This window comes from Myotis yumanensis, unplaced genomic scaffold, assembly GCF_028538775.1.
Source record: "Myotis yumanensis isolate MYYU_CA2020_CCGP unplaced genomic scaffold, mMyoYum1.0.hap1 SCAF_10, whole genome shotgun sequence".
Lineage (NCBI taxonomy): Eukaryota > Metazoa > Chordata > Mammalia > Chiroptera > Vespertilionidae > Myotis > Myotis yumanensis.
Window position 1 is genome coordinate 67833344 of NW_027223761.1, and position 56790 is coordinate 67890133.

At 46.0% G+C, this 56790-nt stretch overlaps 1 protein-coding gene across 1 annotated transcript; it reads right to left on the bottom strand.

Moving 5' to 3' along the window:
* Positions 1 to 324: 324 nt before the first annotated feature.
* On the bottom strand, positions 325 to 38915 carry ENDOD1 (endonuclease domain containing 1). The gene is given in 3 exon segments (XM_070425946.1): positions 325 to 3791; positions 3793 to 4503; positions 38465 to 38915. Coding segments are annotated over 3 exon segments (1503 nt in total). The 5' UTR covers positions 38765 to 38915; the 3' UTR covers positions 325 to 3299.
* Positions 38916 to 56790: the final 17875 nt, after the last annotated feature.

The following is a 56790-nucleotide window of genomic DNA, read 5'->3' on the forward strand; positions in this document are numbered from 1 at the left end:
TCAGATCAGTGAAGCTATATGCCTTCGGTGCTTATTTATGAAGGATGAATCACAAACACTTCATATCCCAAATAGCTTTCAGAAAAACAACACTGAAACGCAGTTCTAAGCCTATTTCACTGATCTAACCTTCTCTCTGTTTCCCCATGTAGAATTCAAAATTAGGGCGGGGGAGGGGGAAGGTGGGGAGGACACAAAGCCAATGTAAGTGGAAACTGCTTGAGTGGATGAAGAAATGGAAAAAAATAAAAATCACAGATAATCCCCAAACCTCATTTCAACCATTAGAATTCTCCCCCTTCAGACATTTCACACAATAGCCAATGAGTTGTCAACAATTACTTTATTGAGCATTGCAAGGTGCACAGCATTGTACATAGCTTGAAAATGTCAAATTGGCTTTTGTCACACCCTCTCTAAAGGTGGCACGGATTTCCATGGTTCTGTGGTCTTTCCTCCCGCGCCCCAGGGGCCGGCTGCTAGTACCTTTGCTGTAGCACTTACCATGCAGTTGTACCAGGTGGTCTCCCTACTAGATTTTTTAACTCCTCAAAGATGTGATCCATGTAGTGTTTATCTCTGCAACCTTGATGTTCAAATACATACTGGATAGATGAATGAATGATTGAATGAATGACCAGCGCTTCACTCTAATTCCTCCTCCAAACTCCCTGGTCTGCATCTAAGTGGAAGTGTTAATGCCGAGTGAGAAGCCAACATTCAAAAGGCACAATGGAAAAGGAGTGTCCACAAGTGTGGCTAGTCCACACGCTAGAAAATCAGCTCCCTCATAATGAATAGGTGGCTGACTTCCCCAAGGGCCTGAGAACGTAACAAAGCCACGGAAAAATCTCCAAGCCAGAGATGGGGTTTATCAACCCGAACTCCCACCTCAAAAACCCAAAGTAGCTGGTTGGGAGCAGACTAGCAGTCCAGCCACGTGCTGGGTCCCTGTGCCCCGTGAGCCAGAGGCACATCATCGCTAGTGGTCCAGGGCAGAGTCTCAGACACCCAAACGTAAAAATATTTTTGTTTTATTATCCCTTCACAAATTTCAAAAGAAGCCATGCAAGAATAAATAAATAAGACATTAAACAAGCCATGAAACAGAAGACACTTCCAAATGGCCTTCAAGAAGCAGTGTGGATGCCCTGCTCCTTGCATGGTACCAAGGGGCTCAAGCTGCCATGGTCGCCCTCTTTGGGCCTTTCAGTTTGCAGATATGTACTATGAAGGAACACAGAGCCTGTGGGAGGCGGTAAGCATGATGCTGTGCATGGATGGCCAATAGTGTCACCACATAGGCATGTCCAACTGATAAGTCTGTTTGATGGATGATGAGAAAACTCTGCCATAGTCCAGGGAGGCAGCTGAATGGTACCACACACACCACATATCTGACATCCCAGCTGTGATGGGACGTGTGCAAAAGATCGTGGTTCCTGATACGCCATCAGGTAGCCGTGAAACTGAAGGCAAGCGTGTTACCTCCCTGTGCCTCAGGCTCCTCGTCAAATGAAGGTTTGACCAGACTTCTCTCTGGTCCCGTCTAAGATTCTCTTTCTTTCATCCGGTAGGATTCTTGATCCATTAGTAGCCTCAGCCTTCCCTGTACCTTCACACTGCTGAGATGAACAGCAGCACAATCACGGGTGTTAATGTTCACAAACAGAAGTGTTGGTGAAATACTGCTTAAGAGTCTTAAATTGAGTTCATAGCTCCCTATCATGGACCAGTCGGGGTCCTACTCCCCAACCTTGCATCACGAATTGATCAGGATGCCAGCTGGCTGGCTGCTCTCCTACTTTGGGTCGAATTCAATGATTTTTCTGCAAAATGTAACTCACTACACTCATGTTTCTCATCCACCAACCTGATACAAATAGTTGACCCATCCTTTTCTCCTTGTCTTTCTGGACCCCAGGTTTCTGCATCTGACTTTCAGATGAACGGTGGCCTGTGCCCCCAAGACCACTATTTTACACTTGACTTTTTTTTTTTTTTTTTTTACCTCACAGCAACTCTTTAGAACACTTAGAAAAATCCGGACCATTCACTCTCAGCTGTGGAAGGCAGAGCAAAGTTTGGGAGATTCTGCTTCCTCTTCTTACTATTTTCAGTGCATTATTTAAAATGACAAGTGTTTGATCAAAACACTGGGGATTAGCTCTCAGATCCATTTGCATTAATGGGAGAGTGATGTTTTCTAGCCTCAAACTCACTATAAAAATAATTGTCTAAGAGAGAATTCTTAATCAAGTTTATACATATGTAAACTTTTCAGACAGCTAGCTCTTTGTTCGGTAGCTCTTTTCTATACATTTATACCAAAACAATCATTTAAGGACAGAAGTCAATGTGTTTTACTGTGTTGATGTATAAGAAAGACTGATCTAGTATGTTGCAGAATTTGAATTTTCATAGTAGCTTAACATATAGGTCTTTGAGCTCAATCTTGTCAGCCAGATATTGAATATATTTCAAATTAGTCCAAGCTTGGCTAGGGATGTCCTGGGACCTACAGCACTTACTCAGAGCTGGGCTCTGACCCTGGTGCCCTCTTCTTTATACCCAAGAAGACTGTCCTACACTGTTCAAGGGGCAAATCATCTTTGCCCTTGCATTCAAATTTTGTTATGCCACTTTTGGCATAAAATGTTTATCATTACATAAAAGAAAAATTCAGCAAAATTCAACTCTGGAGAAAAAAAAAAAATCTTAAAGGTCCTTGGAAGCCACAGAAAGCTAAGGGATATAGCAGACTCTATACCCTAAGAAAGCTATTTCACCAGGGAAACATGTCCGCACCTCACCAAGGTCGGCTGAGTTGAGAAGAAAGAGAAGCGCAAGACACATTGGCCCAGAATATTTATACCAGTTTTGCCTTGAGTCTCAGAGAGTAATAGGAGGAACAAGACTTCTTTCTCAGCATCTCAGAAACCCTTGGGTTTAAAGTTGTCCTCTTTCTAATTTTCCCCTCTTGTAGAATTTTAATGAACACCAGAATGTCTCAGCTGGTCATCTGTATCAGAGTAAATAACTAAAGGTTATGGTTTAGAAATTTGCTCATTTCATATCAGATGACCTACATGTAGTCCTACCCTGAACATTTCTCTAGGGTCAAGTCTACATTGCACCATCTTCCTTTGCAAAAGCATACAGACATCCCCATGAAAGGCCAAAATTAGTGATAGTTGAGAATGAACAAAGACCCATTGTACAAAGTATTCCAGCCTTCTCTATTTAAAAAAAAAAAAAATCAAATTTACTGTGACTGGTCAATATTCGTTTTTTGAGTTCTACAACTCCCCAGAATTTTCAAAAGTAACCTTGTAGCCAATTCGCTTGAAAACGCTAAAGACAACCTGAAATAGGCCACCCACGGTGCCAAAAGCAGTGTCAAACAGCAGAGAGATGGCGCCACCGAGGCCCACTGCAATGTCCTTGCACACAATGGGAATGGCGCCCATGGTGTACACAGGGAAAGTGGCCACATCCACAAGGACGCGGACAGGGATGCCCAGAATGCGGCAAACCACCTTCAGCAGACAACAAAGGATCCGGAGAATGGCCCTGATGATTTTGACTATGACTTTGAGTACCTTCCAGGGAATGCTTGCCAACTCTTCCCCAATGGCCAAGAAGTACGAGACAGTGGCTGAACCCAGGTGGTAAAGGCAACTTTCTATGCCATTAATCACCTGCTTGACGACATACCACAGGACATACACAGTGTTCTTCAGGATGCCTACCACAAGGTGGCAAATTAATTGGGAAAGCTTGATGAACGGGGGTAGCGATGAAGCCCACGAGATTCCCCAGGAAGCTACTCCTTTCCTCGGGTGCCTCTGGAGGCTGCAGAGCAGACCTCTTGCTCCTGGTGCTGGGGAGGGCACTAGTGGTTTCTTTAGATTGCACCATCCGCTCTTCATCCTGGACTTGGTTAACCATTTCCAGGATTTTTTTCATTTTCTCCGTGTCCTGTTCTGTTTCTCCACAGTTGTTCTGGAACAACTGAGGGTTAGACGGCAGCAGTTTCTCCAGTTCTTTCACCATCACATCCTCTATGACATCACCGTCTGTGGTGTGCTTGACAAAGCCCATGGCCCAGCCTCCTCCGGGGACAGCGCAGCAGGCTGCCAGCCAAACAAACTTAGGGATGGTCACCTTGTCTTTGACTTTGACGTCTGAGGGCACGGCGCCTGTGATGATGTATAGGTCGTTCCCACCTCCACACTGTGGGGTCAGGGCCCGGTCCATGAGGCTGTTCAGATTCATGTACCACCGTTCCTGGAAGGTCTGGGTCATTGGAGCCGCATTTGTGAGAGCAAATGTGGCTGTGTGCAAGTCACTGCTGAGGGAGAACGGGTACAGCTGTCCTCTCTGATAATCAGAATCCAGGTAATCCGTAGTCAAGGCTTGCTTGCTTCCCAGACTGTCCACAGTGGTGATGGCGTCAGCCTCATCGGTCATCTCCTCAAGGTTGCTGTTGGGATCATCGATCTGAAAGAAGAGAGGGAGTGTTCAGATGCATCAGTGGTCTTGAATCATTCTGCCAAGACCCTAACACAGGGGTGGGGAATCTTTTTTCTGCCAAGGGCCATTTGGATATTTATACCATCATTCTTGGTCCAGACAAAATGATCAACTTAAATATTAGCCTGCCATATTTGGCCAAACATTTAATTAACTCACCCCTAATGCCTTGGCAGGGCCAGACCAAATGATTTCACGGGCCTTATACAGCCCAAGGATGGGATGTTTCCCCACTCCTGCAAGTCTAACAGAAGTCCCTATTACACTTCTTACACTTGGGTTTGGAAGGGCTTGGCTTCTGGTGCATGTACACTTCATTCATTCTAACATCCCCCAATGCTGATCATCTTTCAAACATGGTTTCCTATATTACTCTCTGTGTATCCTCCACTCCTGCTCTGCAGTAATACCCTCTTTCTCTCTCTCTTGCACACACACACACACACACACACACACACACGATCATGACATGCTTTTTTAATCTGCTGTGGTTTGATGAATTTCATAGCTCTTTTCTGGAATATTTTTCCATGAGATTCAACTTGATTATGAAAATGAAAGCAAGGGGAAAGTAGATCTTAATCGGCCCATAGAAATCAGAATTGCGATTCAGATAATCAGCCACCAATGTTGTCTGCAATGTAATGAACACATCCTTAATGAATGTTTATGTACTTTGGGATATATGAAAAAAATCAACTTCAATCACAGCATCTAAATCAAATGAGGGAAAATATATAGCTTATCATCAGTTATTAGATATTTAGGCTAAACTAAAATTAGAATTTGACCAACTGCTGTTTGAACTTAATCTCCCCATGACATTTACTGTTATTAACAATTACTCTTCAGTCTAGGTCAATCTAGATATGTACCAATAATCCTACTTTTGCCCCGCACTGTGTGTGTAATCTTGGTTTTGTTTTTCTTTTTAAATTCAGTGTATAATATATACTTTCACTTTACCAATCTGCAAGGGCAAATGGAAAGAGCTCAGGACTGACCCATGACTCTGTTTTTACCTCTCAAACTGGATTGTCAATTCCTTGATATCAGGGACCCTGTATATTCCCCACTGGACCCAACCAAGGACTGACACACATTAGAATCTCAAGGTACTAATTCTTCTCTAAGCCCTGAGATAGTCACCATGGCAGACAGGCATAATAGGAAGTTGAACCAACACACATTTTCAAAAAACAAAGAAAGTTAAGTAAACATTGTTATATCAGAGAAATATCTCAAAACCATTCAAAAGCATCTGTAATTATGATGAATTTGTAATGATGGGGATATATATGCTATAACGTTGAAAGAAAAAGAGAATATAAAATTTAGTAAATACAAATTCTTAAGTTTAAAAATAGGCAAGAAATACTGGAAGGAAACACAAGAAAGTGTCCACAATGGTTGTTTGATTCCTGGGGATGCTAGTGATTTTTCCTCCTCTACTTTCTTTCTTTTTTTTTTTTTAAATATATTTTATTGATTTTTTACAGAGAGGAAGGGAGAGAGATAGAGAGTTAGAAACATCAATGAGAGAAACATCGATCAGCTGCCTCCTGCACATTCCCCACTGGAGATGTGCCCGCAACCAAGGTACATGCCCTTGACCGGAATCGAACCCGGGACCTTTCAGTCCGCAGGCCGACGCTCTATCCACTGAGCCAAACCGGTTACGGCTCCTCTACTTTCTTGTTTTTCTCCCTATACCTCTCCTACTGACATCAATCCACAAATTATTTATAGTATGTGTTACTTTCAAAAGAAAGCAAACAAACAAGAAACGAATTAAAATAAGTAAATTCTTGCCTAGACAATGTGGCTCAGTGGTTGAGCACTGACCTATGAACCAGGAGGTCACAGTTCTATTCCTGGTCAGAGCACATGCCCAGAGTTTCAGGCTTGATCCTGGATGGGGGCATGCAGAAGGCAGTCAATGATTCTCTCTCATCATTGATGTTTCTCTCTTTCTCTCTTCCTTTCCCTTCCTCTCCAAAATCAATAAAAACATATATATATTTTTAAATAAGTAAATTCTTAATAATTGATTTCCTAGAGTTAGTGCTATTAAACCCATCACTACCCCAAGGGAATCAAGGCCATGTGAATTGTGTTGTACCTCTTGTCGGGAGGAAAACCAATAATGCATTTCTTCAGTTCTGCAATGGTAAATGTGGGCATATTCATGGGAGTATGTGTAGAGTTGGCAAGGGCAATGGATGAGCAAATTGATGTGAAGGCAGCAATATTCTCTGATGTCTAATGGATTACTCCACAGCCTCAGCCTTCAAGGCTGTTCCAGTCTTCCCCCAGTCCTAGAATCAGCAATGTTCTCCACTCCTACCAGATCCCCAGAGAACAGAGATAAATAGCTCAGTGATTTGTAAAGCTTCTTCTGCTGCTCTCCTATAGCTGAAAGATATACCACATGGACATATCAGCCTCATTCCTAAATCATGAGATCCAGATATGGCAGAGCCAAGATTGTGGAGTCTTGGGTGTAAGGTCAGGGATTTCCAGATGCATGTGTTTCCATGGTTACTAGGCATTCTGTCTGCATTTAGCCTACAACTTCTTGATCCTCTCAAGGGAAAGTCTGGAGCTGGTTTTTTAATTGCTCCTGTGACAGAGCATAGGCAGCATGCATGTGTGTTGTCAGCCCAAGGGCCACCAGGGATGAAACAGTGCCTACAGGGGTGGATGGCAGGCATGGAACATGCGTAGAGAAGAGAGACTCTTGGATGAGAAAGGAGAGGGAGCTAGAGAGAGAGAGAGAGACAAAAGATAAGGAGGAAGGAAGGGAGGGAGGGAGAGAGGGAGGAAGGGAGGGACAGAGGGAGCGAGGGAGGGAAGAAGGGAGGGAGGAAGGAGGGAGACAACACAATATCCTCTTTTAGGCAGAAACCAGGACTGTGGGTTTTGACTTGTTCCCAAATTTTAAAACATGGCTTTCCAGTTGCCAAGGTCAAAGGAGATTTAGCTGGTTGCTTCTGCATCCTTTCAGGCCACTTGGGTTCATGGGGCTTCAAATTTCTGCTATAGTTGTGCACCTGGCAACCAGGTTAGCCTTTTCTACTCTGACTTCATAGGTACAAAGGAAATGGGCCAGGAGGCACCAAGGTAGCTGAGAAGGCCAGGGCTTAATTAATGCTACAATGGGCTCTGTGCACCTCCCTGCCCTGGCCTCCCTTAGGCAAAGGAGTAACTAAACTAGATGCTGTGGATACGCATGCAGAAGAGAGGACATCTTCCCTCCCCATTCCTTGCTTTTGCAGATCCCCATCTCTATGGTCACTATATGATCTCCAAATTCGGTTCTATGGCTTGATGACAAGATACAATATAATGTTTGAAATCAAGGTAGAAGATCTGTATACTATATCTATATGGTGATGGGGTGTGAGGGTCAGGGACTAATATGGTTTAAACTACTAAATAATTGTTTTCAACATAGCACTATATGGAAGGCATTTTTAAAAATATATTTTTATTGATTTCAGAGAGGAAAGGAGCGGGAGAGAGAAAAACATCAATGATGAGAGAGAATCATTGATCGGCTGCCTCCTGCACACTGCCTTCTGAGGATTGAGGCCAAAATCCCGGCATGTGTCCTGAGCAGGAATGGAACCTTGACCTCCTAGTTCATAGGTTGATGCTCAAACAGTGAGCCACACTGGCCTGACTGGAAGGTATTTTTACCTTATTTTATGGGTGGGGAAACTAAAACACAGAAAGATGATGCAACTTTTAAGTCACCCAATAATTGCTGCACTATTTGCAATCTACTTTTCTCTCTGTGCCATGGAATAACTGAAGCTCCTCAAGGTTGCAGGGAAAGAAGCTGATATCTGAGCCCCCGGTGCTGCAGCCCCGGACTGAAGAGAGAATGGCAAGGAAGGTAAAAGGGCACACCTCCAGGCTGGCTTTCATGCCACCCTGTTGCCTTTGCCCAGGTCCCATGGCAGCTGAGCCATTGGCTTCAGAGTCTAGTGTGGCAGCACAGGCAGAGGGCAGCTGGCCAGAGCAGTTTCCAGACTCCTATTACCCTTAGAAACTGGTCAGTGGTCTGGCCCCCAGTGTTCCTATCAGCTCCTCACTTGGCTACTCCTTTTCTTTTCTTTTTTTTTCCCCCTCTACACCAGTAGGGGTAGCAGAGAACAGCAAACACAGCAAAACTTTCTGGAGAAAAACTGTAAAATCAGTCCCCTCACCATAACCTCCTCTGCTCCCACCACACAGAAAGGATTTCAACAATTAGGAAAGGGGCTCTGTATAGCAAGCATGTCAAACCCGCGGCCCACAATGAATATTTTTGTGGCCCAGCCAATATAACGGTATGCAAGAAACATTTTAATAAAAATTTTGTAACTTAATTTTTACAATATCCTGTTACACATAATTATTAATAACAAACTACAACATTCACTAATGACTGATTACTATAACCATGTTGCATTCATTTCCCTTACGGTATTTGCCTTATGTGCAGGCGCACCATTTCCATCCATTAATACTAGCAGCGAATGTTTTAGCAGCTGATTGCCACATCATTAGTCTTGGACTGACTTGTTGGGTGTGCGCAAGCGAAATATTTCACTTTCAGAGAACAAGAAAAATAGGTTTATTTGCGTTACACTTATTAATTTGTGCAGTTATTCAGTGTCTGGTAAGTTAACGTTCAAGAAAAAATATTAATTTTTATTAAAATGTTTTATTATTTTATGCTAACGATTACTCATTTATTTCAGCCCTTTGTATTCAGCATGTCTCTATTGAAATAAACCTACATTTCTATGAAAATTGAAGCTTTTCTTTTTTCGCGGCCCACATAAGCTTAAACCTTGTTTATTTGGCCCATGTTAGCCTTTAAGTTTGACATGCTTGGGCTACAGGCACTGTCACCTGGATAAACTGAAAGGCTTAACTGAATCTGAACTATGTTCCTTAAGACTTTCTATTTTCAATGAACAAAGACTTGTTGGTGTTGCCTCCTATATGGATGGCTCACTGGGAGGATAAAATTACATAGAAACCAAGAGAAGTTGAACCAACAGGCTCCCAAAGATCCAGAACTGTGGAATAGCTTGGCAATGCTGGAACCAGAAATGGGTTCCAGACAGCTCTAGGGAATTTTGGCAGCAAGAGTCTGTAGCTAATTCGGTGTTAATGATTGCCATCATTCAGCCACACTTGACCTGTCAGACTTTTTCTATCTCTCCCTCCTGGCTTCTTCATCTACTTCTTTCTGCTCTTTTCTACACTGTGGCCCCTGTTAACTTATGGTCTCTGTCCAATCATCACTTTAGTTTGCACATGGATCATCATGGCCTCCCTGGCCACTGACTATATCATTTATCTTCAATCTTAGCTACTTCTGTTACTTAGTAAGTTCCTACTTCAAATGTTCAAGAGACAGAATCTGAGTTATCCAGCTCAACTTTTCATATCAGGCCATGTCAAAACAAGCCTATAGAATGCCATCCTTGAGTTAAATGCTCACCCCTGCCCAATCAGCTGTGGCTGGGTGCTGGAAAAGAACTCCATGGTAATGTCAGGCATTCTAGGTTTGGCTTATCTAGTCATAACTTTAGTTTAACACACTAATGTAGATAAATGAGTGTGAATAATACTAAACAAAGTTAAAACAAGAAATAAAAAATAGATAAATGTCCCAAGGTTTATCTAATCCAGAATTAATCTCTGACAAAAATAACAAAGGTGTCTTATAAGATGACATATTGACATTCCAAAAACCCTTTATTCTCTCCTTTGAGGATCTAATTAGCTACACCTCAAACCTTTGCATTTTACAATTCTTTTTTATTTGTCAATAATTTGGACATACGCATCTTAAATTCACAGTTCAATTCCTGGTCAGGATACATACCCAGGTTGTGAGTTCCATCCCCAGTGTGGGGCATGCAGGAGGCAGCCAATCAATGATTCTCTCTCATCATTGATGTTTCTATCTCTCTCTCCCTCTCCCTTCCTCTCTGAAATCAATTTTTTAAAAAATACATATTTTATTGATTTTTTTACAGCTAGGAAGGGAGAGAGATAGAGAGTTAGAAACATCGATGAGAGAGAAACATCGATCAGCTGCCTCCTGCACTCCCCACCAGGGATGTGCCCGCAACCAAGGTACATGCCCTTGACTGGAATCGAACCTGGGACCTTTCAGTTCGCAGGCTGACGCTGTATCCACTGAGCCAAACAGGTTTCGGCTGAAATCAATTTTTTAAAATTAAAATAAAAAAGCATATTCTCAGGTGAAGATCTTTTAAAAATTAGATATTACATTACAAAGTCACTTCACCATATCATTTGTAAACATACTAATTCTCAGGGCCTAACTGACCTTCACTGAGAGAAATGCCCCTTATGATTTCTACTTCTTATCTTAAAACCAGTTTTTAACCTATGACGAGACTTTCTTCAGATCCCAAGATGACTAATGTTTTATTACCATTTGTTAAAGAATCATCTGAAAATCTAAAAAAAAAAAAAAAAAAAAAAAAAAATCACTATACCAGCTTCCCATCACCACCATGCTTATTTATTCCACAACCAAGTGCATCTTGGTAGGCTCTCACTTTCTGAAGCAATGATAAAGTGTGTGTGTAACAAAATACTTAATGCATGTATGGGAAGCTGTATGAAAAGTGGTACAAGTATGTGATTTTTAAAATCTAAAGTATTATTTGCTACAGTGTCATGTAAAGGGCATATGTATTTTCCATGCTCTCTGCAGACATAGTTTAATGATCTGGTTATTGCAATTACAGTAAATTACTGACAACACCACTTCCTAAAGACAAAAATGCACCTATGATGTAAGAGGTAATTTCAGACTACAGTTTCTGGGCTACACTTGCCCTTTTGTGTGCACCACTAATCTTATTCTTTGGTTTCCCAGCAGAATCTCTGAAGTAGGGGTAGGTACAAAGATCTCACTGTGTAATCCTCCTCCCTGCTGACCTAGTCCCCCTGGGCTGCCAGGGTAATTTGATATTGTTCCTGTGTTTCATGGAAACTTTTTCTTCCTAATCACAACATGTTAAGTAGGTTTTAGAAGAATGAGCTCCCCCCTCCACCAGCATCCTGCCCCATAAATAATCTTATAATAAATTCCTTTCAAATTTAGTACCAAGAAAAAATAGTTTCTCCCAACGACTTGGTCTGTTTCCTTCCACCAGACATTAAAAGCTATTTAAACCCATGGGATTTCTCTTTTGCTTTGGAATTAAATAAAAGAAGACTTTCAAATTTCCTGCTAGGATGCATGTAAAAAAAAAATAGACTGGTAGAAAATTTAAAAAGAGTACTGGGGGGGGGGAATATTCACCCATTCAATAATATTTATTACTTTATTATATTATATAATATTTATAAGCATAAATTTTTGTGACTAGTGCTATGGGAGGAAGCATCAGGATTGGTAATAACAATCCTATACAATAAAGAGCAAATATGCTAATTAGACCAAACAGCAGAACGACCATCTGGACGACCTTCTGGATGACCGTCTGGACGAAGCCTGGGCTGCGAGGGCCGAGCCCCTTGCATGAATTTTGTGCACTGGGCCTCTAGTAAATAATATTAATAACAACAACATTTATTGAGCACTTTATGCCAGGCATTCTGAGAACTTTATTTTTGTTGTTGTTGTTAGTCCTCACCAGAGGATATTTTAGAGAGTGGAAAGGAGGGGGAAAGACAAACATCGATGTGAGAGAGACACATCGGTTAATTGCCTCACACACACACCTGACCAGAGCCAGAGATCGAGCCTGCTACCCAGGTACGTGCCCTTGACCAGAAACAAACTCTTCAGGCTGCAGGCAGTGCTCTATCCACTAAGCCAAACTGGCTAGGGCCTGAGAACTTTACATGCATTAAATCAGTCAGTGGCTGTGCTAAGTATTGACTCATTCAAACTCACAAAACTAGATACTATTATTCAACCTGTTGACAGATAAAGAAACTGAGTCATGTCAAGATTAAGTAACTTGCTAAGGTCACATGGTTCGTGAGTAGTAGCACCAGGGCATGAACTGAGCAGGGCCAGCCCCACAGCTACTGTTTTGCATGCTTTATAGGCCTCAAAACAGGCCTTCACATCAAGAAACTCGCTATCTATTTAGGAAAACAAGACATAGATACAGACGCGTTACACTGGAAATCGAGGGAAAAAAACAGCGTAATGCAGTTTATGTTAAATGCCAAATAAACGGTGTAAAGAAAAAAGAACAATCAAGTTTCAGAGGAAGGAAGGGCACCATGAGTGCAGCCAAGGAAGACTTCTTGGAGGTTAAGCTGAGATGGGATTAGGAGGACGTGCAAGACTTCGATAAATTTAGAGAAATGGGAGGTCAGTAAGGCTTAACAATACTTCTCTACAAAGGCTTAAGGCAGAGACAAGCAGCCTGTGAAAACAGGATTGAGTAAAGAAAGAGCAAGGTTTACTGGAGAGGATAGTAGGGGACCAGTTTATAGATGACCTGATATACAGATTACTAATCGTAGACTAATTGTAACTACCACTTAGTGAAGACTGTTCCAGGCACCAGGATAAGTGCTTTACATAAAGTATCTTCTTTAATCCTTACAGGACCTCTATTACTTTCCTTTACAGAAGGAAAAATTAAGGCTCAGGCACTGAGCAGGGTGCCCAGTGTCACACTGTCAGCGAAGGCCGGTGAGGTCACAAACCCGCGTAGTCTGACTTCAGCAGCTATAACACACTCCGCTCTGCTGTGCACAGTGGAAACTCCCTGGAGGTTTCTAAGGACCAGAGTATCACTAGGGATGTGTCATTCCAGGAGGATTCACCTGGCTTCTCTGGGCAGGAAAGCCTGGACCACAAAGGCAGGCGAGGGAATGGAAAAGGAAGGACACGTGCAAGATTCCGGAAGGAAGAAGCTCAAGATGTGAGCGCTGATGTGGGAAGGTCCATGGAAACTAGAAGATGATGTCAAGGGCCAGAGCTGAGGCCACCGGGAAACAAGGGGCAGGGTAGGAAAAGTAAACAGGCCAACCTTTCAATGAGACTAAACACACAGGCAGAAGAATCGTATAGCGGCCGGAGATTCAGAACGGGAGCTTGGGAGCAGAAGCGAGGTTGGAACTACAGACGAGCAGTTACCCAGGGAGGCATATTAATAACAAAGAGTCAACGTGCTCTCATGCTTTCTGTGGTCAGGCACTTGGCGAGAGACTTACATAAGAGATGCACTGCAGTGCAGGTAACCCTGTGGTTCCCAGAATAATCATAAGTATATAAAAGAGTGTTTTTATTTTAATTGCTGTCAATTTATGTCTAATGGGTCCCAGGAAAATATGACCAGCATTTCATATACATGATTTCATGGATATTATTATTTAGGACAAGACTAAATTGGTTTTCCAGGAAATTGATTTAAAAACTGTGGAAAGGCCAATTTCAAACAAATAGCAATAGACGTGTACTCAGATACAGCAAAATGACAGAGCAGGTTTGCAAATGACTACAATAGCATTGCTGCCTCCCACTGACTCCCTACCAAACCCTATCAGGTAGGCATTATTATCAGCTTACACACAGGAAAATGAAAACTCAGACAAGTGACATGCACAAGGTCATCCAATAAATGAGTGTCAGAGCCGTGGCTTATGCTCAGCTTCTTAGACTTCAAAGCCTCTCACGTGAGCCATCAGCAGCCCCTGCCCTGGATGAGAGAGGCACGGGCGGCCACTCTGGAGGACAGGAGGGGGAGGAGAGAGGCTGGAAGACACAGGTGGAGCTGTGGGAGAATCAATCATCTGGGGTCACGTCCAAAAAGAGGAGAAAGAGCCCAGCCGGCATGGCTCAGTGGTTGAGTGTTGACCTATAAACCAAGAGGTCACGGTTCAATTCCTGGTCAGGGCACAAGCCCAGATTGCGGGTTTGAAACTGGGGGGTGAGGGAGCATGTAGAAGGCAGTCAATCGATGAGTCTCTTTCATCATTGATGTTTCTATGTCTCCCTCTCCCTTCCTCTCTGAAATCAGTATTTTTTTTTTTTTAAAAAAAGGAGAAAGCGTCAGCTAAGGGAGAATCACCAGTGTGGCACCTGCCTCAGAGAGGAAAGGGAAGATGGAGACAAAGACCAAGGCCTTCCATGATTAAAGAATCCTCGGTGAGACAACAAAGGGCCATTTCCACAGAGGGCTCTGGAAGGAAGACAGGCATGGAAATGACTGTGTGTGGGTGAGAGGAGGCTGCAGAAACTGACCTCTTGTTATAGGTAAAGGCGGGAGACGAGCAGCACCTTAGCTGAGAAGCAGGAATTACAGGGATAGGCATGCTCTCATGCTTTCTGTGGTCAGGGACTGTGTCTTCTAGCCCCCGACGCACACACAGCCCCAGGCAGAGGGGGCATTGGGAGGATGGGGCCACTTGGGTCTCCCAGGGAGTGTCCGGAGGGGACGATGAGAAGGTGACAGCCAGGAGCAGCAGTGAGCCACTGAGCAGAGCCCGGTCCCTGCGGGTGTCTGAGCTGTGAAATCCATGCAAACCTCAGGGACCACAGTGGCCCAGTGAATTGTCACTGAGGAGGGAGGAGAGGCTGCTTGTTGGAACTGACAATGATTGTTGGACACAAGCATGGGGCTGCAGCCCCTGTCAGCCATCCCCTGCCCACCCGCACTCTCTCCTCTGCTCCACTTCTGTCCGCCTCCCTCTCTCCCCTCAACTCCTCCAGGGACAGTCACACTGACGGCACACGCTTTCTGTGAAACAGATCAGAGACATGGCAGGTGTGGAGGAGTCCCCTTACCTCCCTTCCCAGCATCACGCCTGCACAAGTGTTTCCAGGTGACCAACCCCACAGGCCCAGGAGAGTGGGAACTCAGCAGGGGTCCCGGCTAAGACCTCCAAGGCCAGTCAGGGGACTGCACATGGAGCCAGGGAGTGGGGCAGCCCTGAGCAGGGGTGGAGAGTCACAGAATGTTCCAGAACACACAGGAGCAGAGGAGGCTTTACCGAGGGCTGGGATGACTGGGTGGGGAAGACAGGAATAGGGAGAAGCTTACCATTAGTTACCAAAGAGCAGTAACAGTGGAACTGACGGGGTTTAAAAGTCAAGAAGAAAGAGTTACCAGGGGAACCTGTGTGTCGGAGATCAGGTTCCTGTGCATTTGCTCCTTCCATTTTACAGACTGTGTGTTCCTCAGGCATTGGGATCATCTCTCTCTCTCTCTTTTAAATATATTGTATTGATTTTTTACAGAGAGGAAGGAGAGGGATAGAGAGTTAAAAACATCGAGAGAAACATCAATCAGCTGCCTCCTGCTGGGAATGTGCCTGCAACCAAGGCACATGCCCTTAACAGGAATTGAACCTGGGACCTTTCGGTCCACAGGCCAACCCTCTATCCACTGAGCCAAACCGGTTAGGGTTAGTGTTCTCTCTCTCTCTCTCTCTCTCAATGCTTTTATTGAGTTTAGAGAGAAAGGAAGAGAGAGAGAGAGAGAGAGAGAGAGAGAGAGATACATCAATGATGAGAATCATTGATTGGCTGCCTCCTGCACACCCCACACTAGGGATGGAGCTGCAACCCGAGCATGTGCCCTGATTGGGAATCAAACCGTGACCTCCTAGTTCATAGGCCGAGGCTCGACTACTGGCCAGATCATCTCTTGTACTTCTGTCTGCCTAAATCACATGTGGTAGGTTCTTGGTAGGCGTTTGCTGATTGCTAAGCTGTGACCGCAGCAGTGACAAAGGGAAGGGGGTCAGCAAAGGGAATGACACTGGGAGCAAGTGGAGGAGTGCTGGGGTCCAACCCCAGCAGGTCCAGGGGTCCCCAAAGGTGTGGACGGAGTCGGCGAAGAAGGAATGACACGAAGACAGCCTTCAGTTGATCAGCAGCCTAGTCAGGACCTCTAGCCAGGATCTCCAGCCAAAGTTCTGGTCAGAGTTCTGGTTAGGAACTGATCAGGATCTGATGAGGATCTGATGTTTATTGTCTTGTTACATCTATTTATACCAGCCAATTTTAATCCTGTCAATTTCCATTCCAAAGATTAGGGCGTTTCTTATCTACATTCCAGGGAGTAAAGATTATGTAGATTAACTACCCGCCTGGCATTTAGTTAAGGGGTTGTATCCCCTCCCTAATCTCAGGGAAAAATCCCCACCTGGGGAAACAACCTTTCTCAGAGAGGTGACCTTGGTTAAAACACATGGCACTAAGGAGAGCAAACATATTAAGAACAATATGCTATATATGCCAGGTCCCTTGAAACATATGCTGTGCAGATGTTTCTTTCCTGCAGCAACTGTGTCAAGCAGCAAGGATGGACCGGCTTCCGGCAGAGGAGAGTGGGCCTGGCACGAGGGAACCTCTTCGGAGAAGGCCAGAGAGGGTGCCTGGGGGACTCAGGGAAGCTTTGAGTCCTCAGGGCAGCGGTGGTCAGCTTCTCTGTTGTAAGTGGGGACATGGTGGGCAGAGCGTACGAAGAAAAGGGATGGTGTGCCAGCCTTCGGAAGTCACTGTGCCAGGGAATTCACAAGAAGAAAGAAAGGAAGGCCCCACAAAGGCCCAGCAGGATTAATGGGGCCGGCCAGCTCTGCTGAGACCAGGGTTGCAGTTTGGTATTTAATTTACCCACAACAATGACTGGTAGTCCCGGGACAGGTGCAGAGAACAAACTTGTCACCGCAAACAGCTAAAGTGCCTGACCTCAGCGTCCAGGTGGGCAAGGGAAGGGGTTGCAGGTGACAGCTAATGGCACCGCTAGTGCAAAGAGACTGAGTGGGTACAAGTGCAGGTGAGACTCGAGACAGGCTCAGAGGACGTGGGGAGGGGGAGGCTGAAGAGAAGTAGCAGGTCAGCAGCTGGCAGATGAAGGGGCCAGGTGTGACCCTGCTGCTGAGGGGCGGCTGAGTGTGGGACACAAAAGGCAGGCTGACCACCAACGTGGGGAGAAGTCTGCCAGGCAAGGAAACTACATTTGTCCATCTGAGTGGAAGGATCAGATCGGGGCCAGACCTATTATCTCTGCTCCCTGTACCTGTTATGATGGCCCTCAACCAGGAAGTACTTGTTGAATGATCCCATTTGACCTCCACAACAATCTCCTGAAGCACATCTCATTTCCTCTGGTGTGCAGATGTGCAAAGACAGAAAGGCCCCAGAGAGAATGGGCTGGGCTGTCCTCTAGACCTGCTCCCGGACCTGCCCCAGGAAAAGGTGGTCATCAAGAAAAACCATCAAAATGCTTATGAAACTGCAATGATTCAGGAAGGGCGGCGTTTCCTTCCCTGGAGAGTCTTAGGCTGAGGCTAGACAAGCATATGCAGGATGATTCAGACCAGATCCTGAGATCAGGAGACAACCTAGTGAACTCCTGTAACCCTGCGGGAGAGAGAAGCTATGTCCCTTGGGGTCTGTTTTATTTTCAACAAGAGTTAAATAATCAGATGAGCCGAACAGTGGATGTTCCAATTTTGTTCCTGTTCACAGTTTTCTGAACTACGATCCACCCAGGAACATTACAGAGATGCTATCACCCACTGCCCATCACCAGGTGGCAGGAGGGCCCCCCCTTACAAGACTCGGGGAGAGTAGCTGATAATCAGATCATCAGACAGTCCTATCAGGGCTGGAGCTGGATGGTGCAAACAGGCCCTCTGCACAGAGGCACACGTTAGAATGAGCTAGATCCGAGGCCTTGGGTGAGTCCTAAGAGAATCCACTCACCACAGAAAACACCCAGCACCAGGGAAGAGCAGCCTTTCCGAAAAGCAGCGGGAGGCCGCTGGGGCCACAGAGTGGGTGAAGGACATTGCGAGGAATAAACCAGGAGACCTTGGAGCTCTCAGAGAAGGAATAAACAGAGTTCTGACCCACCCATTTAAGAAAAAAATAAATCCTCCCATTTAAGAAAAAAATAAATCCTCCCTGCTTGGCATCCAAAATATTCCTATCCTTTTGGGGATAGAAACGGCTTTAGAAGAATTAGAAGGATTTTTTCTTTTTCTAAAGAGAGAAATGCAGGCTTCTTTCCTTTCCCAACTAGCCCTTCAGCACTCGGGTGGACCCTTGCTCCCCTCCACCCTCCCACCCCCTCACCCCCCCGTGAATCAGCTTCCCTCTGGGCCCCCAGGCCACTCACACCTCCTGCCTTTGGGAGAACAGGCACTGCAGCTCTCCTTGGGATGTGCATGTCTTAGGTCAGTGGTTCTCAACCTTCCTAATGCCTCGACCCTTTAATACAGTTCCTCATGTTGAAATTATTTTCATTGCTATTTCATAACTGCAATTTTGCTACTGTAAACAATATGTAATTATATATGTTTTCCAATGGTCTTAGGCGACCCCTGTGAAAGGGTCATTCGACCCCCAAAGGGGTCGCGACCCACAGGTTGAGAACCACTGCCTTAGGTGCTCAGCAAGTTGGGTATACCGCAGAGATGCAAAGACGAATGGCTGAGTCCTCCTACGTTGGAAGATGATGGAACAGGAGAGAGAATGAAGTCCATTTATTCCATTTCCATTTCAGACTGTTGTGGTGTTTTTTTTTTCTTGAAAATTAAAAAAATAAATAAAAGGGGGTGGAGGGATTAAAAAAATGCACCAAACCTACACTAGCAATACAAGGGAGGCTGGGAGGCTGCAGGCAAGGGAGGCTGGCAGGAGGGCAGCGGGCGGCCTTGAGGCCAACACCCTCCCATGAGACTGCCTCAGACTGCTCTTCTCACACAAAGCTCCAAGTTTCCAACTCCTGGGAGCCTCTGAGAGAGTGCCGACTCCTTTAAGACCTATCCAGACCTGCGGCACCTTCTCAGGTTACATCATCCCTGGTCTTCTCTGGTTTCCTTCCTCCTTACTCACAGAGGCCTCTACTTTCTTTTTCCACTCTGGACGCTACTTTCTTTTCAAGCGCAATTATTCTCAGCCTTGAACTGCGTGGGGCAGAACTCAGAAAAGCCGGCTGGTTCAGCGGGGCTGTCTCCATTTCTCATTTTTTCCACCTTCGGAGTTCAGACAAGCTTAGAGGTTCTTGGACCTGGCTGCCCATCAGAATCACCTGGAAGCTTAAAAACAAAAATACCTCCGGGCCTTACCTCAGACCAGTTAAGTCAGAACCTCTGGGGTAGGAGCAGGGCTGGGAATCAGGATGTTTTTAAAGTTCTCCAGATGATTCTAAATTAAGAACCGGCTGGGCTAGATCTTTATCAGATTTTTATTTATCATTCTGCTGGAGTTCAGCCCCTGCCTAGACAGCCACCAGAAGGAATCAGTTATGTGTCCTTATATTAACAGTTCTCAAAATTCAATTTGTATTAGAAGCACCTCTGTTCTTATCCTATATAATAAAGAGCTAATATGCTAATTAGACCAAACAGCAGAATGGCCGTCTGGACAACCTTCTGGGCGAAGCCGGGGCTGCGAGGGCTGAGCACTTGCACGAATTTTGTGCATCAGGCCTCTATTTAAAAACAAGGTCTATTCACTAGGCTTGGAGTGGGGTTCAGAAATGCATTTTCAACACCCCGCCCCCGCAAGTGATACTGATGAAGGGGGTCCAGGAACCCCATACTGAAAAACAAATGTGCGAATCATCTTTGGTAGTGCCCCAGCTGGGCTTAGTTTAGTCAAACTATCCATATTTTGTGAGAGGTATTATCCCCAAATTGCAAGAGCTGTGATGATGATGATGGAGGGAACAAAGTATAGAGCCAACTGGATCCTCCATCTATCAGAGCAGCTAGTATTTTGATCATAAACATGTATAAACATGGATTTCCTGCCTTATTCTCATGTGGTATGAAAAATCTATTTTTGGCTATTTATACTCTTTTGGGCATCTCACTACTCTAACATCTTCAATAACATCCTGGTTAATAATCAACTGGCATGTAAATGGGGTCCCCCGCCCCATGCTTCCCAGCTGCTGGGGTCCTGCCCCAGCAGGTCCAGGGGTCCCCAAAGGTGTGGACGGAGTCGGCGAAGAAGGAATGACACGGACACAGCCTTCAGTTGATCAGCAGCCTAGTCAGGACCTCTAGCCAGGATCTCTAGCCAAGTTCTGGTTAGGAACTCCAGCGAAGTTCTGGTATTAGGTTCTCTTGCCATGTTCTCTCAATAGGTTCTCCAGCCAGGTTCTCCAGATTCTCCAGCCAGGTTCTGTCCAGGTTCTCCTGCCATGTTCTGTCTAGGTTCTCCAGCCAGGTTCTATAGCCAGGTTCTGTGTCTAGGTTCTTCAGCCAAGTTCTGTAGTCTGGTTCTGTCCAGGATCTTTTGCCATATTCTCTCCCTAGGTTCTCCCTCTAGGTTCTGTCTCTAGGTTCTGTCCAAGTTCTCTTGCTAGGTTCTGTTTCTAGGTTCTGTGTCTAGGATCTCCAGCCAAGTCCTGTCTCTAGGTTCTGTCTAGGATCTCTAGCCAAGTCCTGTCTCTAGGTTCTGTCTAGGATCTCCAGCCAAGTCCTGTCTCTAGGTTCTGTCTAGGATCTCCAGCCAAGTCCTGTCTCTAGGTTCTGTCTTCTGCTGTCTTGTTACATCTGTATTTATACCAGTAGATTCCAATCCTATCAATCTCTATTCCAAAGGTTAGGGCGTTTCTTATCTCCATTCCAGGGAGTAAAGATTATGTAGCTTAAGTGTGATTGTTTGTAGTTAAAGTGATTAACTACCCGCCTGGCACTTAGTTAAGGGGTTTTATCCCCTCCCTAACTTCAGGGAAAAATCCCTACCTGGGGAAACAACCTTTCTTGGAGAGGTGACCTTGGTTAAAACACATAGCACTAAGAAGGTGAGCAAACATATTAAGAACAGTATGCCATATATGCCAGGTCCCTTGAAACAGCAAGGATGGACCGGCTCCCGGCACCTAGCCTCTTCTCTCAAATATTTCTTCATCTTCAACAAAACAGGCCAATGCCTGTCCCCAACCATGTCAGTTACATGGCTATAATGTAAATGCTTCCCTGCTTCTCTCTGTACTGCCACCCTCATCATCAATGGCTGGGGATGCCTTCACCATTCCTCTCTGCTGCTTGCATTCTACTTGGATGCCAAGGCTGGGACTCTACCTCACAGCTCTTGTGCTGGGCAGTCTCCTTTGGCCTCCCAGATCCATTCTCCACTCTTCTCTGCCCTCCTCTGTATCCCAGGAGGCTGACTTTGAGGGACCACATCGTCTGAGCTCTCTTGCCCTCTGGCTTCTGACTGGAATAGCCAACAAGAGGGTGGGAAGAGGAGGCCAGAGTACTTATTCCCTTGCTTCCTCCCCATCTGGTTGCTGCAGTTCTGGCTCTGGCTGAGTTTCTCTGTCGTCATGGCTCCCACCAGGCTTCCCCTCACCCCACAGACCAGGGATAGTGACAGCTTCGTGTGATGGCGAGGTCCTAGGTGCTTCACCATATCTTGCTGATGCCCTTAATTCTCTAGAAATCATTTTTTCATTCAATTCTGTTGATTCAACTCTTTGAGAGTTCCATCTATTTCCTGCTAGGACACAGCTACAGTGAGATCTTTCCCAAGAACCCAACTCACCCAATCCTGAGAGGTCAGTCACAGCCACCTCAGGGCATTGGTAGCAAGGATTACGTGCATGGACGGTACACAGAAAGGATCCCTCAAGTAGTCTAATCTGGCTGCCCACTCTGGGCTCTCCCAGCCAACCGCCAGGTATACCAGACCCTGTCAATCAATGTGCCACAGTCAACTTTTAATTCTGACTTAACTGAGCAGTTCTGACACTACTTCTGAAAGAGCAGCACTTGTTACTGCATGACCCTACCTAAGCACTCCTTGCCTTGTCAGTCACAACCAAGGGACAGCCAATCCACCCAGCAACCAACCAGATGACTCTCTCGGGTTTTTTATCTAAGAAACTCAGCAATTGACAAGAGTCAGTGTGTGAGAGTTGCTAGATGCAGTTTAGAGTTGACAGCCAAGATGGTCCATGAGAAAGCAGGTAGAAGACAGAAGGTGATGCTCTCACCGGTTTGGCTCAGTGAATAGAGCATTGGCCTGTGGACTCAAGGGTCCCGGGTTGATTCCAGTCAAGGGGACATGTCCGGGTTGCAGGCTCCGTCCCAAGTAGGGGATGTGCAGGAGGCAGCCAACCAATGATTCCCTCTCATCATTGATGTTTCTCTCTCTCTCTTCCTTTCCTTCCTCCCTGAAATCAATAACAATATGTTAAATTAAAAAATAAAAATAAAAAAGACAGAGGGTGGGAGAAGGACCCTGGAGACTAAGTGGGACCATTTGGTTTGTAGATTATTCCCAGCTCTGGTTCCTCTGAGGCCTTTGTGTATCTGTTCCTGTGCCTGTTCCTACACTGCCCTGCCCTTCACCCGAATAAGGTTGGGTAAGCTTATGATTCATGCACCAACAAGCCTGAAACAACAGGAGTCCTGTTCTTATGAAAACTCACTAGGCCTGCTGTGGGAATGGGGGCAGGGATCTTGTACGCATGGAACCTTCTAGACACCTGGATTAAATCTCGGAACAAATGAAGATACAAGGCTGCCATGGTCCATGAAGTCTGGGGACAGATCAGAGGGATGCCCCATGGGACAGAGAGAAAGAACTTCTACCACATTCAGAGACTGTATCAGGAAAAAAGTAACATAGAGAATAGTTCAGGAGCAACTGAACATAGAGAAAAAGCTGAGACCAATCACAGGGAAGGTGGCAATGGAGCAGGAATGGGGATTTTTGTTGTTTTGACAAGGCTAAGTGGTTTTGTTAGAGAAAGCCAGGATCACAAACGTCTTCAGAGCTGGCATTGGGACCCTTCTTTTTGCTAAAGGTGGGCACAACATTGGCAAAACACCGGATGTACTACATCTGTCACTTGGTGAGGCCTGTCTTTTTCTTCTCCTATTTGGCCACTTTGGGAGTCTGACCTCTCTCTTTCCCAGATGGACCAAGGATCCATTTCAGAAAGAATACAGGGTCAGACCTAGAAGCCTGGTAACCTTCATTCTGATGACCTCCAAGGCAGGTATAGCAAAGGTTACTTGTTTATTCAACATACTTAATGAATTTGTATTGTGTGCTCAGACACAATGCAGGGTGCCTCTTGCACACACTGCCATACTGCATCGTCCTAACTCCTCGGCAGAATAGAGACAATCTATTAGCTCCACGCCACAGATGGGGAACTAAGCACCATGGGATTCAGTAACATTTCCAAGGTCACACAGCTGGTAAGTGACAGAGCTGGGACGCAACCCCATGTTGCCTCTCTACAAAACCCCATTTCTTAACCTCTCTGTTTTTGTCTTTGCCCCGTCAGAGCTAATAGTCTAATGAGAGAGAGGTAAGTAAACCACTCCTGGTCATGATCTGCCTTCCCAAGTAAGAAACAGGACATCCACAGTCAGGGGTGGGGCCTTGCTCCAGGACCACGTCTTAGACTCTATTTCTTGGCTTAGTCCTGAGAACTTAATAAATGGTTTTGCTGCTGATGATAATGACAATATTGATAAAAGTATCAATCAGCAGCTAGACGTCTGACTACTCATCCTTTGCTATGCTTACCTTCTAGACCTGCTGATCAGGAATGAATAAATGAATGAACAGATAATAAACAGGGGCAGCTTATTCTTGTCACTGAAGATCCCTGTAATGCTATGTCTACCTCTTAAACCCAATTTATTAATAGAAAAGAGAACACAATTGGCTATGACCACATTTATTATGTAAATGAATGAGAGGAAACATGTGGGCACTGGCCTGTGTCCGGACTGGAGGAACAGAATGGTACCCAATATTAACAGCAGCAAAAGCAACAGCAGTAACAAGCCTAGTCAGTGAGCTACCTGGGCACGGAACTGCAGCCTGCAAGACACCACTGTCATCTCGATTATGGACTCACCTCTACCTGAAAACTGGGAAGGGCTCCTAGCCTGTCTCCACACAAGATTACAGCTATACAGGCAGCCTTTTTCCAAAATTTACCCTTCGCTATAAAGATCACTATAGGAGCGGGCTGGAGGGGGTCAATGGTGGGGGGGAGGGAGGGAGGACATAAGTAATACTTTCAACAATAAAGATTTAAAAAAAAAGATCATTTGAGAAGGGGCCTTAGCTCTTAGACCCTTTTCCATGGCATAATAACTCTCACTGTAGGAAATGGTTTCTTTGCATCCAACCTAAACCCTTCGTGTTAAAGTTTATATCTTCGTAAGCAAAAAAGAGACAGCATCTGCTCCTAGTAAGTCTGCCCTCAGACAAAATCATTTCCATTTCTTTAACTTTTCTCCTGGGTGTTTGGAATGTGGCCCCTCTTCAAGTTCCTCTAAACATGGACGACACAACAGCAGGGCTTGGAATTAGAAATCGAACACGAGATTAGAAACGAGGCACCTGTTGGCCCTGCCACTTACTGGCCTTGTGATTTTGGGCAGACAGTGACTCCCTGGCCTCTGTCTCCTGTAAGAGGAAAAGGATACCTCTGCTCAGGAGCATGGGAAGGGGAAAGGAGGCGGGATGATCTCAAGCCACCCATGAGCAATATGTGACACAAACTTCAAAGAAAAATGTGATGAACTGGACTTTGCATTCGAGATCCCCAGGTCTTCTATTTCTAAATGAAATAAACTCTCCGACTTCATGGGTGTGTTGGTTGTTTCTGAGCTTGTTATATGTGGCTTCACAGAGTCCAAAGGCGTGTGCTGAAACTTGTTTACTAGAATAAAGGATATGCAAACATATATGTGTCTCTGAATGATGGAAATTCATGAAATGTTAGCGCGCACACCACACACACACACTCACAAACTGTATCTGTAAGAAGTTAGATCTTTTTCTTTATATGCTTCCAAAATACTCAAAATGTTTTTTATCATAAGCGTACATTACTTGTATAATCCAAAAAAAACCCCTAAACGTTATAAATAATGACAACCGCAACCACATCAAAAAGATTAGTTGAAAATTATAGGTCTAGATCTAGGGCTGCCATGCCATAATAGGAATAGGATGATACAGCCTTCAAATTTCCCAGTCACTGTTCAATCCATATTTGCTGAGTGCTCAACACTCAACATTAACCATTTACTACGTGATGGCATCATGCGAGACCAGGGGCTGGCAAGCCACAGCCGGTGAGCCAAGTCCAGCCCACCACCTGCTTTCACAGGGTTCCCTCGGAGCACAGCCACACTCATTCGTTTATGTGTTGTCTGTGGCTGTTTCTGTGCTCCAACAGCCCAGCTGAATAGTTACAACAGAGACCATGTGGCCTGCAAAGCCTAAAATATGTACTATTTGGCCCTTAAGAGAAAAAGTTTATTGGCCCCTGAGTTAGACAACGAGGGTTCAATAGGGAGCAACAAGAGCCCTGGGCCCTGCCCTCATGGTCCTTAGGGTCTAGTTGGGTGGAAGTCAATTAGTCACACAAATAAATGTATAATTGCAACATGCTAGCAACAAAAAGGTATGTTTGGTGCTGCTAGAGAGTGTTCCCGATGGTTGACCTGGTTGGGAATACCATGGAAGACAATGAAACAAAAACAAAAATAGCAGGTACAAAGTCCTTATGATGGAAATTTAAACCAAAAAAAAAAATTTTTTTTTCTTTTAAACAAACTCAGAAATAAGCCAAAGTGCTAGAGGTAAAAGCCTGACAAGGTCTGTGACACCAGATAAGGCGGGGAGGGGAAAGGGAGAGCAGGAAGGTCTCTGGAGACCACGATAAGGGCTTATCTTTATCTGAAGGAAAGTGGGGAGTCCCCAAGCATTTCCAGTGAGACTGTTGGAGACATGATGGGATTAGTGCTTGGAGGGGATTTCTCTGGCTCCCAGTGGAGAAAGGCTAGGGGAGACCCAGGGGGTAACCAGGCAAGAAGCTGTTTTGCAGAGAGGGCTGGACAAAGATGATGGGAGCTCGGACCTCAGAGTGCAGATGGTAAGGGTTGCAGGGGTGAAGTCTTTCCAGCTGAGGTGCAGAAGCAAGGTCATCCATCATCCCAAACGGACCACTCAGATGTGAAGGAATTGTCCGATGTTATCATAGGTACCAGGGTCCAGATGTGGTAGAGACAGCCAAGAATGAGGAAAGGCCTTTCATGACTCATAAACTCTGCTTTCCTTTCCCCCAGTCTCCATGTGTCCTGATGATGGGGGGTAAGAGATGTTTGGGGGGGCTAGCAATCTGAATCTAGTCACTGCCCCTGTAATTGTCTGGTCCTGCAAGACCTGTTTACTCCCACCTTAGAAAGGCCTTAAACCTTCCCCAGACAAAGTTATCAGTGCTGGTGCCAGGCCAGGCCTTTGGTTGAGGTCTCAAAGCCCCAGCACATAGGGCTCTTTAAGAACTTGCAGAGGGAACCGGAAAACCCCATATTTGGGAGACAAAGGACTGAAAAAAGTATAAAAAGGGAAAGCTTCCTCCATGTTTTTTGCACAGAATTTGAAAGACATTTTTCTCTGGGCCCGTGTATAATAATAAAAAAGTGTAACTCCTTTTCTCTAAATGTTGCTTGGTTTTTCTCCAGTCTTCCGTAACACTGAGACCATGGTGGATGCCCAATCTTTCAGAAACATAAATAGTGGCCATTTCCTCACATGGTCCCTGTTTAATCATGTATCATGGTCAGTTGGTTCAACAAAGTGATGTGTGTGGATCAACTTGTGCACTGAGAAGTTATAAACACTAAGATAATGGCCAGGAAATTTCCTGAAAACAACATTGCCATCTCCCAAACACCTAGCAAAGGTTCATTTACCATGCTGGGTGGAAGCCAGGTGACCTGGGACTATGACAGATGTCAGTGTTGTAGGCAGTTAGACAGGCAGTAACAGAGCAAGAACGATGGGCCAGGTACAGAAGGTCATCAGGGTGGAAATTTCCAGGTGCTTAACAATGGACAATAAATTGCAGGGTGGGAACTCTCCCCAGGGTAAATTTCCCTCCCCTAGCATATCGCTGATCAGCTGATCATTCGGTTTGGACCCCCTCCCTGGCCTTTCTTCCCTAGAAATAACATCTATGTCTCAGTTGTATTTCAGTTCCAGGCCCAGATAAGCAACAAAACCTGCCACAGGTGACATCAGGACCAGCTGCATTGAATACTGACCCCCTGCCCTGGTACCCATCAATCAAACAGTGGAGATCACAACCCTGAAAGCACACACTTGGAAAACTACTGAATATTCTATTGAGATCTTCCCTGAGACCTCCCCTAAAATCTATACCCCTAAAACCCTTAGGACAGAGGACCTCTTGGGAGCAAGCTCCTGCCTTTCCCTTCCCTCCCCTTGGCAAGTTACCATTAACTTCCTCACTCCCAAGCTCCAAGGGCCCTTCCTTTACCTCTGGAATTTGTTTGCTAAGCCCATTTCTTCCAGGAATTGCTTTATCTACCTCTGTAATTAACCCAATACATGTTCTCTTACAGTTGGGTCTTGCTCTGAATTCTTTCCCAGCCAGAACCCAAGCTCCAAGGTTCTGAACCCGGGTTTGGTCTGACCCCACCGGTCAGACACCTAGTGCTACTCCCACCGCCTCTAACATAAGGACTTGCACAGGGGAGGGACTTCGGGTTACTACCAGTCAAAAAGGGGAAGGGAATGTCCTGCACTTTCAGGAGGCTGGGTGGTCTGAGTGGGAGCAAAGGCCCTCTTCCGGCCCAAAGTGGGGCTTCCTGCTTTACTGGGCTAAGTTTCAGAATGTGCTGTCAGCTGACTTAACTTCCCTGGGGACACGGGCTGGGTGCATGGGAGGGGCTCCTGAACTGACTGGGCTGAAAGCTGGGTGCGTGGGTCTCTACCTCTGCTCCAGAGAAGGGTCTGTGCAGGGCATGGTTTGCCCGCCCCTTCCCCTCGGGCAACTGGCATCTGGTCAGGAGCTGGGCTCACCTCAGGCTCAGGTACTGCATGCACCTAACCCACCTCCAGCAGCAATAGGTCTATACCCCCACAGGTGCAAGCACCTCCTTATTCCCACCACACTCACTGTGACCCAGGGGACAATAGTTGTTTGACAGAGTTTTTAGATGATCCATTCCCCTCCACCCCAAGCTGGTGCCTTAAGGAGAATGTCTGAGAGCACAACCACCATAGGACGTGCTCACCACAGGCGAGAATAGAGCAACATTGCAGAGGGCGGCAAAAGCACCCTCAGCCAATGCAGCACAAAGGTACACCTGCGGCTGTGAGCATCTGGCACTCATTGGCATGGAGCTGTGAGGCTCTATAACATCCTAGAAAATGGATGTGTGACCTTTCGAAAGAGGAACTTCATTCAGGAGAGCTAAAGAGGAGTTCTCCTATTACAGTAATGGGTTTGGTAACATGAAGTATGGTACCTATTTGCTTTGTTTAACAATGGACAGGTTATTTTGATTTTCTGAATTATATAAATCATCCCATTCGATTAAATGCCTTATTGATTGTAATGTGAATATCCCATGGGTTGTGGTTATACTAATCTTAGAAAGCACATTTTCCTTTACCTGGGAAGGACAGCACAGTTATCCCAAGGTCAGAGGGCTCCAGTTAACGTATCCTTGTTGACTCAGTGTTCCAGAGACCCAAAACTGTAATTTAGATAACATGCCTAAGTTTAACCCAGGTTCCTCATTCCAGACCCGAGGGCTCTAGATAATGTGTTTCTGTCAATTCAGTGACCCCGAGACCCAAAACTGTAATTAACATGCTGCTTCTGCTTCTGTAAACTGCTTTTTTGCAAACCAGGTTCCTCATTCCAAACCTTGAGATGTAATCAATACCTTTGTGATTTTTTGCCTATAAGCCCTGGAGCTGCGACTATCTTGTTACTATGAGATTTGAGAATGACCCTGAAAGGGCGAGGGCTAGGCCCTCTACCTTGCCCCAGGGTAAGGGCTACGCCCTCCACCTTGCCCCAGGGTAAGGGCTACACCCTCCATCTTGCCCCAGGGTAAGTGCTCCATCTTACCTTGGCCACGTTTTGGCAAGGAGCTTCTTCCCGGAAGTCTAAGCCTCTGCTAGCCACACCCAGGAACAAGACACCGACTTGTGCCTGGCCAATCGGCAGAGCACAGTCCTGTCTCCTCCCCTTACTCCAACTCCCCCTATATAACCCGTCTCCACACAGAGTTATCTCTCTCTGCTTCCTGCTGCTGTGTCGGCAAGGTGGGGGAGCCGAGCTAGCTCGAATAAAGACTCTTATGCTTTTGCATCGGACATGGCTGGCTCCCTGATGTGGTTTTTTGGGGATCCTGAAATCTGGGCATAACAGACCCCTCATAGTCCCGGATTGCAATAAATGTGACTCTTTAATTCGACTTCTTGAGGCGTCCTTCTGTGATTCGCGGGGTACATTACAACAAACAGAGGCAGTTGCATATGTTCTCTAGTGTCAGGCAACTTGAGTTCAAACCCCAGTTCTGCCACTTCCTAGCTCCAAAAAAATGGAATAACTGAACCTCTTTGTGCCTCCGTTTTCTCCTCTGCCTGAGGAGGATAATAATAGCACCTATTTCCTACAGTTGTTGTGAAGACTGAGATTACATGTGGGGGGAAATGCCTAGGACAGTGCCCAGTAGGTGGTAAGTACCCAGCAAGCCCTAGAAGCTCCACTGAACACCTGAAAGCATCTCACACTTAGCTCCTCTCACCCCGGCTTCCCCTTTAGTATCCTCATCTTATTCATGGCCATGCCATTCTTCCAGTCGTCCGGCCAAAGTCCTTGAGTCATCTGTGACTCTTTCCTTTCTCTCACCCCAAAGACTCTTGGCTCTTTCTTCAAAAATAAATCCAGAACTAGACTGCCATTACCCTGGTCCAAGCCACCATTGCCTCTTGCCAGATTATTGAAATCTCCTATCTGGTCTCTGTTTCTGTCCTGAAACCCATACAGTCTGCTCTCAATGTGGCAACCAAAATGATGATATTCAAATGTTAGTCAGGTCACATCAAAACTCTCTGCTCAAAGCTGGTACAGTGGCTTCCTGTCTCACAGGAGGTAAAAGCCAAATTTCCTACATATAACGCAGAGGCGGGATCTACCATTTCCCACCACACCTGTCTGACCTCATCTCCTGCCATTCACCTCATTTATCCTTCTCTAGCTGCACTGGCCTCTTGAAATACGGAGGAACACTCAGGCCCCAGGACCTTTGCACTTGCTGTTCTCTCTACCGAACAACCTTCCCCCAGATACCTGCATGTCTGGTTTTGTCACTTGCTTTGGGTCTGTACACAGAGTCACCTTTTCCTGGGTAACTCATATCCTTCTACCATGCTTTATTTTTCTCCTTCGTACTTCCTACTATTTACTAAGCTATGCCTTTTATTTATCTTATCGCTTATGTCCTCTATTAGATATTAAGCTCCATGAAAGTAGGGATTTTTGTCCGAGTCACTGATCTATTCCCAGGGCCCAGAACAGTGCCTGGCACATAGCAGGTCCTGGAATAGACATTTGTTGATATATTAACCAATGGAGCCTCCAGGGCTTTGTGAAAGCATTAGGCAGTCCTGCCAACTGAAGGTCAGTCAAAACTCAAGACCATAATCCTTACAGTTAAAGTGCAAGTCAATGGGAACACGTCATTTAATTTATATTTCTGAACACTACTCAGCTATCTGTTAACTCAGCAAAACAAAATGTGCCCTTATTTTCAGTTTTGATTAAAAATATAAAATGCCCTCAGCTAGACTCTTGATTGAACCACTCTTCCGTCAGGCACGGAAGTAAATGCGTGACTGGAATACTAAGTGCTGCTTCTCTATTTGGTTCACCCTATGAGGTGGTTTCTTCTTTATTCCCCCTTCCTTTCAGTGGCGGCATAGATATATCAGCAGGCAATCAATTGTCGCTGCCATAGATGTCAGGTTCTATGGAACAAAAGGGCATGTGACCAAGCAGGAGACATGATATGCAACTTGAAGGAGAAAACATTCTCGAGCTAACAGTAATTCTAGGAGCAAGACCAGACCACTGAAAGTGACAGCTACTGGCAAGTGGGAGGACTTATTTTTTCCAATTTTCACTTGTCAAGCCGACAGTGTAAGAGGAAGAGAAATTTGAAACCCAAAGAACAAAATCCTTATGTCTCAAGGAAAGCACCATTCAATCACCATCAGCTAATAACGAGCTAGCGACAATCCGAAGGTGGGATTTTCAGAATGGTAGTTAGAAGGAAAGCCACAAATCATCCAAAGAACTGGATTAATTCAGCCAAATAAAAAATAAACTAACAAATCTCGTCAGTCAATTTGGAAGCTGGAGAAAACACTGGCATTGTGATTGGAAGGCAGCAGGACAGAGTAGAAAGAGGGCTAAGAACTTTGGGGCCGGGCAGCCATAAGCTTCAGCCCAGGCTTTGCCATCTAGCAGTGTCTGACCTTGGGTAAGTTATGTAACCGCTCTGAAGCTCAGTTTCCTAAACTATAAAACATGGAGCATAATAACTATAAAACGTGGAGTTGTATGAATGAGTTAATTTGTGAAGACCTTTGCACCTAGTAAGGATCAATACACAATAGTTCCTTTCCTGGACTGTCCAAATTTAAGCCTGAACTGAGAGAATGATGTACAGATCTGCCACCCCTGGCCTGTTTCAGGACAAAATGTCCTACAATGTTCTGCCAATATAGGGCAAGTACCTTAACTTGCTCCTGAAAATAATCGCAAATCAAATGGAAACACCGAAATCAGAGATAAATAAAAAGTCAGAAAGGGAGAAAAATGCAATGAATAGCCCACGTGCCTCCTGTTTTGTTTTTGGGTTTTTGTGTGTGTGTGTGTGTGTGTGTGTGTGTGTGTGTTTGTTTGTTTTTGCTATTTGCACTCAAGTAAAGAAGAAATTGTGAGGACTGACAGGGATTCCTCTGTCAGGTGCTCAGCCTGACCCAGGCTCAGCATAATAGATTGGAATGTAATTGCTCACTGCTTGTTTTGTAACAACACACCTCTTGGTTGATCAGGACAGGGAGGGTGGAGGTATTTCTGGCACCTGTTTTGTTTTTGTTTTTTCAGTTACCTAAATCCATCCACTCAATCTTCCATTCCGTCAATCTGCACCTTGCACTTTCTGAGCACCTGTTATACAAATCTGGGACACATGCCTTGCATTTGAGAAGATACACAGATGGCTATTTTACATTGTAGGAAAGATTTATAGGATTGCCAGAGCCACTATTCCAACATTCATTTGTGTGTGTGTGTGTGTGTGCGCGCGCGCGAGCGCGCGCGCACATTTGTGTATCTCTAACACCTTTTAGAGTAAGACCTTAATAAAGTATGCGTGTGAATATTTACTAAGACCATATCATTTTCCAGGTACTATGCTACATGCTTATGTACTATCTTGTTTATTTGTCACAACCACTTTATGAAATTAACACTTGTTATTACCTTCAATGAGCAGGTCAGAAAAATAGGACTGGAAGAATTTAAGGTCACGTGGCCTGTAAACGGCAGAGCAGGTGAAGTATGGTACCTATTTGCTTTGTTTAACAATGGACAGGTTATTTTGATTTTCTGAATTATATAAATCATCCCATTCGATTAAATGCCTTATTGATTGTAATGTGAATATCCCATAGGTTGTGGTCATACTGGTCTTAGAAAGCACATTTTTCCTTCACCTGGGAAGGACAGCACAGTTATCCCAAGGTCAGAGGGCTCTAGACCCAAAACTGTAATTTAGATAACATGCCTAAGTTTAACCCAGGTTACCCAAGGGGTCTAGATAATGTGTTTATAACATGCTGCTTCTGCTTCTGTAAACTGCTTTTTTGCAAACCAGGTTCCTCATTCCAAACCTTGAGGTGTCATCAATACCTTTGTGATCTTTGCCTATATACGTCTGGCTTTGCCACCATCTTGTCACTATGAAATTTGGGGAATGGCCCCTCATAGTCCCAGATTGCAATAAATGTGACTCCTTAATTCGACTTCTTGAGGCGTCCTTCTGTGATTCACGGGGTACATTACAACACAGGGACCTCAACCCGAGTCTCTTAAATAGGAAGAATCAGAAACATCCTACTTGCTGCATCCCCTACACAGAAAATTAAGTGTATGATGTCTTCTATCTATTTGTTCTCTGACACGGTCAGAAGAGGCCTGATGTTGGAATAAATTAGACAATGTGTCTAACAGTTTCAGGGGGTGTAAGCAAGAAGCCACTGGTGGAAACTAAAGGTCAAGAACTAAGCTGTGACAACCGTTCACATACATTTGCTAAGATTTGAAATGACCTCACTGGGCCTCATCTCTACTATGAAGAAAATGTTATCTACCTCACAGTATTTTTGTAAGTTGAAATAATTGTAAGTGGAATATAAAGCCAGATACTTCTGATATTCGTGTTTATAAAATGATAGTCTTATATGTTGGCATGAATTGACAATGTACTTTAGAAAGGCATCACTGGCACCTCATCCACAAAGTCTCCCACTAAACGGAAAGGAGTTGAGAAACTAAATGGTTTGAGGCTCCCTGTACTAAACCAGGCCCAGGTCTCAGGTCTCTGGAGTCTTAGAGTCTTGACTGGACACCTCCACACCACTGGCATCATGCTAACAGGAACGCATTTTCTCTTCTCATCTCTCCTTTTCTCTCTCTCTCTCTCTCTCTCTCTCTCTCTCTCTCTCTCTCCTTCTCCACATTCTCAATTTAAAGGTGACCACATTCCACATAAAACCTAAGGCAGCTGTTTTCTCTGCTTCATTTAAAATATATATATATATATATATATATATGTAAATTGATTTCAGAGAGGAAGGGAGAGAGACAGAAACATCAATGATGAATCATTGATCGGCCACCTTCTGCACACCCTGCACTGGGGATCAAGCCTGCAACCTGGGCATGTGCCCTCGACTGGAATCAAACCTGGGACCCTTCAGTCCGCAGGCCAAAGCTCTATCCACTGAGTCACACTGGCTAGGGCTCTCTGCTTTATTTTAAAGTTCTCATTCTGTTCCTCAGAGATCCCATTTAAATTCCTCCAACATGGGCAGACACGGGCTCCTGTGTCTGACACTAAAGAGGTGTCATCCAGAGCAGAGACCCAGATCATTTGGGGTAGCGCTAGGAATGATGGGTAAACGGAGGAAGGTTCCAGCTTCACACATGGAATGTGTTTGTAACAGTGGCTGCTGGCCAGTGACAGGACAAGCTTCTGAGGCAGTAAGCTCCCCCCAGGAAAGCTCCAGCTGAACCTCTCACCCGATGCCTGATTGACCCTAATATCAAATTGTTATTCAATAGTCACTGAGTGCTTTGTACATTCTAGGCACTCGGAATACAAGCATGAGTAAAATGCAGTCCTCAGGGGCTCACATGGGGGAGACAGACACATAAGCAGGTAATTCTAAAACGATGTCGCCCTGGCTGGTTTGGCTCAGTGGATAGAGCATCAGCCTGCAGACTCAAGAGTCTCGGGTTCAATTCTAGTCAAGGACACATGCCCAGGTTGTGGGCTCGATCCCCAGTATGGGGCGTGCAGGAGGCAGCCGGTCAATGATTCTCTGTCATCATTGATGTTTCTATCTCTCTCTCCCTCTCCCTTCCTCTCTGAAATCAATAAAAAAAATATAAAAATTAAAATAAAATAAAATGATGTGGTAAGCACAACAATAGAGAAGTTACAGGAGCACTGAGAGGTGAACCTAACTCAGGTGGGCAATTCTTTTTGGAAGAGGTGACACCTTGGCGGTTTTAAAGGATGGAGTAGGGGAGGGAGAAGTCAGAAGCAAAATGGGGGCAGTGTGGAAAGGGCATCTGGGGCAAAAGGAATGACCATGAGCAAAGAAGCCAATGCAGTAAACAATGTGGTTACAATGCTAGGACCTAACCAGTGAGAATGGTGAGGAGTGAGAAACAAGCCTGGGGCTGGAGACAGGGCCTGGGAGCCTTGTGAACTCTGTCCTGTAGGTGTGGGGCAGCCGATTCTTTAAAGGTTTAAAGCACAAGAGTGACTCAGTTTTTGACTTAGGAGCTGTTTTTTTCAAAGGGAAACTGCAGGACAGCCGTAAGAGCTACTGAACTGGGCTTTAGGAGCCCCAGGGCCAGGGCAGCCCTGCCTGACTCATTACCAATGGCCAGCCTGCAGCTCCTTGGGTCTCTACCTCTTCCTCCCCTGTCTGCTCAGCCTCTCTGTAATGCTGACCTCATTCAAAGGTGATGTGGGCACAGGTGACTCAATATTCCAATAGCTATGAAGCAGCCAGAGGTCCACACGGAGCCGGGGGCATCCTTCTGCAGTGGGGACACTGGCAGGGAGGCAGGCCTGGGGAGCTGGCCGCAGGCAGGGCGGTCAGGTTTGCTGCAGTGTGCTCCAGAGCTGCCCGCATCTCATCTCGCACCTCCTCCCTCTCCCTCCTGACTTCCTGTGGACCTGTAGTTGTAGTGGGAAAGGAGGAGGGAGGGGGGCCACAGCCCATCTCGCAGGGGAGGGCATCAGCCCTGTGACCATTCAGACCTCGCCAGCTAAGAACTCTGGCTCCTGTACTTCTCCAACACGCTGTATGGCTCACCTCCAGAGCTGCCACTTGAACTATTTCCCCAATCTCTTTTACCTCCTTAGTCCTATTCCTCATCACCCACCCTTACCCCCAAAGGCCCAGGCTTGGGTGAGGCTCTGTCCACTTCCTCTCTGCCACCCCTGCTCCTTTGTGACTCCTTCAATAACTGCTACCTCCCTAAGCCCTCCTTGATTACTCCTTCACACCTGACCCTTCCCTCCCATGATTCCTCTTCATTCTGAACTCATGAGTAGACTGTAATCCACCCACTTTACAGCTGCTCCAACCACTCCCCACGTTCATCACTAATCCCTGAATCTGCCCTGGAATGCCTTCCTGCTGTGACCTCCCTTCTGAATTCTGCTTCATCCTTCGAAGCACAGCACAAATGTCATCCTGACCCCCAGGCTTTCCCCTATCACCTCCAAGGCAGATTAAACATAATAGGACTTTGTTTAGCTTTATTACATTATGGAGTTTGCTTATGTCATAATAACCTAGTACTCAGGTGCCAGCACCTCTCAGAGAACATTGTACATAGTAACTCATTAAGTTCTCAGAACCACCCTATAATTATCGCCAAGTTTACTGCTAGTCCATGGAAAGACTAATCCACCCAGCATGCTTCACCTGGAGACCAAGAAGCCTTTGAGTTCAAGAGCTTCACTCTATTCTCCTGGTACCCTAAGTACCTGGCACACAGTAGGGGATCACTAAATGTGTTCTGAATTAAGTTGAAATGTGTTTAGCATGCATTCCTATGCCACCCCCGCATGTATGCTCTGTCTTCCCAAGGCATCCATGAGATCTTCGAGGAGTAAAGACCAGATCTTCTCTTTTCTTCACAGGCCCACAATCACAATGCATAATGAGCTGGAGGATACGGAGAGAGCACGGGGTGGGGGTGGGGGGTGGGTACAATGGGGAGCAAGATAACTTTAGATACTGTATGCCTGAAGTGTGCCCAATTTACAAAGGCGTTTGCACATGCCTGATCTCAGAGGTTCTGACATCAGCAGGGGAGGAAGGTGGGATGGAGGTGGAGAAGGTAAGGAGACAGGTGCAGATTGCTTGAGACCTGGGCAAACTCTCAGAGCTAGAAATATCTGAATGCGATTACAGAGATTACACTCCAGGCTTCTGAATGGAGCACCTGAAATCAGGTCTCCGGTTCACCCATGTGGCCCTGCCTGCACAGCTGAGGCCATCGTGAATGGGCGGGCTGAGTGGCTCCATTCCTCAGTCAGCTAGGGTGGCCTTGGCAGCTGGGGCAGGTGCAGAGGTATGTGGGAGGCTGGTGAGAGGTGGAGAACTGGCCAAAGGGGAGGCTGGCTAGCCTGGCCGGTGTGGCTCAGGGGTTGAAACGTCTACCTATGAACCAGGAGGTCACAGTTCAATTCCCAGTCAGAGCACACCTGGGTGCGGGGGGACGTGCAGGAGGCAGCTGATCAATGATTCTCTCTCATCGTTGATGTTTCTAGCTCTCCCTCCCTCTCCCTTCCTCTCTGAAATCAATAAAAATATATTGAGAAAAGAGAGAGAGACTGGCTGAGCTGAGGTGGGGCAGCATGTGCTCTCGGGCTCAGCAGGGCCTCTGGGGGCCTCTTGGAGTGTTTGGTTACCCTCCCAAACGTGACAGAACACCCTGGGAGTTGGCATGGTTTCCAAGTAATACAGATATAAAGGGTCAGGAAAAACTGGTTTGTCCTTTGCATTAATTGGAGGTAGTCAATGTTTCCATGTTATTTGTAACTATCCCATTGCATTCCTAAAAGCCTATACTTTTATTGTCCTAGCTCAACACAACTTCAGATAGAATTTACTGGATGTCTGTGCATAAGGGAAGGGCTTTCAGGCTCAGGCAGCCTCTGCAGAAGTCAGCTTTCCCTAGTAAGAAGGGCAGTGAACTAGCCAAGAGACCTGCCTCAACTTCCCGGTCAGGCGGTCTTCCCTTCCCCAGGCCTCTTCTTCCTCCTGAGCCTGGATCTCTTTTGCAAAATGGGCATGAAAAGGCCCACCCCCTGCCTCCAAACTGTGACAATGCCCTGCACCAAGGCCTGTGAGCTCCCAGCCTAGGCTTCCCGCTCATCTGAAGGGTGCCCGCAGCCTTGCTCTCACGCCCCTCACTGCTCAGGAAATGAATGAAGCACTGCAGGCGTCTACGCAAAACAGAGAGAACCGCCCCCCCCGGCCCCCCCCGCCCCGGCCCCTGCGGCTTCAGCGAGGGCTCGAATGTCGCCGAGCTCCTGAGGTGGCGATGACAGGGGCGAGATCGGCTGTGACTACAGGGGCGCAGTGGGTGGATCCGAAACCCGGGCTTCCTGACCCGGGCACTGAGGGCGTGGGGGCTGCTTTTCCCGGTCCCACCCCTCAGGGTGGCGGCAAGGCGCCCCAGGGGGCCTCTCCGCCAACCTCCCCCCCCCCCCCCCTCCCCCGCCACCGCCCAGCTCCGGGCTGGGGATCCACCTCCCTTACCTGCGGCTCCACCAGCCAGCGCGGCTCTGCGCCGGCGGGCGCGGGGCGCGGGGCGCGGAACGCCGAGTAGACGGGGATGCGGTCCCTGGTGCTGTACAGGGTGGCGAAGCGCTCGGTGCCCGCGGAGCGCTGGCAGATCTTCACGTGGCCCTCGGCCGCCAGCCCTTCGGGCGGGGTCCCGGCGTAGAAGAACTGGTCGCATTCGCCGAAGCCGGCGTCCCCCTCGCCCACCAGCCGGCCTTCCAGCGGCGCGCCCAGGGCGAGGAGGCTGCCCAGCGCCAGCCAGCGCGCGGGGCCCATGGCGGCCTCTGCGAGCGCGGCGGGCGGCGCGGGCTGTACGGGTGGCCGGCGGGGAGCGAGGCGCGAGCCGGGCTGGAGGGGAAGTCGGAACCAGGCGAGGCGCGGCTGGGCGATTGCACTGCGGGGGCCGGGCTGGGCGGCCCCGGCGGCGGGGGCGGGTCCGCGTCCTGAGGCCGCGCCTCCCGCGCACCCTCCCTCCCGGTGATGGTGGCTGCAGAGGCCTGCGGCCGGGGCTGGGGGAGGCGGACAGCGCCCCTGGGCTGCACCCGGGCTGGGAGGCGCAGGCACCTGCCGCCGCTCCGGCTCGCCTCCGCAGTCTGCGGGAACGCGCGCTCCGGAGAGCTTGAGATCTGAGCAGTCGCCCTAACCCGAGGGGCTGGGAAGGGACCGTCCCCTGGGCTGGGCGCCGAGCAGAGTCTGGAGCGAACGGCCGCAGGGAACCCTAGGGAGGTGAAGGGGCGGTGTGAGATGCTCAAAGAACTGTGTCTCCTTGGGGGAGGTGGGCAGAGACAATCTAAAATCCGATGAAAACTAGCCTGCCCCGCCCAGCGAATGCTCAGCCGCCTGCACAGGAACACCACGTCCCTGTATCCTTAGCAGATCAGAAGCCTGGAGTTCTAAGGAGTTCCTAAAATGGCAGACAGCACAGCCTTTGTAGTTTATCTGGTGCAAAGCTTAGAAACAAAACCAATACCAAGAAAACAAGGAGGCCAGGCAAGAGCATGGGTTGTTAGGTTGGTGGATTCATTGCTTCAGTCATCCCACGGAGCGCCTGGGTCAGGTGATAGTCAAGGACAGGCGTGAGGAGGACAGCCTAGCAGCGAAGCTTTTCATTCATCACAGAATCATTCTATTAACGGAATAATTAAACACCGACCATGGATCTATGTGAGAACCTGACCCTCACAGGGACTCAGGGTATAAAATCAGGGGTTTGCCTAAAGAAGTGAAGTCTGAGCTGAGACCTAGTAGGTGACATTAACTGGACTAAGAGTGAAACAGCATGTGTTGGTGGAATTTAAGGAAGGCTGGTGTGGGCCTAGAGCAGAGAACTGGGAGAGTAGGAGAAATGAGGCTAAAGAAGGAGGCAGGGTCATATCATTCAGGGGATCATTGGCTAGAGGCCTTCAGACATTTTTGACAGGACCCATAATGAGAAATAACTTTCATGTAATAATACTTATGCTCGTGGCATTGCAAGCTGGTATTTCTATTCTGTTCTATTTTATTCTGCTTTTTAAAAATGCCAGTGGTGATTCACAAAATTGTTTCTATGACTCACTAATGGCTCATGAACTACAGTTTGGAAAAAATATTATAAATCATATTGAGGATTTTCATCTTTCAACTAGAGGCCTGGTGCACAACATTTGTGCATGGGGCGGGGGGGGGGGGGGTCCCCTCAGCCCGGTCTCCCGGTCTGTGCCCTCTGGCAATCCAGGACCCCTCGGGGGATGTCTGACTGTTGGCTTAGGCCCCCTGGGGAGCAGGCCTAAGCAGGCAGTAGGACATCCCCCAAGGGGTCCTTAACGTTGCCACAGAGGTGGGAAAGGCTCCCGCCATCACCACTGCTCTTGCCAGCAGTGAGCCCAGCTTCTGGCTGAGCAGCGCTCCCCCTGTAGGAGCACACTGACCCCACCAGGGGGCAGCTCCTGTGTTGAGTGTCTTCCACCTGGTGGTCAGTGCAGGTCAAGCAACCGGTCATCCCACTTTTCTGTCGATTTGCATGTTAGGGTTTTATTACATAGGATTATATAGGATGTGGTGTTGCAATCACATTTGCTCTCTATGCAGAAATGAGCAGATCAGAGTGGTCCAGAATGAACGAAGAAAAACATTTGCAATAATTCAGGTGAACAATGGTAGTTCAGATGGTGGTGGTGGTAGAGGTAGAGCCAGAGCACCTACTCAGGGCCAGGTGCCCTTGTATTTAATCTTATTTCCCCAGTGTGTCACATGGGGGACTGAGGACTAGAGCAGCCGTGGGCAAACTACGGCCAGCGGGCCGGATACGGCCCGTTTGAAATGAATAAAACTAAAAAAAAAAGACCATACCCTTTTATGTAATGATCTTTACTTTGAATTTATATTAGTTCACACAAACACTCCATCCATGCTTTTGTTCCGGCCCTCCGGTCCAGTTTAAGAGCCCATTGTGGCCCTCGAGTCAAAAAGTTTGCCCACCCCTGGACTAGAGTATGTTGATGCTTGTCTAAGATGGCATAGCCAGCGAGTCCTGAACCAGATCTGAACTAGGTTTGTCTGGTTCCCAAGCCTGGCCTTTCCTCGGAGTCACAGCAAATCTATAAGGTGAACCTATGAAGTAGAAGACGGATTGTCAGAAGAACATACAGTGGGGCCTCGACTTACGAGTGTCCTGACTAACGAGTTTTTCCGAGATATGAGCCCTCTCTCGGCCGATTTTTTGCTTTGAGTTGACAGAGTAATTTGAGTTAAGGAGCTCCTTAAGGAGCTCTGTCAAGGAATGAATTAAACTCACAAGTCAAGGCCCCGCTATATTTTGGAGCTTAAGAACAAATTTATGCAGGCTTCAATTCCTGAAAATGTTGACTAAAAGAAACCTAAACTTGTATCTTAATTTTTTATTAAGAAAAAAACCAGCCATAGCTGGTTTGGCTCAGTGTATAGAGCAGCGGTTCTCAACCTGTGGGTCACGACCCCTTTGGCGGTCCAACGACCCTTTCACAGGGGTCACCTAAGACCATCCTGCATATCACATATTTACATTACAATTCATAACAGTAGCAACATTACAGTTATGAAGTAGCAACGAAAATAATTGTATGGTTGGGTCACAACATGAGGAATTGTATTTAAAGGTCCAGAAGGTTGAGAACCACTGGTATAAAGCATCAGCCTTCAGAATGAAGAGTCGCAGGTTCGAGTCTGATCAAAAGCACTTACCTTGGTTGCAAGCTCGATCCACAGCCCTGGTCAGGGCATGTGGCCGGGGGGTGGGGGTGGGGGGCAACCAATCAATGTGTCTCTCTCACATTGATGTTTTTCTCTCTCTGTCTTTCCCCCTCCCTTCCACTCTCTCTAAAAATCTATGGAAAAATATTCTTGGGAGTAGATTAATAAAAACAACACAACAGAAAAAAAAAGTACATTTAATATGATGTCACAAAAAAGGCTAAACTTAGAGTCCCTTTTGATCTGGGGTTGCTGACCTTGATCATCTAGTACTTGTATCTCAGCCAAGTTATATCTCAACTTTGTAGACCTCAGTCATATCCTCTCTTGGGTATGGTTCCTCTCCTGGGAAGCTGTGAGCATTCTAGATTTTATAGGATTTTTTATATTATTATATGGGGATATGCATGTTCCCCAATGTCAATTCATGTTGACAACTATAAGGGACTGTGTAAGCAGCTATAAACCAATCCCTCTTCACCCTGTGTTCTTTGTAAGTGCTTCTATTATGATGCCTATAATGTTAAGGTATTAGTAATTCCTGTGTCTGTCTTCTCTACTAGATCATGTACTCCTGGGGACAGGGTGATGTCTTCTTAGTCTCTAGATGCCGAGGGCAACCACAGAGTCTACAGTAATAGATGTCAAATGTAATGCTTATGTTACATTTTAACAAATGCAGAAAGCATAATGAAATAAATTCTTGGTCTTTATAACCAAAGTATTTATATGACTTTAATTCACTGTTTCTCATACTTTCTGGGTCCTTCTCCCCTTGGATAAACATAATGTTTCTGCCACACATCCCCAGCCCCATGCAGATTCCAGTTTTCCTCCAGGCCCCTGACACATATACACACAGAACATGTGCACATCCCACAGCCCGGATGGTTTTGTCTGCATTATCTCCTTTCATTTATAGCACAAAATAATACAGGTTGTTTTTGTTTGCTTGCCTTCCAAATATAAAATGATTATAATACTGAACATGCTTTTGCAAACTACAAATGTCCTCACCCCAAGGTTCTAGAACACACTACAGGGTGGGAGAGCCTTGATCTAATTTTAGTATTTGCTGACTGCTCATTCCAGGGGAAGACTGTCTTTAGCTGCATCTTTATGCATAACATACAGTCCATTGATAGTTCACTGCCATCTCTTGCCTCCAGTCCCTTTCCATTTACTGTTCTCACAGGGGGGAAGGTTTCAAACCAGAGCCTCTTGGGTCTCTGTGTTCACGCCCATGCCAGTCAGTGTCTGTCAATAGCCTTCAGCAAAGGCCTGAAGAGGAAAAGTAATGGCCGATGTGGAATAAAATGGCATCTACTTGTACTTCTGGGGTTTGGTTGCTTCTATTTCTACTTTGAAAACAAGTAGATACTTCTCCAACCTCACCCGCTCACTGCCTCAGTGCTCTGATGACCAATGCGTCCCCACCACCAGCACCTGAGACCAAGCCATCCTCATCTCTCACACCCAGGCTATATCCTTTCATCTCCTCCAATCCATTTTCCAGCTGGAGTGACTTCCTAAAATAAATCCAATGATGTCATCCTACTGTTACATCCCTTCAATTACTCTCCATTCATTTTAGGATGAAGCTACTCTCCACCTGATCCCTAGGCCACTGAAATCTGGCCCCTCCCTCTCAGGCCTCATCCCCTGCCACTCCCACCTCGCCCTCTGTGCTCTGGTAGTTTCTTTTTTATTCTTTTTGTAAATATTTTGATTGAGTTCAGAGAGGAAGGGAGAGGGAGAGAGAAGCATCAATGATGAGAGATAATCACTGATTGGCTGCCTCCTGCATGCCCCCTACTGGGGATCAAGCTTGCAACCTGGGCATGTTTCCCGACCAGGAATTGAACTGTAACCTCCTGATTCACAGGTCAACGCTCAACCACTGAGCCACGCTGGCCGGGGCTCTTGTAGTTTCTTGAGTGTACAGTGCTCTCTGTGAGCCTTTGCACCTTAAACTACTTCCGTGGCCTGGAATTCTCACCACACACTTTCATCCCTTCACCTCTTTCATTTACTGTTAGGTTTTTGTTTTTCCTTCTTACACAATCCAGATAAACATTAGCTCCTCAGGTCACCCACCTTCCTGACAAGTGTGCCCTCACCCCTCGCCCCCTCCTGCCCTCTGTGAGGTTAAATGTTTCTTCTAATTGTGTTAAGTAAGCCACTATTTCCCCTGTATCTAATTGCTACCTTCTCCCTTAGACATAAACATAGTGTATTCAATATAGTAAGTGAGTAAATGAATAAATAAAAGAAGAAAACCCTTCTCTATGTAACTTCATTTGGAGTCTCATGCTTTCATTCATTTACTTTCAAAATGTTTTTTTAAGTATATTTTTATTGATTTCAGAGAGGAAGAGAGAGAATCTTTGACTGCTTCCTGCATGCCCCCTACTGGAGACGAAGCCTGAAACCTGGGCATGTACCCTGATCAGGCATCCAACGGTGACTTCCTGGTTCATAGGTCAATGTTCAACCATTGAGCCACACTGTCCAGGTTTTCAAGATGTTGTTTTTTTAAACATCTACCTTGAGCTACATTGTGCTGGATGCTGGTTATTCCAGGGGAGCAAAGTGAAACCCTGCCACTGCTCTTGTGGTGCCTATGGGTAACCTCTGCAAACTGCTCATTTAGACCAGGGAAGGGCAATGCTAGGAACTTTCATGCAGCCAGTGAGTTCCGTTGGGCTTCATGTTGTACCCAGCTCTTTTCCACTGCAAAACTGGCACAGATCTTTGCACCACAGAACTTAAAGGAGGGAGGGAAGACAGACAAGCAATTACAATACATGTGTTATGAGGGCAGAGAAGGGTCAACGAGGCTAATCTGGGGAGAAGTAGCTCTGGAAAGACAATGGGAATAGTAGAAAGTCACACTTGGTGAGAAGATACTTGAAACAATGGCTCACAAACTAGAATAATAATTAATTTCTAAGCACTTGAAGGTACTTCTTTGGTTCTCCTCTCATAGATTGTCTAGCACTTATATGAAATTGACCAATAATAAGGAAATTAACCCCATTTGGATTATTGGGGGGGGGGGGGTGAGAAGTAGCTCCTATTTGGGTTAGAATGCCTGGTTTATTTTTCTAATAATGACTAAACCTAAGAAAGCAGGCCTGGCTTACATCCTCTAGTGAGAGTCTGAAGGCCTCTGAGTCAAAAGGGATGTTGACCGCCAAGCCCACCGGAGGCTGAGTCATGCTCAACTGAAATTGTGGGCAGAGCTATCTTCTTTCTAGCAAAGCTACTTTTTTGTTTGTTTTGTTTTGTTAATCCTCACCCGAAGATATTTTTTCCATTGTTTTTTTTTAGAGAGAATGGAAGGAAGGGGGGAGACAGAGAAACATCGATGTGAGAGAGACACATTGACTGGTTGCCTTCTTCACTTGAATTGAGCCTGCAACTGAGGTATGTACCCTTGACTGGAATTGAATCTGAGACCCTTCGGTCTGCAAGTTAATGCTCTAACCACTGTGAAAAACCATCTAGGGCAGCGGTTCTCAACCTGTGGGTCGCGACCCCTTTGGTGGTCGAACGACCCTTTCACAGGGGTCGTCTAAGACCATCCTGCATATCAGATATTTACATTACGATTAATAACAGTGGCAACATTACATTTATGAAGTAGCAACGAAAATCATTTTATGGTTGGGTCACAACATGAGGAACTGTATTTAAAGGGCCAGAAGGTTGAGAACCACTGACTAGGGCAAAACCTATACTCTAATACTACTGTAAAGTAGTATTAGAGAACTTCAGTTCCCCTAGAAGCACACATGTGTACACATACACACTCTCCTGGTTAGCCTGCACTAAAACAGACACCTGGCCCATAGAACTATGGAGCACTTCAGGTTGTTCAACTGTCTTTGCATATTTGTCCAGATGTTAGAGGATTACTTCAGGCAGAAATAATTTCCCTTCATGTAGAGGCATACTTAATTGTTAAGGGCGGGGGGAAAAGGAGACATATGTAATACTCTTTGTAATACTTTAAGCAATAAAATAATTTAAAAAATAAAATAAAGTAATTTTTCTGATATACGTCAATAAAAAATAAATCTATACTAATAAAAGGGTAATATGCTAATTAGACCGGGAGATTGGACATCTTCCGACCGTCCAACTTCCATCCGGACAAAGCCATGGTGGTGGGGGCTGAGGCAGAGGTGGTTAGGGGCCATGAGACCATCAGGGGAAGGCAGTTGGGGACCATCAGGCCAGCAGGGGACCGGTTAGGTGGCAATCAAGCAGGTAGGCAGGCAAGCGGTTAGGAGCCAGCAGTCCCGGATTTCGAGAGGGATGTCTGACTGCCGGTTTAAACTGGTAATCAGACATTCGGACATCCTGTGAAGGATCCCAGATTGGAGAGGGTGCAGGCCAGCCTGAGGGACACCCCCCCCCCCCCCCCCGCCCCATGCATGAATTTCATGCACTGGGCCTCTAGTTAATAAATAAAAATTAAAAAATATTTTTTCTGAAGCTTTATTTTTTGCTTTCCATATTAATAAGGAGGAGAGTGTAGTGGCTATGAGCTTGAGCTTTGAAGTTAGACTGTCTGGGTTCCAATGCCAGCTCCTCTTACTGGCTGTGTGATCTTGCATAAATTGTTGGCTACTCAAGAGATTTTACACCCTTCTCCAAGTACATAATCAAAGTATTATTTTCTGATCATATACAGCTCTATCCCTAAGAGAAGTTTCAATAAATATATTTATTAAAATATCCTCATATTTCCAGTAATACTTTAGTGAACCTTGGAGACTGGTCCTATGAGCGACTCTCAAGCATCTTCCCAACAACTGTACTTCAGCTCCACTCTGGGCCCCAAAAGGAGTTTATTCAGGTAACAGACACACAGACAGGAGTGGACGTTGTGTATTTAGAAAGGGGATGAAAAAGAGCTTCCCAGGTTATTTGCCTTGCAAATTGCATGTTCCTTTTTAAAACATCAATGTGAGAAGGCAGAACATTCTGTTTTATTTAACGTCCATATTTTTAATTTTCTTTATTTTGAATAATTTTTTATTTTTTAATCTGTATATTTTTATTTATCTAGAATATATGTTGCCTTTGTATTAACAAAATTAAAAAAAAAAAACTTCCCAGGAGGTAAAAACTGAAGTGCTAGTAACATGTTTGTAATAGGAAGAAAATTGGAAAAGTAGAATAAAAATTATATGCATGGTATGATCACACTGTGAATGTATGCAAAGAATTATAAAAGACTAAGAGTTCAATAACTATCTTTGCATAATAAGATAAGTAAAATTGTTTCATTCTATTTCCATATATTTATATTTTTATATAGAGAAACTATCTTACAAAAGAAAAAACCAAAATACTTTTTAAAATTTTTATTGTTGAGTATATTATAGATGTCCCCCCTTTTTTTCCCCCTCTTGCCCTCCACCCCCCCCCCCCATTCTCCCTCCTTCCCCAAGACCTTCACCACTTTATTGTCTGTGTTTACAGGCAACACATATCCTATATAATAAAAGGCTAATATGCAAATTGTCCCCTCAGGAGTTCAACCAACCAGGAGTTTGACTGCTCGCTATGATGTGCACTGATCATCAGGGGGCAGCACAGAATGAAGGAAGGCCCCAGCCGGCAGCCGGAAGACCCTGATTGGCCTTGATTGCCAGCCAGGCCTAGGAACCCTACCCATGCACAAATTTTGTGCACTGGGCCTCTAGTATGAATATAAGTTCTTTGGCTAATCTCTTCCTGCCAAAATACTTTTTTCAAGCAAAAAATATTAAATCCAGGTCAAGTTTGGAAACCTGATTTTATTGTTGTGTTTATTTATTTTATTTTATTTTTTAAATATATTTTATTGATTTTTTACAGAGAGGAAGGGAGAGAGACAGAGAGTTAGAAACATCGATGAGAGAGAAACATCGATCAGCTGCCTCCTGCACATCTCCCACTGGGGATGTGCCCGCAACCCAGGTACATGCCCTTGACTGGAATCGAACCTGGGACCTTTCAGTTCACAGGCTGACGCTCTATCCACTGAGCCAAACCGGTTTCAGCTTATTGTTGTATTTAAATAGATGGTCTCTTTCTTCCAAATACTGGTGTGGATAGAGAAGAAATTTATTCATTTGTTCATTCATTCAACAAATGGTGAGTGCCCCTTCTAGGTCAGGCTCAGGGCTAATTGCTGGGGACACAGAGCAAATAAAATATGGCCTCAGCGGTCCTTGAACTCACAGGCCAACCTACCAGGTTAACTCTATTTTCAACAGAGAACTGTAAACATTTATTCAGAAGTTCATCTGCCCAAGTATTCATGTCATTGTAATTACTTATGAATTTAAAGCCATTTCTGTTTATTTTTATCACTAGAAAAAATTTTAAGGCAAACAGTTCTATCTCGGTTTGTGTGTATCTGTCTCGGTGAGCTTGTAACAGCATCTGAGAATTGTATAAAAGCTCCAAAAGTGCAGATAAACTGGAAAAGCCTAGGTTTGAGTATCAGGAAACTTTGGTTTAGACCTGACCTTTGCTACTTATGAGTTGCTTGAGCTCTCTGAGCCTTAAATCCCCATCTGCAAAATGGGGATAATGACAGTTCTATCCAAATCAAGATAGAGCCTTCAGATCACAGAACCTTTTCAGCACAACCTCCTGAGACCAGAAGGCCCTTGATTCATTGGCTTTGACCAAGTATCAGCTAGTCTTAAATCACTGTGGGCAGAAAATACTCATTAGGATGTCTATTAGAACATGGCACATGTAGGAAGCAAGAGTCCAACATGTGAACTTCCACAGTATTCAGGCAACTAAATAAAAATTTGAGGGGGAACACACATAGATGTTTAGAAACTCTTAAAATACCTTGCAGAAGTGAGATGAGAGCATTCTGAAAATGAGAGAGGGGCTGTCTCAGGGGTTCACACTAAAACCCAAGAGGTTCATTGATATGTAACCACCCTCCTCTAATTTATCTAAAAAAAAGGGCTTTACTGAGAAGAATGGAAAGGACCAGAAAGAGCCATGACATTAGCCACATACATTGAACGATCTACTGTCTCGATAGACTTGCTATATCAGGTTCTTCTGGGTCCTAATTTGGCCACCAGTGGTGTCTTAATGACTTGTCATTTTCACCACAGACCTTGGTATTACTGTTTGTCTCCACGGGAAGATGCCATACCTTGATGTTTTAGTCCCCTGCCGGCTTCCCCCTAGAGCTCTCCCTACATTTCCAAGGTTACCTAGACTGTGGACTCAGTCCCTGCGCATCTCATGGGCCCTCACTGTCACCTTACCTAACGCAGTGGGAGCCCCCTGCCCCTTGCAGCAAGCTCTGTTATTAAAGTCACTGGGCATTTGCAAGCCTTGCCTTTGCTTTATTCATCTGCTCCTCATGCACCCAGGACCCAACAGTTAGGGCATCTGTTGCAAGTCTAATATTAGCAACAAACACAAGTCACATCATCTTGTATAAAGAGGGCATTGAGGGAGAAACACTCAGTCACTGGGACAGATGTGGCAGCAGGGAACAAGGAGTTCTGTCAATGCTGGGCTGGCTGTTATTTGGAGGGTGCGGGAGGAGGGGTAGAGAGGGAGAAGACTGGGAGTGTAAATCCTTCCTTCTTTCCTTCTGATCTGCTGTCCTGGGGAGATACGACAAACTCTGCATGACTCCTACGATATCTGGCCCAGGTCAGGCAGAGGTCTGCTGTCACCATAGCAGGACATGCTTTGAACGGCGAGAGTCAGAACAGCCATGGTTAGGCCAAGGCATAGGTAAGGCGTGCCTTCGGCAGAGGGTCTACCTAACCAGCAAGCTACTTGAATTACAAACCTTTGGCCACATGACTTAGAGAGGACTCAAGATGTCTCGCCTGCCCTAACCAGTATGGCTCAGTGGATAGAGTGTTGGCCTGCGGACTGAAGGGTCCCAGGTTTGATTCCAGTCAAGGGCGTGTACCTTGGTTGCGGGCACATCCCCAAAAGGGGGTGTGCAGGAGGCAGCTGATCGCTGTTTCTCTCTCATCGATGTTTCTGGCTCTCTATCCCTCTCCCTTCCTCTCTGTAAAAAAATCAATAAAATATATATTTTTTAAAAAGATGTCTTGCCTTCTTGACAAGTTCCAGATGTACAGCAAGATCATTTAGGTCAGCTGCCATAGGCTCACGGAAGCTTTGCAACCCAGATGAAGTTTACAATAAGGGGCATGTCTCTGAGGTTAATGAGCCAACTTTGGCCACTGGAAATATTTTCTTTAGCCAACAGGGCTTTTTTAAAAATGTTTTTTATTTTTGTTGTTATTGTTAATTCTCACCTGAGGATTATTTTTTCCTTTGCTTTTCAGAGAGAGGGGAAGAGAGGGAGGAGGAGGGAAGAGAGAAAGAGAGAAACATCGATGTGAGAGAGACACATCTACTGGTTGCCTCCCACATGTGCCCCAGCCTGGGGTAAGTGCTCTTGAGCGGGAATTGAACCCACCACCATTCGGTATGCAGGCCAATGCTCTAACCACCGAGAAACATCGAACAGAGCTTTCAAATTTTTGAAAATAGCTGCCAACCTTTTAAAATCTGATGTTTGTTTGTTTGTTTCATAAAATTTCAAGTTTGCAACTTCTCTTGAAAATCCAGGAACTGACAACTCCGTTTCTCTCATTCCCACAAAATAGTAGGCAGCCCTGCAGAGAGTCCTTGACCTCAGGATGGGGCATGAGACATCTTCCTGACAGCAATGCTCACTTAGATAACTTGCCTGAGCCGGGTGGGAATGTGAATTTCCCCCGGAGGTCAAAGGGCACACAGGAGAGATGAAATCTCTGGCTGGGTTTCCTCCAACCAAGCAGCCTCCGGGTGCTGTGAGCAGTGGGCAGGGGATGAAGGAAGGAGAAAGACCCCATTTCAAGAAACTACAAACTCCCACCGCAGAAAAGCTCAGCCCCATCTGCACAGGAGTGAGTGGGCGGAACAGTGCCAGCCCAGCGCAGCTTGGACACTGTGACCCCACACAAAGAGAAACAGCAGCTGCCAAGAAACTTCAGAGCCTTGTCACATGTCCCATCGGCTGGAATGGAGACGGGGGTGGCCGGGGCGGAGAGAAGAATGTGTCTTCTCCGTGTCCCTGCGAACTGGGCCTGAGGAGAAAGAAAAAAACCAGAACTCTCATTGGCTGCTGCTGAGGAAACTAAACTCCCATCCGCCCCTGCAGCCTCACTCCCCTGGACCAGTTGCTACATGGGCGGTTCTCAACTGGACTGACTGCACAGGGCCTCGCCCAGGGAGCTGTTAGCATTCTGTCCTCCAGGCAATAAAAATGGAAATTTGGAGGCAAAGGGCGGTGGGCGTCCAGGCATCCGCATGTTTCAAATGTGATTCAGTGGGTTGAGAACCTGAGAACCGCTGTTCTATAACAGAGCTTCCCAACCTTACTTAGCCTTGCCCCTGACCCACCTGGGAGCTCATTAATATGCAGATATCAATATGCAGATTCTGAGTCACAGGTCTGGGCTGGAGTCTGAGCCTCTGCATGTTTTCCAAGATGAAACGGGGCATGTGTCCATTTGTCAGGCAAGATTGAGAGAAAGCGACCAAAGGACTGCCATGGGCCTGGGGAACAGACTGAAACTCCTATCAGAGCCCCATGGGGCTTCGGCCCTGAACTTACAAGACACATCTCTTTCGGGCTTAAAACCATCAGCGTGGGGAGGGCCTGGATATCGCCATGGTTGCTGAGAATCTGTGGCCTAGTGAAATGGCCTAATTGCTTGTCTGTCTCTCCAAGCAGACTGTGAAGTCCATTTTACGTTGTATCCTTAGCATCTAGTACAGTGCCTGGCACACTAAGGCTGTGGTCGGCAAACCATGGCTTGCAAGCCACATGCAGCTCTTTGGGCTCTTGAGTGTGGCTCTTCCACAAAATACCACGTGGGAGCACGCACGTACAGTGTGATTGAAACTTCGTGGCCCATGCGCAGAAGTCGGTATTTTGTGGAAGAGCCACACTCAAGGGACCAAACAGCCGCAAGTGGCTCGCGAGCCGTGGTTTGCCGAGCTGCAGTTTGCAGACCACTCCGTAAGGGAATTTATAATATCTGTTGACTGGATGTCTTGTATTGAAATATGAGAAACATAGTTTATTCTGCGGCTCTGAAAGTTATTTCAACTCCCAGCTTAGAGCTGGATACCTTATTTTTTAAAATAATTTTGAGCCTGGCCGCTGTGGCTCAACGGTTGAGCGTTGACCTATGAACCAGGACATCAGGGTTCAATTCCAGGTCAGCACACATGCCTGGATTGTGGGCTCGGTCCCCAGTGTGGGACGTGCAGGAGACAGCTGATCATAGATGTTTTTACCTCTCTTCCCCTCTCCCTTCCTCTCTGAAATCAATAAAAAAAATATTCTTAAAAAATTAGTGAGCCCTGACCAGTTTGGCTTGGTGGATAGAGCGTCGGCCTACGGACTGAAGGATCCCAGGTTCAATTTCAGTCAAGGGCATGTACCTTGGTTGCGGGCATATCCCCAGTGGGGGGTGTACAGGAGGCAGCTGATCAATGTTTCTCTCTCATCGATGTTTCTGGCTCTCTATCCCTCTCCCTTCTTCTCTGTAAAAAAATCAATAAAATATATATTTTTTAAAAATTAGTGAGAAGTACCAATGCTATAGTAGGGACTTCTCATTTGTTTTAGTTGTTTCTTATAATGCTAACCCTTTCTCCATTTCTTTTGATGGTTCATGGAATTTATTTCTTCAGCCAACAATATTCATTGACTCCTCACTGTACAGAGAAAAACAACAAAAATAATAAGCAATTGTATTAATACAGCTTAATCCATGAGATAAACCACATCTAAGTGTCCAACCATTCGTTTGACCGTTTGGCCAGTTGCTATGATGCACACTGACCACCAGGAGGCAGATGCTCTGACCCGTGGGTTAGCTTGTTGCTGGGTCTGGCCAATTGGAACTGGGCAAGATGGGCCGGACACGCCCTGGAGTCCTCTGGCAGTCCCTCCACAGCTTCTAAAATAGTTCTTCTAATTAATTTTCTTTCAATGTGCCCGAATCTATGCACCAGGCCTCTAGTGTAAAAATAAAGTTCCTGGAGTCCTAGAGGGTCATCTGTAAATATAAAGTGATATCACATGAGAGGTAAGGTTAGGCCACCTGTTCCCAAGGCGTTTCTCAGGCAGAAGAAATGTATTCAGTGGACCCTTGACATTCATGGGGATGGGTTCTGAGACCTTTGCCAATTCCTGATACGAGCACTTGCCTGGATATTAACCTTATCTGCAGCCCAGAGTTTTCTGTATGCAGTCTCCCACTCTAAGTTTGCTGCCAGTTCAACTCTCTCGTCTGATCGTTCACCTGGTCACTGTTTCTCTGGAGCATTCCTGTTGCAGACCCTGCAGGAGCCAAGGGTCTGTTTCCTTCAGACCAGCTTCAGGGCCGTCTGCATTATTCAAACATAAGCCTCTGCAAAATTCCACAATATGGACTGCAGGCCATCGACCTGAGGTGGCTTATATATCATTGAGATGGCTGTTGTCCACTTAGTGAGTGCTGGAGCCCTGCGGTGTCAGCCAGAGTCCTATCTAATCCAACACAGTCCGAAGTGCCTACTGAGTCAGGCACATGCCTTGTTCACTGATGCCACAGGGAACCCAAACAGAGAGCCCCTGCTCTCACGACTGGCATCTGCTAGGAAGGACAGAGCCATTCTCAGGCATGGCTGTGAATTATTAATGCTCTCCAAGGCTCTGTGGTCCCTGGATTCCTCCATCCCAGCTCACCTACAGCACCGACTGCTCCCATCACTCAGTGGTTTTCTGGAGGAGTGTGCATGCACTGAGGTCATACGTTTTGTGCCCATCCCCCAACAAGATCCCTGCCCCAGCTCCCAGTGCCTCCTTCCTGCTCTTCACCTACTTTGCTAATCTGTGAGCACATTAAGGATGTGCCCACCTCAGGGCATTTGCATGTGTTGTCCCTCTGCCTATAATGATGCCCACCCCGCCCATGTTCACGTGGCACACTCAAAGACCACATCCCCAAGAGGCCTTCTCAATCAAAGACCACATCCCCCAAAGATCCACCCTATCAGATAGCCCTTATGACTACTTGACATGTTATTATGTGTCGCTCTGTATAATGCTCCAGGGAAGTTGAAACGTTGTCTTTTTCACTGTTGTATCCCCAATTAGAAGAACAGTGCCTGGCCCACAGTAGGTGCTCAGTAAGCATGTGCTGAATGAATGAATGAATGAATGGGCCTGGGATGCATAGGCACCATGTGAATCTTTTGAGAAAAAGCTCTGAGGGATAGGACAAGAAAGGATGCTCTCTGAGGTCTACAGGCCTAGATGCAGTCCTTTTGGGGAAAGGCTAGAAGGATGAACAACTAGAGCACAAGGGTACCAGATGCCAGCATTCTAGAGGTGAGATAAGAAAATGCAGAAACTGCCCTAGCCAGTTTGGTTCAGTGGATAGAGCATTGGCCCACGGACTGAAGGGTCCCGGGTTTGATTCCGGTCAAAGAAACTTACCTTGGTTGCAGGTTCCCTGGCCCTGGTTGGGGTATATGAGGCAACCAATCGATGTGTCTCTTTAACATCGATGTTTCTCTCTGTCTCTCCCTTTCCCTTCCACTCTCTCTAAAAATCAATGGAAAAATATCCTCAGGTGAGGCTTAACCAAAAAAGAAAATGCAGAAACCCAGCAACACAAATGTTACTTTTTGGGGGGGGGGGGGGTGGCACTCCCAACAATGACTCCCTCCCCCACAGTGCTCAGTTCTGTCCCTCTTAGGTCCTCCCTGAAATGGCTTCTCTTCGAAAGATCCACCAAAATAATACTAGAATAATAACAGGGGGTCTCACTCTTGGACCGCAGTTACGGAGAGTCAGTGGCGAGGAGGGGCAACAGGAGCATGTGAGGAATTTCAGTTTGAGAGGCGGATGCACAGAGCGGGGGTGGGCAAGGCAGCTGGAGTGAGGGGCAGTTCCTCCCCAGGGCTCTGATCCGCGCAGATCGGGTGTTCTTTCCACTTATCTCTGCAGCCAATTCCTAGCAACTGTTTGTGGTTTCCTATTTAAAGGGATGAAAGGTAACACCAACATTGGGGGTGGGGACGGGGCAGAGAAACAACTTTGAACTCATATATAACCACAATCCAGGGAAATAAATATCAGGAGGTTATTTTTAAATATCTGAAAAGGACTCCTTACACACACAGGAACGAGGTTGATGTATTGGTTAATCTTTATGAATGACTCGGTGCGGTCAGACAAATCCATAACTAAAACTGTTTATAAATCTTACAGGAGTCCCACGACCCAAACACCAACTCTCCAAATTGCATTCAAGTACAACTTCTAATGTCGCTCTTATGAGTTTTGGCTTATAAGTAACGATGATAATAGCTAATATTAGCACAAATTATGTTGGCACTGGTCTGAACTTTCTGGCAAACGCCAGCACAGGTGCAGCGCGGCTAAGGGCTCCCTTTGACTAAATGGGGAAGTGAAGATAAAAGGAAAGAGCTGATTTATTGAAAGATGACTCAACAAGTCAGTGTAGGAGTCTGAATAAAGGTTGGGTCTTCTGGCTCCTGACTGTTTATGAAATCTTGACCTTGCCTTGGTAACAATGCAACCCAGCCAAACACGACAAGGAGTGGAATCTGCAAATGAGCATGTGTGACCTTTTGTACAAATACTATGTGGTAGATCATGAGAAAAAATAACAGTTTGTACCCGTAAAAATAATGGGTGGAAGACAGTTTGGCATTTTCTTACGAAACTAAATATAGTCCTACCACATGATACAGCAAGTGCAAATTCGCTGAAAAGTTACTTCCACACAAAAACCTGCACATGAGTATTTGTAATAGTTTTATTCATAATTGCCAAAACTTGGAAACAACCAAATGTCCTTCCGTAGGTGAGTGGATAAGCTGTGGTACATCCATACAATAGAATGTTATTCAGCAAGATAAAGAAATGAGCTACAGAGCTACAAGACATGGAAGAAACTTAAATGCATTTTACTACTAAGTGGAATAAGTCAATCTGAAAAGACAACATACTGTATGATCCAAATTATATGACATTCTGGAAAAAACATCATTATGGGGCCAGTGAAAAGATCAGTCGTTGCCTGGGGTTTGGGAGGGAAATAATAGGCAGAGGATTTTTAGGAAGCAAAGCTATTACGTATGGTAGGGTCAGGGCAGATACATGCCATGGTGCATTTGTCAAACCCATAGAATGTGTAACACCAAGAATGAGCCCTAATGTAAGCTATGGAGGATAATGTAGACTTTGGAGGATAATGGTGTGTCAATGTAGGCTCATCGGTTGTAACAAATGTACTAAATTGGTGTGGATTCTAGTGAAGGAAGCGGTGGTATGTGGGAATTGTCTGTACTTTCATCTTAATTTTGCTGTGAGGTGCTCTAAAAAATAAAGTCTATTAATTAAAATGTAAAAAGTAATGGGTAAGCCTATGGGGTGGTGGTAGGAGCAACAGTATGCCTTCGCATCATGGAAAGAGAAAATATCAAAGTATGTCCTTAATCTTGTGCTATGGAGAGTGAATGAGTGCACATCCAAATTAATCCAGCACCTCCTGCATCCCAATTTATCTCAATTCCTCTTATGACAGAGGTTTCTCCACCCACAGGATCGATTGTCTTCCTGGGCCAACAGCAAGTCTCAGATCCCCAGAGACGTTAGCAGCCCACTGTCGTGAGGCCCATCTTACAGCAGAAGCCCTAGTAGGAGGCAGGCAGGACCCCTGCCACATAGCCCTGGGTACTTCCAGACCCCAGAATCTCACTCCATAGTCCTGGTTGTACTGTTGAGAGAAAGGAGAAGTCCCCCTGTCAGCACTGGGTGAGGAATAGCACCAAACCTTCATGGTAACTAAGGCCCCCAGCCCCGCCTAGACCCAGGCAGGCCACCCGAGTCTCCTTCCTTTTCTCTAGTGCCCATCTTCCTCCCTCTTCATGGGCTCACCCTTCTTATCCTTCTATCTCCAAGGTAAAAACTCCCCATCTCCCTACTCCCTTGTTGCTCCAAGAAGAAAACA